Source organism: Miscanthus floridulus, unplaced genomic scaffold (genome assembly GCF_019320115.1).
Source record: "Miscanthus floridulus cultivar M001 unplaced genomic scaffold, ASM1932011v1 fs_175_2_3, whole genome shotgun sequence".
In the NCBI taxonomy this organism is placed as follows: Eukaryota; Viridiplantae; Streptophyta; class Magnoliopsida; order Poales; family Poaceae; genus Miscanthus; species Miscanthus floridulus.
The window spans coordinates 31,900-100,000 of NW_027096338.1; the positions used below are offsets into that span (position 1 = coordinate 31,900).

At 47.4% G+C, this 68,101-nt stretch overlaps 4 protein-coding genes across 4 annotated transcripts; 1 reads left to right on the forward strand and 3 right to left on the reverse strand.

Annotated features, from left to right (window-relative positions):
* Positions 1 to 31,378: 31,378 nt before the first annotated feature.
* On the reverse strand, positions 31,379 to 32,946 carry LOC136530686 (uncharacterized). Its single transcript, XM_066523405.1, has 3 exons — positions 32,703 to 32,946; positions 31,928 to 32,613; positions 31,379 to 31,813 (listed from the first exon to the last, which is right to left on the reverse strand). Exons 1-3 carry the CDS (start codon positions 32,944 to 32,946, stop codon positions 31,379 to 31,381), a joined length of 1,365 nt encoding a protein of 454 aa, XP_066379502.1.
* A 17,765-nt stretch (positions 32,947 to 50,711) lies between these two features.
* Positions 50,712 to 57,169, forward strand: LOC136530687 (ATP-dependent zinc metalloprotease FTSH 5, mitochondrial-like). The gene is made up of 7 exons (XM_066523406.1): positions 50,712 to 51,024; positions 51,905 to 51,992; positions 52,339 to 52,599; positions 54,316 to 54,552; positions 54,629 to 54,753; positions 55,311 to 55,787; positions 55,864 to 57,169. The coding sequence occupies exons 1-7, from the start codon at positions 50,998 to 51,000 to the stop codon at positions 56,779 to 56,781; spliced, it is 2,133 nt and encodes a 710-aa protein (XP_066379503.1). The 5' UTR covers positions 50,712 to 50,997; the 3' UTR covers positions 56,782 to 57,169.
* A 187-nt stretch (positions 57,170 to 57,356) lies between these two features.
* On the reverse strand, positions 57,357 to 60,605 carry LOC136530689 (glyoxylate/succinic semialdehyde reductase 2, chloroplastic-like). Its single transcript, XM_066523408.1, has 12 exons — positions 60,442 to 60,605; positions 60,151 to 60,241; positions 60,004 to 60,069; positions 59,236 to 59,311; positions 59,074 to 59,129; positions 58,870 to 58,954; positions 58,669 to 58,729; positions 58,509 to 58,561; positions 58,349 to 58,419; positions 58,174 to 58,246; positions 57,958 to 58,062; positions 57,357 to 57,834 (listed from the first exon to the last, which is right to left on the reverse strand). Exons 1-12 carry the CDS (start codon positions 60,569 to 60,571, stop codon positions 57,667 to 57,669), a joined length of 1,035 nt encoding a protein of 344 aa, XP_066379505.1. The 5' UTR covers positions 60,572 to 60,605; the 3' UTR covers positions 57,357 to 57,666.
* Positions 60,606 to 64,367: 3,762 nt separating this feature from the next.
* On the reverse strand, positions 64,368 to 65,580 carry LOC136530688 (NDR1/HIN1-like protein 13). Its single transcript, XM_066523407.1, has one exon. It carries the CDS (start codon positions 65,447 to 65,449, stop codon positions 64,517 to 64,519), a length of 933 nt encoding a protein of 310 aa, XP_066379504.1. The 5' UTR covers positions 65,450 to 65,580; the 3' UTR covers positions 64,368 to 64,516.
* Between the last annotated feature and the right edge of the window lie 2,521 nt (positions 65,581 to 68,101).

Sequence of the window (68,101 nt, forward strand, 5' to 3'; positions counted from 1 at the left end):
TCACCAACCTTCTACGCTATGCACCTTCCTATGTTGTGAACTCTGAGAAGGAGAAGCTATACTATTACCACAAGGGACTTAACCCACACATTAAGCTGAAGTTTGGCGGTATTGAGAGTAGCATGCTGCGTGCTCTGGTGGATTGCTGCATCCAGATCGAGAAGGACCATACTGAAGCTAGAGAGGAGTACAGGGAGAGGAAGCGTAAGCCTAAGGAGTCCTTCCATGGCCGTGATCATAAGAGGTTCCACAGAGATGCACCATCTAGGGAATGCTCTCGCCACAATAGGGATGACAACTCTAGATCGAGTAGGGGTGGCAGAGGCTACACCACCAAATACTCCCGCCCTACTCAGGATCTTTACACCCGGGACCGCTATGCTCAGGACCGCAACACTCAGGACTATTTCAACCGTTCCCGCTCAGCGAATGAATGCCCAGCACAGAACTGCTCTACACCAAGCACAGGAAATTGGAAGGCGCCCGCACCAACCCCTATAGGCGGTGCGCCTTTCACCTGCTTTGCTTGTGGCCAACCGGGTCACAAAGTTGCTAAGTGCCCTCGGAACTCAGCCGCTCAGAAGTCTCAGTTCAAGGGATCTGCTACTCATGGACGTCTCAACCATCTGGACACTGAGGAAGCACAGGCTACCCCTAACGTTGTGTATGGTATGTTTTTAGTTAATGGCAATACTGCATCAGTTCTATTTGACTCTAGAGCAACTTGTTCTTACATATCATCCAAGTTTGCACGAGAGCATGACTTGCCTGTAACCCCACATGGAAAGCCTATCATCACCAGCTTACCTTTAGGAGACCTAAAGTGCACCCACATCTATAAGGGAGTGAGTCTTACCATTGAGGGTCTTATCTTTAAGGCTGACCTAACCATGTTACCTTCCATGAGCCTAGATGTCATCTTAGGTATGGATTGGCTAACCATTCACTGAGGTATCATATCATGTTCACCTAGATACGTCCAAGTGACCCACCCATCAGGCCAAGTTATTAGGTGTGAACCTCAGTCCAAAAAGTCCACCTCTATCCTATGTGCCCTTAAGGCGAGTTCAAAATCACAGAAGGAGGAGAGGATAGTCCATGATGTGCCTGTGGTCAGAGACTATCCCGATGTATTCCCTAAAGAATTACCAGGTATGCCACCAGACCGTGATGTATAGTTCATCATTGATCTTTTGTCGGGAACAGGACCCATTGCCAAGAGACCCTATCGCATGTCAGTTGATGAACTGGCCGACCTCAAGAAATAGCTTGATGAGCTCATCTCGAAGGGGTATATCAGACCTAGTGCTTCACCCTAGGGATCCCCTGTTCTGTTTGTTAAGAAGAAGGATGGCTCAATGAGAATGTGCATTGATTACCGAAACTTAAATGCAGTCACCATCAAGAACAAGTACCCCCTGCCAAGGATCGATGATTTGCTTGATCAGCTTTGAGGTGCCAAGTATTTCTCCAAGATTGATCTTAGATCTGGCTATCATTAGATGAAGATTCGAGAGAGTGACATCCCGAAGACAGCTTTTGTGACTAGGTATGGGCAGTTTGAGTTCACCATGGTGTCCTTTGGACTCACGAATGCTCCCGCATACTTCATGAACATGATGAATAAGGTTTTCATGGATGAACTGGATAAGTTCGTGGTGGTATTCATTGATGACATCCTTGTCTATTCACCCACCGCCGAAGAACATGAACATCATCTGAGAACTATACTTGAGAAATTAGCCCAACATCAGCTCTACGCAAAGTTTAGCAAATGCGAGTTTTGGCTATAGAAAGTTGTCTTCCTAGGCCATGTACTATCAGCTGAAGGTGTTGTAGTTGACCCAGCCAACATTGAAGCTATGAAAGAGTGGGATCAACCTCGTAACATGACCAAAGTCAGAAGTTTCTTGGGATTGGCTGGATATTACCGCCGGTTCATCGAGAACTTTTCCAAGATAGCCCATCCAATGACCAACCTTTTAAAGAAGACTAAGGAGTTTGAATGGACACCCGAGTGCGAACAAAGCTTTCAAGAGTTGAAATTGAAGCTTACCACAACTCCTGTGCTAGCATTGCCTGATATCAGCAAAGATTTCATGGTCTACTGTGATGCATCCCATCAAGGACTTGGCTGTGTATTAATGCAAGGTGGAAGAGTGATAGCTTATGCTTCTCGATAGTTGAAAGAACACGAGAACCGTTACCCTACTCATGATCTTGAGTTAGCAGCAGTTGTGCATGCTTTGAAGATCTAGAGGCACTACTTGATAGGCAACAAGTGTGATATCTATACTGATCACAAGAGCTTGAAGTACTTTTTCACTCAGGAAGATCTGAATATGAGGCAACGCCAATAGCTAGAATTGATCAAGGACTATGACCTAGAAATTCACTACCATCTGGGAAAAGCTAACATAGTCACAGATGCTCTCAGTCACAAGAGTTACTGTCACACTCTGATCACAGAATCCATACCACCTGAACTCAAGGAAGAGATTAATGATTTTCAACTTGAGATGCTACCGCATGGCTTGTTGAATGAGCTCCGCATACAGTATGATCTCACAGATCGCATTCGTCAAGCTCAGAAAAATTGTGAAGAGATCGAATATCTCTGTGGTCTGATGAAACTAGGCTACAAGACCAACCACTATGAAGATGAATAAGGAACCATCTGGTTCAAGGACAGAATCTATGTACCTTCCAATCTAGCACTACGAGAGGAAATTCTGTCAGAAGCCCATGATTCTAAGTATTGTATTCACCCTGGAGGTTCAAAGATGTATCAAGACTTGAAGAAACACTTTTGGTGGAAAGGCATGAAGACAGACATTGTGGGACATGTGGCACGATGTGACACCCGTAATAGAGTTAAGGCTGAACATCAAAGGCCTACAGGATTGTTAAAGCCTCTTGACGTTCCTAAGTGGAAATGGGAGAGCATATCCATGGATTTCATAGTTGGATTGCCCCATTCACAGAAAGGCAATGATTCCATTTGGGTGATTGTTGATCATTTGACCAAGGTTGCTCACTTTGTACCAGTTAAGACCAAGACCGATGCCAAAAAGTTAGCAGATCTATATGTTGAGCATATTCTCAGACTGCATGGAGCTCCCTCTAGTATTATATCTGATCGTGGTCCTCAGTTTATGTCCTGATTCTAGGAAGCCCTGCACAAGTCCATTGGAACCAAACTTGATTTCAGTACCGCTTATCACCCATAGATAGATGGACAGACTGAATGAGTGAATCAGATCTTAGAAGACATGCTTCGTGCTAGTGTACTGAATTATGGCTCTAATTGGGAGAAATGCCTACCCTATGTAGAGTTCTCTTACAACAACAGCTACCAAGCCAGTATCAAGATGTCGCCGTTCGAAGCTCTGTATGGCAGACCTTGTAAGACACCATTGATGTGGTCTCAACCGGGGGAAAGATCATTCTTTGACTTTGCTAAGATTCAAGATGCCGAAGAAGGAGTTGCTCAAGTAAAGGAGAATTTGAGAATTGCCCAAAGTCGATACAAGAGCTATGCTGACAAAAGAAGAAGAGAACTTGAGTTCAACGTGGGAGACTTCATCTATCTCAAGGTATCCCCGCTACGTGGAACTGTCATATTCCATGTGAAAGGAAAGCTTACCCCTAGATTTGTTGGCCCATACAACATTTGCAAGAGGATTGGAAAGCTCGCCTACAAACTTGAGCTACCTGAGGAATTGGCGGGTGTACATCCCGTGTTTCATGTATCCCAGCTACGCAAGTGTTTGAGAGTGCTCGATGAAGTAATCCTGACTGATACACTTGACATTCAGAACACTCTCGAGTATAAAGAGCATCCTATCAAAATTCTAGGTAGAGATACCAAAGAGACCCAAAGCAAAACTATTCCTATATGCAAGGTCCAATAGAGCAATCACACTAAGAGAGAAGCAACATGGGAGAAAGAGTCTGACCTTCGGCTACAATATCCTTATCTCTTCGAAGAGTACGTTACGCTTTAATCTTGGGGACGAGATTCTGTTAAGGGGGTAGGACTGTAACAACCCAAAAATCCACATACCAAAAATCCCAACTGAATTTTTTTTTATTTTAACCCCATGCAATGTTGAGTGACATCTATAGGAGCCAACCCTAGGTGTTGCATTAGTTGTAACCCAACTAGACAATTTCATGAGCATAGCATGTCCTTTGTTAATTATGTTTATTTAAAATCCTAACAAATAAAATGTTGCATACATTGTTAACTCAAATTGTGATTTGGATTTCCATTTGCTTTACGTAATGCTTAACAACTCCTTTAAAGTAATAAACCATAAAGTAATTATTAATCAAACCAAAGAATAAATGCTTAAAGTGAAAACTATTTCTATTTTTGTATAACAAAACTACAACTATTTTTGTTACACAAAATAGCTAAATAAAGTCCCTAATATATATAAGAGTGTTGTGGGCCTCACATCTAAAAATCCAATGGATGAGGTACACCAGATTTGAATTCAAACTCCAAATCAAATTTGAATTCAAATAAAGAAGAAGAAAAAGAAAACAGAAAAAGAAAAGAAGAAAAGCCTCGCAGCCGGCTCGGCCTGCTCGGCCCGCTAACCAGCCCAGCCTACGCGCGGCAACACCAGGCCCAGCAAGCCAGCCCAATGTGCCGCTCACGCCCACGCACCCTTTTTCCTTGCCTGCTGCCACTGCCAAGCCGGACCCGCACATCAACTTTATCTTCTTCCCTCACTGCTTTTCTTCCTCGCCCTACGGATACAAATCACCAGCCATCGCCATCTCTGCGTCGAGGACACGCGTCGCCCCATGCCATCTGATTGGCCTCCACTTCATGCCAAGATGCCCTGACCGGTAGGACCCAGCCACCAGCTGCCCAACCTTCACCTTCTTCCTCCCCACGAAGCACCCCACGACTCTATGCTTTATTCCGTGGTAGAGCGAGCCAGGGTAGGGAGGGAAAGTGGGGGCGCTACTCCACCACACCATGGTCGTCCGATCCCACGCACCGACCATCACACGGTCATAGGCGAGACCGAAGCCAGCCGAACTCCCATGCCTTCCCTAGGTATGCCCAAGCGCCACAGCCATGGGCACAGCCCTATAAAAACCCCGGCCAAAGCACTAGCACGCCCTAGTTCCTCATCGCCGTCGCCACTGGTGGCATAGCACCACACAGCGTCAAGCCGAGAGAGAGGGAGGAGGGAGAAGCAAGGAGGAGAAGGAAGTCGCTGTGGGGAGGAGCTCGCTGGAGTTAGAGTGAGCGATGCCGCATGGCACTGCTTTCGGAGCTACATGGCCACACCATCTCACTGCGCCGCCGCACCACACCGTCAAGCACACCATGGTGAGCCATACTGCTAAGACCTCCTCCTAGCCCCATGGAAGCTGACGCACGCACATGTGCCAAGCACGCCGCGGCGACATCGAGCTGTCTCGGCTCAAGCACGCCAACGCTGACCACACGCCGCGCGCAATGTCGAGAGCGCATTATAGCACGCACATGAGCATGCACGCAGACATGCTCGGGCATGCACACCGCAGCCATGAACACGGCCGTGGCGAAGCCACCGCGGCCGCATCACCATGGTAGAGGTGACACCACCACCTTGGCTGGCTCCTCCTCACCGCGGAACACGCCACGCTCACGATTGAGGTAGACGAAGGCCACCGGAGGACCCCGTTGGACCACACCGTGTTGCGGCCAGAGCGTCGCTGCAACCGCTTTGACTCCACCATGGCCAGGACCGCTGGGAGCGCCTAGCGCCTCCTTATCTTGCCCGCCCTATTCACTGGAGCCATGGGGAGCTCACGCGCCTCGCCAAGCATGCTCGCAGCCACCACATCACCCTGCCACCATCGACACGCCATGCTGAGCCGCCGTTCACTATGGCCAGAGCCCTAGGAAGCCCTAGCCGCCACCTTGACCCCACCACTGCACTCGCCGAGGCTTGGCGATGCTTTTGCCCACCTTAATTGCACACCCACGCCGCTAGAGGGGCTTGCTGGTGAGCTCACCACCAGCAGGAGCACACTGGGGAAGAAGCAGGGGAATTCCCCCTCGTCGGCCACACTCACATGCACCCGGTGCATGTAGACCATGCCAAAGGAAAAAGAGATGGACTCGGTCCACCAAAGACCCAGCCTACGGCCCATGGACCGTGAACACAAGTCTACCATGAGCCACGCTGTGTGGGCCGATCTGTGGACCGAGGCCCAGCAGAGGCCCTAAGCTACGACATGGCTACGCCACAGCATGCTACGTGGCGGGCCAAGCCTGGCCTAAATCCAAGCCCATATCCAAGCCCAACCGGCCCAGTTTGGGCCCGGCCTATATTGACCATTGACCGGTCAACGTTGATCGTTGACCGGGGCCACATGTCAGTGACATCGCCATGCGGGACCCACTTGTCAGAGGATGAAACAGCTAAGATGACGTCATGCTGATGTCATGATAGCGTCAGCTTCTGACGTCAGCAGCTCTAGCCCCACATGTTAGTGACTGTGATCCATTGACCGTTGACTCACCCATTGACTTGATGTTGACTTTGACCGGACCCATATGTCAGTGACCCAAGAGCCCCCGGTCCCACCTGTCGGAACTGATGACGTTGATGACGTCAAGCTGACATCAGTGGGACCCCACCTGTCATCTCGGAACCGAGATGATAATGCCATGCTGACATCATGCTGGCGTCAGCAAGCCACGTGGATCAGTCACAGTGTGACACGTGTCAGCCTAGGATTAATTCAGCCTTATCTCATTTTCAGAAATGATTGAAACTTCGGAAATTCATAATTAATTCATACGAACTCAGAAAAATACAAGACTAGGACCAATATTCATCTAAAATCGAGCTCTATGCAATGAACCCATGTTTTAGTGCATTTGGCTCTTTTGAATTTTCATTGCTTCTTTGTGCTATTCTATAGACGTCGCTAACACAACTACAATGCAATCGTTTGTAGACTCGGAGGAGAACCAGATGGACAAGGACCGAGAGTACCATGAGGAGTACGAAGACGACTACACGGAAGGTGCCATATCCCACCCAATCTTGTAGCACCTATTACGCATGGCTAATATAGAGCTGCTATTGCTTTACTTTATTGTTATAATCACACTATGATAGGACTTGCATGGTAGTATGCTTACTTGATGGCCTTTACCTTGACGCATCCTTACCCCCGCTTACCCTGCTATTAGGCTAGACATGCTTGCTGCTATATTTCATTGCTTATTACTTCTACTACGCTTGTACTACACTGATGCGTGGTGGAAACTAGAGTTATCTGGACTATGGGGAGAGTGCTGCGTGTGTGACTTGGGTGTGTGGAGGGTGAGGGTTGTGTCGACCAAGTTGGAGTATACGATGAGCCTGGGGCAAGTCTTGCCGTGAGGTGCTACCTGGGCACCCCTAGAATGGATACCTATGGTGGGTAAATGGTGATATGAGGTGGCCCTGGGTGTGAACCTGTGATGGGAGGAGCCCAGGGTGGAGGTGCTATGGTGGCACGGTAAAACCCTGATGAAGACATTCTGGCTTGGTCATCTCTAAGGACTTACTAGTACTCAGACTCACCGGGAAGCCTTACGTACCACTCGCCCTATATGGTGCGGGACGGCCAGACTACTTGGTAGGATATTACCACTACTGCTAGGTTGATAGCAGACAGTGTAAGGAGGTATGGGGCATGGAGGATTTCCCCCACACCCTTTCGAGACTTCATAGAGACCTTGTGGACCTAGCTCATGACTCATAGTTTCAGCCACCCTAGACTAGACTTGGGGTGTACCAGGGCTGAATGGTAGAGTGACATTATCCTAGGCTAGCAAGTGGTCGGAATCAGCCTAGTTGATGATGGTCAGCGAAGAAGGCAGATCTTGTGGTTATGTAAAACCTCTGCAGAGTGTATGGTTGATCGATCAATACATATGCTGACTTGTCGGCTATGGACCTTTCCTGGGTTTCGCTTAAACTAGATAGCGAAATGAGTCTTTCTCTTTTTCCCCCATGAGAGAGTGTTGGTCATAGCCAGGGGCTATAGGCCATGAGATAGTGTCGAGAGGGAGTTGTCCTATCGACTGAGCGATGGTATGGTGGTGGTATGGTGGTGATATGGAGATGGTGGTATATCGATCCCAGGATCGAAACTTGGCTCTGGATGAAAATGGGGTGGAAGGTGTGTGGGAATGGTGTTAAAACTTGACCAACTATTATTATATACTTGATATTCTAAAACATAGGAAACCCCAGCCTTATAGGTTCCTTTTGGTTATATCCAACTTGCATCCACTTTCCACAAAGCAATGCTCATAGGGTGAGAGTGGCCAGTACAAATCGTACTAATAAATTTTGGCACACAGGTTCTGCTGAGGAGTTTAGCTCTAAGGAGTTTGACGGTTGAGGGGTTCGTTGCTACACTCGAGTTTTGGCGATCTTATCTCCAAGCTGTTCTGGATGAATACTGCTTTTGATTCTGCCAATGCGGCAATGTAATAATTTATGTAATTCCGCACTTTTTGTACTCTGATATTATCATTGTATGGATGTGGTATTCGACTGGAATTTGGGTAATATGATCTACAACGGTCATAATACACTTTGACTCTGTGGATTTCCCTTCGCAGAAATCAGGTCGTTTTAGTATATGCAATAAACACTAAAAGATGCTTTTTAGCAACATGGAACAAGGGGGCTAGAGCATTGGGCTGTTTTTATGGTGTTCTAGATTTCTCTCCCTAAGGACTTATCTATAAGTGATCATCTGGACTTACAGTACAACCATGAGGACTACATGGCTCTGGTCTTAGTCTAGTACCTTGCTCTTTCTAGTTTGTAGCAGTTTATCGAAAGGGTAAGAGGGGCATACCAGGCTGGGTATGGGCCTCATCCCCAGGGTGTGTACTATGCTGTGTGTATAAGTGCCACTTCTAGAGATGACTCTATAACACTTAGAAGATAGAATCCTTAGCAGCTGCTCCTTATTAGAACGACTGGGGAAAAACTTCATAGTGTACCCTGCCTGCTCACCTTAGAAGTGTTTTGGGAGTTGCAAACCTGGGCATATGGGTATCACGACTCATGGTAAAAGTGTACAACCTCTGCAGAGTGTAAAACTGGTATATCAGTCGTGCTCACAGTCATGAGCGGCCTTGGAACCCTTATGGAATAGATGATGAACACTAATAATATGGATGATGAAGATGCCCACTAATGGTTAATTGTTTATGCTATCCATTATTCATGTTTACCTGATCATATGTTTATGGGCTTGTGATAAACTTGTTGCCACCCAATTGCTAAAAGATGACTCATTAAAAGCTAATCGCAGTTAAACCAATGTTAGCCTTTTGAGCCTCATGAACCCCATGTTATATTTGTTGAGTACGACATGTACTTACGCTTGCTTTACTTTTTAAATCTTTGGTAAAATCCCGGATGGGTACCAGAATGCTAATCTAGAGGAGTTAGGCTTGTGATCAACCAGTCAGTTGTCCCTGTGGAATTGGAGTCTTCATCCAAGATCGGAGTTGTCTTTCCGCTGTGTGCTATCTAAGGTTATATTCTTTATACTAAGTATGTTATATATTTAGCACTGTCTATTGATATTACCCATATTTATAGCTATATGTGAGATTTGACTTTCTGGGCTCACATATGGTGTGTATCTAGTTTTGTCCTTAGAACCGGGTGTTACAGTTAAGAGTCTATCCTAGAAGGATATTGATCATTGTTGCTCTTGCCAAGCAACCTTTTTGTGCTTAGGTCAATGACTTTGAATTAAAAATAACATTTCTCAGATAAATGAAAATTCTTGTCTTATGTGTTCTATTTAAAAGCTTCACTTCATGCTGAACAATGAGTTAATCCCAGCCATGATTTATATAGAACATGAAATATGTTGCAATATATGACTCAATTTTTCTATATGGTATGAGTAATTGGGTCAAATTTGGGCAATAAAAAAAAGAGCTAGACTACGATATTACTCTGCATCCAAAATTTCTTCTTGGCAGCCATGACTATATGTCATATTCTTGCTATCATACTTATGCACACCACGCGCCTAAAAGCGCAATGCCACCATTATTGTCTTTTCTCATGCATATGACCTAGAAGGTTGATATCCGTAATGGACAGGTTAACTATCAATTATACAACAGTTGGTGAGCATTAGTCCTAGAAGGATTGTTATGCCTAAATTATGAGTTACATTTGTAACTATAGGTGTTAAGACAAGAAGGGTGCATATACATATGTTGAAACCAAGAACATGCAGAGCAATAGTTTATAATCCATCAGAAGTTATGGACTCAACAAGAAGTTGAGGACACTCCTCCTGTAGTAGGAAATACACGTAGTATTCATGCAACTGCATTAATAAAGTCCGAGCTCACTGCATACAAAACTAGTAATAGACCCCTGATAAAGTGCGTAATATTTCCAAAATGAATCACCACTAAAGCATACATATACACCACTAGAAGTTGGTGATGGGGAATTTTAGTATGCTATTAAATATCTCGGTATTAGGGGTAGATAAATGCCCATTTTATGGAATGCCTTGATATTTATAAATCAAAACGCACAAATTCAAACTAAACTAGTTGTTTAGTTACACTCCTCTATTCTATAGTATGGAGTTATGCCAGATAACTATTTGTATCGATGAGGAGCAACAAGATTGGTTAAAATCTAAATGAATGATTCTACCTGAAGTAGATGTGGATATACCCGGGATTAATTTCATATCCATGTGACCTTGGCATTTTGATCAAATTATGTGGGGATGCCTGCAAATAAGATCTAGTAGTCGAAGTAAAAAAGCATATGCTCATGAAGCAACCTCACATTATGTGTGATAAAACTCCTCTCATACTTTGTATGGAAATCACCCTGCTGGTGAGTCACCTCATGATGAGGTTCATCTTGAAGATGAAAATCCTAGCAATGTGTGTGTACTATAAAGCTAGGAATACATAATGGCAATGGATCTATCATTCGGGAAATAACGAAGATCATTATTATGTTTAAAGTCAGAAAATATGTGTCGACACTTGTTTACCTCTATAATTGCTAAATGTGTCTCTTTCATGAGAACCCGGATGCGGAATAAAGTCCATGGCAAGAGTGCTTGAAGGTATCATATCGGGTCAAAATTAAACATGCAATTGAGGTTACAAAACCAAAAATCGCTAAGTGAATATCTTGAATAATTATGGGTCATCGTTGAAATCATGGGTGGTGAAAAGCGATGGTTCAAAAGGTCCTAATATAGACCAATTCCAACATAAATAAATTTTACAAAATAAGTTTCGCTATATAATGAATCTGGCTAATGGCATGAATCAAAATATGCAGTTATGGGATTATGAAAATCCATGAAGAGCAACATCGAAATCTCATACCAATTAAGAGAAATGATCTCCCCATAAATATAACCAGCCTGTTAGCTAGTTGGTTTCTGGGCTGATAAGCCCGGCTGGTGTTGGTTTGTTGTGAGAGGAAAATATTGTACCATGGTTGATAAGCCCTTGCTAAAACCAACAAGCGAACAGGCTGAACCACTCCCTGAAGGATTTTCCTTGAAGGAATATATGGTTATAAGTCTGAATGCACCAAAATAAGTGGATTCCTTGGAAGGAATAAAGACCCATATAAGGCCCAAGAGATAAGAATAAAAAGAGAAACCAGAAGGAATAAGCACATGCGTATTTCATGAGCTTTTACTATGAGTGCATATATACTTGTGATATAATGTGTTCTCCACCTGAAGTTTTGGAATAATTGAAGTATCCTCTGGAAACCGATATGATATATTTTGGTGTTACTAGCAATACTTTCCCCATTACGCTAGAAATACAGACTTGTGATGTCTTACTATGTTTTAAAGATAAAGATTCTTGAAGAATCTGGAATCAATCCCAGAAGGAGTCACCACTATTATGAATAGAGAAAATTATAATGATTGATCACATCTCGAAGATGCGTGTCATTGCAACTTTAGAGTGCACAAATATGCATCTTGATGTATGCATGATATAATATATTAAATTCCGCTCCGCATTATTCTCTATTCTCAATATTCTTGAAGAACAGCGAGACAAACGTCATGAAGATTAAATGTTGTGAAAATCTTGTAACCTCACTTGCACTATCCATGTCTATGTTTATTTCAAAATAATGGTTAATGTCATGGGAACGAATGACTTCAACAGATGTTGTCATCAGGGGAAGTATTTACAAGATATTGATCGTCATTCACGAGACTTTGAAAGTCTCAAACAATACCTAGAAGGTGTTATTCTAATGTTGACTTCCTAACCTCTGTTGAAGCCTCTATCGTGACACCATTTATGAAAGTGGATTTATTGTTTATGTATACTTCATATTTTTACCTCGCGAGTTCTAGAAGTAAGATGAGGTTAAGATTATGAAATGATCCTTGCAATGTATGCGATATACTTGTTAAGTCTCTATGTGCATATGCTTCCTGTAGAAAGCGTTCTTGGCATAGAGGGACAGTTCTGCAAGGTTCACGGGGAGAACTTCCATAGAATGTTAACCCTTGATCAGAATTCTAGAGAATTCAAAATGATATGATCTAGAAGGTCATAATTTGTCCTGAAGACATATGTTGTACTCTTTTTTCCTTGATGAGTTTTCCTGAAGTTTCTCATGTAAGGTTTTTAGTGAGGCAACAATATGCAAATGCATTAAGCGACAATAATGTACTCTTTCTCCATATTTTTTTCCCACTGGATTTTTGGAGTTTTAATGAGGCATGTATTGTCATAGTGTTCGCCCAAGGGGGAGTGTTAAGAATTCCTCAATTAGAGGATTAATGGGCTCATACTATATGCCCTGATGGGCTCATACCATATATGTCATGGAGGCTACCATATATGCCCTGCAGGCATCTATATAATGGAACCACATGTACATCTATATTGACTAATGAAGAGATGATTCTATATTGACTAATGAAGAGATGAGTCCTCTCATATACTTGTGTCTTCTGCGTGTTCTTGTGTCTTATTCTTGGGATTGGGCAAGGGAGGCGAGATCTATCTACAAATTCTATACGCCTCTTTCTTGGGAACAGGAATGGGAAAACGGATCTGGCAATCCGTGGATTGGTCGATTCTCAACACCCTGTACGTGATTACATTCAAGAAACATTTGAGAACAAGACAGTGTTTGTTCTAGTTAAATAGTACTAGACTGATTGAAACAAAGGAGAATGACTTTCACATGGAATACAGTGATAGTGATATATTTAGACGATGCTCCAGTGCATTTAACAAGGTTTTTTGTGTCATTCAAGCCGTATATATCGGCTTGTCAATGAATGTATACCTTAACCGGCAGCGGGTTTAACTTCAACACACCTCACAGGAAGGTATAATGATAAGTTGGCAGTAGCAATAGCAGTTGAATTTGCATTAATAGCGCTTTGTCTGTGAACAATGTTCTAAACATAGTTAAAATTTGGTGTCTGATTTATGTTAAAAAGATATTCAAGTCTTTGTTTCAACTATCATCGTCCTGTTCGTTTGGGCTGGTTTGGCTTATAAGCCATGGCTGAAAGTACTGTTGTCTAGTTTGGTGTGAGAGAAAAATACTGTTCGTTGGCTGATAAGTCATGGCTTATAAGCCAAATATGACCCAGCGAACAGGCTGCATAAGCTTTTATAGGTTAAAAAAAAACCATAAGCTTTCTTGTAAGGCTGCATGACCTATTCATGCGACATTATGCTGCAAGCAGTTCATTCATCCATCAGTAGATTGACAGTTGTGCTGTCCACAAGTTGGACACACTCTGCTTGCTACAAGAAGATTGGGGCTACATGGGAGGGACGAGAAGCAGGGCACAACAAGGTGTACAGGATAACAGGGAGAGGTGAAAGAAAAGAAAAAACCTTCAGAGAAGGGCCAGACATGAGATGTTAAAGGAGTGTTACATGGGGACAACAGCCAAAACAAAAATGGTACGCCAGCAAACCTATTCAAGACTATTTTATCAATTTAATAACCAGATAGGCTGCAATCGTTTGAAAATGGGCTGGTACCATTTCTTGGTCTATTAGTGCGGTTCCCAAGAATAGTCACTGTAATGAAAACAACAGTTCAATATATAATAAACTTCAATATCCATATCCTAAATTAAGTCAGACTGCAGCATACCCCTTTCTACCTTATTGCAACTACTAGAGGTTTGCAAATAACTTGTACACGTTCTAATTTTTGTCATAACAGCAAACATATACGACAAGCAGAGCACTCAGTCATCACAGCAAAGGAGTGGTAGACAGTGTAAGTACCTGTAGTCTTGATATGTTTGGAGATCCCAGTGGCTTGGCCGATCCCCACAGCGTATTCCTCTTCACATCAACTGTTGTCACCACTTTCGTCTTATCCTTTCCATGCGGGTGGCCTTGGTCAACAGGTAAACAACATCACCATCCATGCTCATGGTGGGGTAAGCCATGAGCAGGCTTCCCAAGGACAAGGTTGCCTCTGATGCCTCCTTGTAGCTGCTCAGCTTATGCAACAACTCATAATCTTCTGGCTTGATGTCAACATGGAGGTTGGCCATCAGCAGTACAGTCACGGTGCCAGTCCTTCACTGGGATCGGCCTTCCAGTTACCTGGTATGGCGCCTGGTCTTGCTGCGTAATGCGTATGGAGGGGAGTGGAGGGGCTGACTCTGGCGCTGGCGGCGGCGAGGCGCCGTGGCGGCGCTGGAGGAAGCGAGGGGGGTAGAGAGAGATAGGGTTAGGGTGCCAGGCGCCCAAGGGTGTCAAGATGACACAATCCCAGGCTAATCTTATTAAGTTGCAACGTTTGACTCTTATACAATCTGACCCAACAACCTGACGCTAGAATTAAGGAAACTTGTAACCAAATCAAATCTAAACAAACTGATAGCTGACCAAGTCTGGAACCTTGGCCCCTGGCCGATGGTGCCCGTGCTCAGGCACGTTGCTCCTTGGCTCGACGTTCATACGTCTTGCTGACCATAACATCTCTCCCCCTCGGGAAACAGCTCGTCCTCGAGCTGGAAGGAGGGATGGGCTTCGCGAAACGCCGGGAACGGCTCCCAAGTTGCTTCCGACACCGGCATGCCCGCCCATTCGACGAGGACGTGCCACACGCCGCGGCGAAGTTCTGAGCGGAGGACGCGTTCCGGCCGCTGCAGCGGTCGACCGTGGCGTAGAGGAGGCAGGGCCGGCGCACTGGAGGGCGGTTGTCGATGCAGGACCCACAGGATACCCCGCAAGGGAGAGAGAAGATCTAGTCCAACTAGGATTCTTCCCATGTGATCTTAGTAGTAGTATTATTCAGTAATCCTACTAGGATCTCTCATTGTAAACCGACTAGGACTCTGGCCTCCTGACTATATAAAGGAGGGCAGGGCTCCTGGGGAAGGAGACAACAGAACAATAATTGTACGACACTTCATAATCAATCCAACGTAGAGGCTAACGCCGGCTGGACGTAGGGCTGTTACTCGATCAACGATCGAGGGTCCGAACCAGGATAAGTCGTTTGTCTCTTGCGTTCACCATCGAGTTCTGCATACGCTGAAGCCCGAACATACTACCTCGGGTACCCCCGTGGTAGGCTATCGGTGGTAAAACATCGACAGCTAGCGCGCCAGGTAGGGGCTTTCGGTGACTTTGCATCCGAGAGCTCGATGGACCTCGATAACATGATCTTCCCGACGGGATCAACTTTCATCTTCGGCTCATGGATCTGCGAGGCGGACAACTACGGCAAGCTTCAAAGCCATCTCCTCAAAGATCCGGATCATCATGAAGAATTTCCTATTTTGACAACTACGACGGATCAGCTCACCAGAAGATTCGCGCAGCTCATAATATCCGATTCAAATAAGATTTCACGGCTACGCGCATCCGACTCGAATTCAAGTTCTATGTCCAAGGTGAAGTCTTATTCGAGTGCTTTCAAGAAACCGAGTTCTTTTTCAGCAGGATTCCAGAGCACAACCCAAAACAACTCGGATTACACTTAGAGTTCTTTCAAGAAGTCAAATTCTTTTCCATTTGGGCTCGACAACATAGCAAAATCCTATCAGGGACAGTTCGAAAGATCCTTCAATCCAATGCTTGGGATACCACTAACAGGAGCCCAGGAGGGTCTAGTGCTAACGATAACATCGCAAGACTGTATCATCCACTGGCCAGGTTCCGTTCCTGAAGATAGCGGAACCCAACTAGTCGGCACAACAACAACAGCAATCCTACCCTATCAAGAAGGGGATTCGATCTATAATCATGAAGCATCTATTGAAATTATCAATAACTGTGACAGCATGGGAAACAACACCTATGACAAAGCAATTCACACGTGGGAGGTGTTCATGGTTCGTCGTCCGTGATCACCTTTGGACCCACCAGAAGCACCTGACGTCAGGTCATCAGATGAATCAGAATCCAACATATCACCCTTTGCCCAGGGCTACGATGGAGAAACCGAGAGTCAGAAACAAGCTAGGGAAAGAAAAAACAAGTTGAAGCAAGGGCGCCAACACCGTGCTAGGCTGCGCAAGGAAGCCTGGATCAGATATGAGTCAAAGTTGGCTGAATACGACAGAAGAAAATCACAACGAGAAGTCGAAGGAAGACGCATGGCAAATACGCCTTACGATAAGATTCGAGAAGCATTAGAAGAACTCAGAGCAACTTCACATCCCGGTGAGAAGTATGAACAGCTCCAAGACTTGCTCTGGTCGATGATCCCGAGAACGCATGAAGGGAGAGACCAATCAAGACTACCCTCCAGATCAACAACCCACAGGCAAGAAGATCAAAATCAAAGGAAGTCCACTTTCGAAAGACTTGGGCCAGGTGGAAGCCATAACGGAGGAAGTAGGAAGGAACATAATCAAGGCCACCAATTTGAACAACCAAGAAAGACCAAGAGTAGGGTGCCTACCTAGACAGCCTCGCAGAATTATTCCCATCAAAACAACAGTTGGCCAGAAGGAGGTGCCGAATCCGAATTCAAAGAAGCCGAAACACACGACAGATTCCCCTGTTTCGCGAATAGGCTTGCATCGGTACGATTACCCCACAAGTTCAAACCGTCTAACCACTCTAAGTATGATGGCAAAACCGAACCAAGGCAATGGCTCAGAATATATTCACAATCAATTGAACTAGCCAGAGGAGACGACGATATCAAGACCCTGTTTTTTCCCATGGCACTAGAAGCCATGCCCCTCCAATGGTTCGACAAATTAAATCCAGGATCTATCAGAAATTGGGAGGACTTGCAAAGAGCTTTTTGTGAAAATTTTGCAGGAATCATTACACACCCAATCACTCATGCAGAACTAAAAGGACTCAAGCAAAAGGGGGGCAAAAGTCTCAGAAATTACTATCAACGATTCGGCGAACTACGGGCTCAAGTGCATGACATCACCGAACGAGAAGTAATTGAAGCTTTCTCTCATGGAATCATGGCTAGGTGGCAATTTCAAGACTTCTGCAAAGAAAATCCGAGAAACAATGAAGAGTTCAGACAAATAGTAGAAAGATGATTACTACAGAAGAAAAAACACAAGAGAGGTTCCCGGATAGAAGCAACCAGGACAACCCGGACAAGCAAAATCATCGAAATAGCAGACATCAAGAGAGAAAACGTAGACCAGACAATACCATGGCAATGGCCGACAAATCAAAGAAGTTTTCCAAACCCAGAAGATATGATGACATTGAAAACATACGTTGCCCATTGCACCCTAATGGGAGGCACACCATCGGAAATTGCTACACTTTGAATGATCGATACACAAGAAAAGATAGTAAGGAGAACACCAAAGAGAACAATCAGAAAAAAGATGAAGACAACCATGAGGACAAAGGATTCCAAAAACCTAGGGGAACGGTAGTAGTGATCTTCTCAGGGGCTCCAGATTGCAGAAGCAAACATCAAGAAAAACTAGCACTACGGGCTATCATGACAGCAGAACCGGCTACACCAAGATATCTCAATTGGTCACAGTATCCTATCTAATTTACCAGAGAAGACCAATGGACTAGCGTGGGAAACGCAGGCCATTATCCATTGGTTCTAGATCCAACTATTGCTGGTATGACTGTCACCAAAGTACTAATCGACGGGGGAGCCGGACTCAACATCATCTTTTCAGAAACACTAAGGAAGATGGGACTACAACTCGCCGGGATGACCACACCAACAAGCACACCTTTTTACGGAATAGTACCCAGCAAAGCAGCCATGCCGCTCGGACAAATTACTTTACCCGTTACTTTTGGAACTCCTTCGAACTACCGAACAGAGTTTATCAAATTTGAGGTCGCAGACTTTGATTTGTCATATCATGCAATCCTCGGACGCCCAGCACTGGCAAAATTCATGGCAATACCACATTATCCGTACTTACTGCTTAAGATGCCAGGACCCAATGGTATCCTTTCTCTTCGAAGTGATTTGAAGCGTGCTTTTGACTGTGATGTTCAGGCAATCCAAATTGCAACCAAAGCACAAGCCGACAATGGAAGAAAAGAAATAGCCACAATTGCTGCAGAGATGAGCCAAGAAGAATTACAGATACCGGCTAAAAAGCCTAGCACCATCGCACCACCAAAAGAAGTCGACGTCAAGCAAATCGACTTGGGCACTGGCGATACCTCCAAGACAGCAACCATCAGTGCTCACCTCTCAGCAAAATAGGAACTTGCGCTCACCAACTTTCTTTGGGACAACAAAGATATCTTCGCTTGGAAGCCGGCCGACATGCCAGGTGTCCCAAGAGAGTTGGCTGAGCATAGAATTGATGTTAATGAAAGCTCCAAGCCTGTAAAGCAACGGCTACGATGATTCTCACCTGATAAAAAGGCAGCGATTAAAAAGGAAATCACAAAACTGATGGCAGCCGGATTCATCAGAGAAATCCTTCATCCAGATTGGCTGGCAAACCCGGTCCTTGTGCAGAAGAAGAACACGGATGAGTGGCGCATGTGCGTCGACTACACAGATCTCAACAAACATTGCCCAAAAGATCTATTCGGGCTACCACGCATTGACCAGATAGTTGACTCAACGGTAGGGTCTGCACTATTATCCTTTCTCGATTGCTATTCAGGGTATCACCAGATCGCATTAAAAGAACAAGACCAGAGCAAGACATCTTTCATTACTCCGTTCGGTGCTTACTGTTACAAGACCATGTCGTTTGGACTAAAGAATGCTGGTGCCACATACCAAAGAGCTATCCAAACTTGCCTTGGGGATCAAATCGGTGAAAATGTGGAGGCATACGTGGATGATGTAGTGGTGAAAACAAAGAACCTAGACACTCTGATTGAAGATTTAAAGCAAACCTTCAAAAACTTGAAGAGATGGAGATGGAAGTTGAACCCAAATAAATGTGTATTCAGAGTTCCCTCAGGACAACTACTCGGATTTTTGGTCAGTCAGCGTGGGATTGAAGCCAGCACCAAGCAAATTCGAGCTATAACAGAAATGGGCCCACCTAGAAGTATCAAAGATGTGTAGAAACTAACAGGATGCATGGCGGCCCTCAACCGTTTCATATCAAGACTCAGCGAAAAGGGGTTACCTTTCTTTAAACTACTAAAGAAGACAGACAAGTTTGAGTGGACAAAAGAGGCTGACGAAGCTTTCAAGAAACTTAAGGCATACCTCACATCCTCACCAATTCTCACACCCCCAAGGAAAGACGAAGATATGATGCTATACATTGCGGCGACTACTGCTGTGGTTAGCATGGTAATAGTCGTAGAAAGGGAAGAAGAAGGACACGTGTATAAAGTACAACGACCCATATACTACATCAGCGAAGTATTATCTGAATCAAAAATACGGTACCCGCATGTACAAAAACTACTCTATGCCCTATTGATCACTTCACGCAAGCTTCGCCACTATTTTGAAAGCCACCAGATCATAGTGGTGACAGACTTCCCGCTTGGAGACATCTTACACAACAGAGATGCGACAGGACGCATATCAAAGTGGGCAGTTGAACTCGGAGCTCTTAACATCGATTTCACCCCACGGAAAGCAATCAAATCTCAAGCCCTTACCGATTTTGTGGCCGAGTGGACAGAGATTCAACAGCCATTATCAGATACAATCCTTGACCACTAGAAGATGTACTTTGATGGGTCACTCAAACTAGGTGGAGCCAGTGCAGGCGTTCTCCTCATTTCTCTAGAAGGAAAACAACTCAAGTACGTCCTTCAGATATTATGGCAAGCTATAAATAACGAAGCAGAATATGAAGCCCTCATCCATGGGCTACGAGTGGCAATTACCCTCAGAATAAAGAGATTACTCGTATACGGCGATTCAGCAGTAGTCATCAACCAAGTCAACAAAGATTGGGATTGCACCAAAGAAAACATGGGTGCTTACTGTGCTGAAATACGGAAACTTGAAAAACATTTCCAATGATTAGAAATTCTACATGTCCTGCGTGATTCCAACATTGCAGCTGATGTCCTCGCCAAGCTCGAATCAGATAGAGTGAAGGTTCCACCCGGCGTATTCATATAAGAGCTATCAGTTCTCTCTATCAAACAACCCAGTGAGACAACCCTTGAAATTTAGGCTAAAGGCCTTCAGATCTTGGTAATCAACACTTCATGGAGCCAAGTTTTCATCGACTATATCAAAGAAAATAAATTGCCAGCAGATAAAGTAGAAGCCACCCAAGTTGTTCGCAGAAGCAAAAACTACGTTCTAGTAGGAGATAGACTTTACAGAAGAGCAGCAGCATCAGGAGTACTCCTAAAATGTGTCTCATTTGAAGAAGGCAAAGAGATCCTAGACGAAATACACTCAGGTTGCTGTGGAAATCATGCCGCTTCAAGAACACTGGTTGGCAAAGCATTTCGCACCGGATTCTACTGGCCAACCGCTTTGAAAGACGTAGAAGAACTTGTCAGAAAATGCAAAGGTTGCCAAATGTTTGCAAGACAAGCCCATGTACTAGCTCACAATCTTATCTGCATCCCACCCGCTTGGCCTTTTTCCTGTTGGGGGCTGGATCAAGTAGGACCCTTGAAGAAAGCAAAAGACGGCTTCGAGTACATCTTTGTAGCAATCGACAAGTTCACCAAGTGGATTGAATACAAACCACTCGCGAAATACAGCGCAACCAAAGCAGTCGAGTTCATCCAAGACATTATGTACCGCTTCGGCATGCCCAATCGAATCATCATAGATCTAGGCTCCCCCTTCACAGCTATAGAATTCAAAAGCTGGGCAAAAGACTGTGGTTTCAGTATAGACTATGCGTCTGTTGCACATCCAGAAGCCAACGGACAAGTAGAAAGGGCTAATGGACTCATACTAGCCAGATTAAAACCAAGGTTATATGAAGAACTAGTGGACTATGGGTCCAAATGGATTGAAGAATTACCTAAAGTAGTATGGGGGCTACAAACTCAAATAAGCAGAGCAACAGGCTACTCACCCTTCTTCCTAGTTTACGGGTCAGAGGCCGTACTACCTACCGACTTGATCTGGACATCACCAAAGATAGAACAATACGATGAAGGAGAAGCAGAACACACAAGAAGATTAGAACTCGACAGCTTAGAAGAAGTCAGAGTAAACGCTACCCTCCAATCAGCCAGATACCTACAAGGATTAAGACGACACTACAACAAGAGTACCCATCCTCGATCATTACAAGTCGGAGACTTAGTGCTAAGAAGGATACAAAAGACTGACGGACGACATAAGCTACTTAGTCCATGGGAAGGTCCGTTCAATGTCACAAAAGTCACCGGACCAGGCACATACAAGTTAATAACCGAAGATGGAAGAGAAGTCAGCAATACATGGCACATCAACTAGCTAAGAAGATTCTACGCGTAAAAACAACTCAAGAAAAAACAGATATGCAAGCCACAAGGGACCAACGTTCACAATCGACAAAGGACAATATTCCTCGACAACATATGTATTAGTTTATATTCATGATCAATAAAGATAATATTCATCCACAGCATGTCTTATCATGACTTTCAACGAGTTGTTTTCACGAAACTAAAAGCAAAATGGCTGAAAACATGCCTGAGCATCCCGGCCGAGAGCAAAATAGCTGAAAAGACGCTTGAGCCCGCCGATGAGGGTAGCTAAAAGCTAACACCTGAAACAAAAAGCAAAATGGCTAAAAACATGCCTGAGCATCCCGGCCGAGAGCAAAATAGCTGAAAAGACGCTTGAGCCCGCTGATGAGGGTAGCTAAAAGCTAACACCCGAAACAAAAAGCAAAATGGCTGAAAACATGCCTGAGCATCTCGGCCGAGAGCAAAATAGCTGAAAAGACGCTTGAGCCCGCCGATGAGGGTAGCTAAAAGCTAACACCCAAAATAAAAAGCAAAATGGCAGAAAACATGCCTAAGCATCCTGGCCGAGAGCAAAATAGCTGAAAAGACGCTTGAGCCCGCCGATGAGGGTAGCTAAAAGCTAACACCTAAAACTAGTCGACCGAAACTAAGCTCAAAAAGACCCTCTAGCTCTTCGTTCCGAAAAGCAAGAGGCTCGGGGGCTATATCCAGATAGGAATACTTTTTCCTCAGAAAAGCACAAGCACCACTCAAGAAAGCACTCGGATGCCAAAGTTTGTCAAGGCAACATTCTATGCCGAGTCGTTTTACATAGCGCAGACGAAAGGTTGTCAACACAAAGATCTACATCTAACAAGTCATAGCACGGACAAAGCACTCGACGGATCACAAAAGAGGAAGAAAAGAAAAGTACTCGACAAATCGAGGGATTTCGTCAGGATAACGCATAGAGTTGTTTACAGAGCAGAGACAAAAATGGGACAAAGTACTCAGCAAGTCAAGTAACTCCGACCACACCCGAGCAAAGAATACATCAACGAAAATAAAGAATCTTCATTTGAAGAGGAGTGTAACATTACAAGAGGCTGGTCAATTGGATCAGGCATTGTCATCAGGAAGGGAAATATTAATATTAAGACTGTCTACAACCCTGCTGGCTAAACCTTCGACCTCAGGCTCCATCCTCTAAATGGCATCAAGGTATTCTTGGCTATCAGCTTCCTCTGCTATCTTGGACAGAGGCGCCTCTAGAGCAAGGACCCGGACCTAGGCCAGCACATTCTTGGTACATACTTGAGCGCACTTCTTCGCGAACTCTTGGAAATGAGTCGGAATCTGAGGAATGAACTGAGCCCAAGATTGCCCGTCATCCGCTGGAGTCCGGAGAACATCAGCTACTGAATGAAAAGATTTCCACAAAACATTCCAATTTTCAGTAGCCGTCGCCAGCTTCCTAGACAAGTCTTCAATAGTTTTTCGGGCCTGCACAAGATCTTTATCAGCTCCATGCCTGATCAACTTAGCAAGTGCAAGTTCTTCCTCAGCATGAGTAATTACCTCCTCAGCCTTGTTATGACTTGTACGAACAAGAGTCTTCATTTCATCGATGCCCTCCGAGAGCTTTTTTCCTTCAACTCGGAGAGCTGGACAAGACACCAAACAACAAGTCAGCAAGAGGGAAAGGATTGAATACTGAAAGAAACAGAGAGAACCCGGAATACCTTTACATTCTTTCTTCACGACTTCCAAGCTCTTCACGGCCTCTGAGTTCTTTGAAGCCTCCTGGATAGTAGCATCTTTCTGTTTCTCCAACTCCTGGGCAACAGTGTCTCTCTATTTCTCTACCTCTACCACCCGGGCATGGAGAGCCTTTTCCTCTTTTTGATGCGACTTACGCTCAATCTCCAACTCGGTAGGTCAGTCTTCAGAGAACTTACCTCGGAGGACAACTTATTCTCGGTTTTAGACGAAAAGAAGAAGCCGGTATGGTCACGAGAGAAAGTCTAAACAATTAAGGATAGAGAAAAATAAGGCATAAGGACAAAGGCAAAACAAATGGCCTAAGAAATAATCTCAGAAAAACTTACATAAAGCTTCTCCCCGAAAGAAGTCACAGAGGACACCAAGCTCCCCCAGGCTGCGGTCAACTTCGATAGCCGATGGGTGGCATCGAACTGTTGCACCACGTCACCGGTAAAAGAGGGACCACCGAAAGCAAGAGAAGGGCTAGGAGAGGCCGGCTGGGGCAAAGAAGGAACGACCAAAGCAACCTCCCGGGAAGCTGAAGCCAATCCCTCAGAAGGACCCGACGCGACGGCCACAGTCACCTCCGGGGCAGCCAAGTCCACAACTTCGCCAGGTAGCTCCGAAGCCCCCACAGCAACTTCACCAATAGTATGTTGCGAGTCTTGAGGCTCGGAACTCAATGGCACGGCAGAAGGTTGAGAAGAAGTCGATGAAGAAACAAGAGAAGACGAAAGACTGAAAATTGATAAAAGAAATCACCGATGAGAACCAGAAGAAGGAAGACAGAAGCAAAAGGATGAAACCAGAATCTACTCACCCAGCCACTTTCTTCTTCACAAAGCCAAAAGAAGGCCTCGTAGGAGGGACCATGACGGCGAAAACGTCCCCGCCACCCGACGACAGGAGCGGGATAGCAGATACCGGAGCCACGGGAGAAGCCGGGGCTAGAGCCATGGAAGAACTCTACACTAGAGGAGCGGTAGAGCTCGGTACCGAGCCTACCAAAGAACTCGACACCGGAGCTTCAGAAGAAGTTAGCGCGGGAGCCTCAAAAGAACTCGTACCCGATGTCCGGTTACTTCAAAAAGTTCAAAACTAAAAGTCAAGACAAAGAAGAAAAATTCAATGCAACAGGAATATGAAAACAACTCACCACCGCATGATGAGGGGCACTTCATCATCCTCCTCTCCCTCAACCAAGGAAACCAGAGCACCTGCTGAAAAAAGAATAAAAAGTACTCGGCTCAAGAGAAAAACAGGAAAACAAAGGAACAAAGAGTATTAAATGTGCTCACCTAAGAGCATGCTAGCAACAACTGGAGTACCTGAAAGAGTACTTGGTTTGCGAGGCTTCTTAGAGACAGGCAGGCCAGATGAAGACCCATCCATTCACCCCCACTTTGGGACACTACGAGGACCACGAGGGACTAGACGAGGAACATATTCTTCATATACATCAACAAATCCGGAAGAAACTCCAGGAAGCGCTGTGGAGGTTGGGGACTTACTAGTTGCAGAAGTTCCAGCAAGTTTATCCCCAATCTCCACCACGGCAGGGAGAACATCAAGAGGGATCGGGTCAACAAAGTTCCGCCCAAGCTCCTACGAAAAAGGATAAAATAGCAAGACAAGGAAAAGCTAAGCAAAAATGGATGCAGCAAGAGTACATAAAGTACCCAAACAAAGAGGTAAACAACTCACAGTTGGGGGCGGGTTGTTGGCAGAGAACTCGAAGACAGCAGGAGGAATAACGCTCACTCCTTTCAGCATCTTCTGGAGATGCTCAAGTACCTCCTCATCGGTCAGCTCAAGAGCTGGGACCATGCGTGAAGGATCCTCGGCCCCAGAATACTCGAAGCCAAGGTGCTCCCGCTCTTTCAAAGGCTAAACTCGACGATGAAGAAAACTTGAAACAATACCGAAACCGGTTAAACCCTGCTGTTTCAGCATGCTAATCCTAAGGAGTGGCTGGATCACTTGAATCTCAGCAGGTGACTCAAGTTTCTTGTCCCATCGGTCATTCACCATAGGACCAGATCTAGAGTGGACGACAAGGGAAGGGATCAAATTGGCAGCATAAAACCAGTCGGCATGCCAATCTTTTACAAAATCAACCAGGTCATAGTCAAAGAACTTGCTCTTAAGACCCTAGCGAAACTGAATCCCACAACCGCCAAGAACGCTGGTTTCTTCATGGCGGGGTTGAGGTTTCAGACGAAAGAAGTAGCGAAAAAGAGATAGAGAAGGAGAGATTCCAAGGAAAGCTTCACAGAGATGAACGAAAATGGAAAGATGGAGAATGGCATTAGGGGTTAGATGGTTCAGACTAACCCTGAAATAACTAAGAAACTGATGAAGGAAGGCGAAAGTAGGAAGGCAAAGCCCAGCATGGACAAAGGAAACGAAGGGGATAATCTCACCAGGGACCCAGAGTAGGAACCCGATGCTCACCCGGAACTCTCCATTCAGCGATGACTTTGCTTTGGATCAAGCCGTCGCTGACGAGCTCGCGCAGCTGATCTTCGCTTGTTGTTGGAGCCGGCCAAACCTTCTGAGCAGCCCTCATGGCCACGAACTCTTGGTTCTCGATCAAAGAAAGGGACGACTCCTCATCCACGAAGGTGCCTGGGACTTGCTCGCGGTTTTCTTCTTACCATGAACTAGCAGAAGCAAAAAGGTACTGGGGAAGATGAAGCTAGATGGCGGCGCTAAGGATGGCGGTGGCAATGGCAACGGCGGATGATTAAGAGCTAGGGTTTGAAGGCAAAAGAAAGGCAGTAAAGAAAAAGAGGACGAAGGGTCTATAAATAAATTTTACAGCGTCAGAAATGGCCCACCAGGCCTGTTAAAACACCGTGTGAGAACGCAACGGTCCATTTACCGACGCAGCTAAAACGACGAAGGGCACAAATCCACACAATGGTACAATCCAATGGGCAGATTTCAGACTTATCCGTCCAGCACCACGGTAGGGTTATCAGATCACTACAAGAACAACCCGTCAACCAAGAAGAAACAAAGGGCCACCTTGCAAGGAACAAAAGAACCCGGTTATTTAAGAAAGAACTCGGTAATCTCATGAATGACAGGGATCACAGTAGAGAAGTGAAGGACAACTCAGAAGACAAGATTCATTCCACTACAAGCGACTTCAAAAATAGAAGATTACAAATCTTACAAGACCCAACGAACTCGGTACCACAAAAAGCAAAGTAGCAAAGAGGAACACGGACACGGCTAGGCTCTGGAATGACTACGTGTCCCAAATTGCTACTCGGAAGGATAAACCGCCATCAGCTACACTATTTTCTTCAAAGGACGGACGCAGTGCATCCAAGGCGGAAATCAGCAGCACGGCAGGACAACATGGAGCAGAGAAGGCCGACGGGCATCTGTCTACCCAAGACCGATGTGATGCTAGATATGGTGTTGATCTGCACCGAATAGTCTTAGGATAGGCGATGAAGATCAACCCAGAACTGCTAGATGAAGGAACGAAGCCCACATCACAAGACTTTCTCCAACTATCGCCATGTACATCCTGGTACAATGCTGTCATAGGATTAGCCTACCTCTAATCCCTATCACAAGACTTCCTCCAGCTACGACAAGACACACAGGAACTACAAAATATGCTCGGGGGCTGCTCTACTTCACAAACTACCATGTTCATGACCACGAAGGTTTCAACAGAATGTCCAATGGATGAAAACAAGCACTCTGGATAGTATTTATAGATCAAAGGCGCGGCGCACATGGACTAGGAGTACCAACGAAATAAGCCTAACAAAGGACACAGTGAAAAGACAGGACTCAATAATGGAAGACTCAGGCGAGAGGGAACAGTACTCGAAGACGAGCATATTCGGAAGAATATACCAGCACAGTACAACCCATGAACAAAAGGCATTTACACTCAACCACCACCATACAACTACATCTGACAACAGCAGACTATCAAAGAATACGCCAAGACCTCGCATCCGAGTTCTTCCTGAACAAAACAACACACATATACGCTCGGAGGCTGCATGCTGCGAAACTACTCGGATGATGGTTTAATCCAAGACTAAAGGACTGCTTCGGAAATATGCCACAAAATTACTTGGATGATGACATAATCCAAGTCTCGGGGACTACTTTAGAACACAAATTTTCAAACAACATAAAGATTCAAGACCCTGCAACTTTTTATTCCAAATAGCAAGAGGCTCGGGGGCTACACTCAGTGAGTGCACTTTTTCTTCAAAAAAACGCACGTCACCAAAAGACTTCCTCAACGCAGACCACTTCAAGACATTACGACAAAAAGAACCTAGAACGAGCCATATTCGAGTTCTTTTTGATAAAACTTCAACGAACAATCAGAGCAACTTCAAGACAAGATCCTCTAGCTCCTTGTTCCAAATAGCAAGAGGCTCAGGGGATACAACCAGATGGATGTACTTTTTCTTCAAAAAGCACTCACCACTCGAAGATCCCAAGAAGCGCTACAAGGTTTCACTCCAGAAAGCACTCAGATGACGTTAGTTCCTACTCAACAAGACCTGAAGGAGCAAAATGAGACTTTCAGAGCTCAACCATGAAGTGCTCAGAGGCTTGTCGATGCGGGACCCACAGGATACCCCACAAGGGAGAGAGAAGATCTAGTCCAACTAGGATTCTTCCCATGTGATCTTAGTAGTAGTACTATTCAGTAATCCTACTAGGATCTCTTATTGTAAACCGACTAGGACTCTAGCCTCCTGACTATATAAAGGAGGGCAGGGCTCCTGGGGAAGGAGACAATAGAACAATAATTGTACGACACTTCTTAATCAATCCAACATAGAGGATAACGCCGGCTAGACGTAGGGTTGTTACTCGATCAACGATCGAGGGTCTGAACCAAGATAAGTCGTTTGTCTCTTGCGTTCACCATCGAGTTCTGCATATGCTGAAGCCCGAACATACTACCTCGAGTACCCCCGTGGTAGGCTATCGGTGGTAAAACATCGACAGCGGTGTACCCCTAAATGGCTTTAGGACGTCGACATGGAAGACGTCGTGGATGCGTGCGCCCTCAGGAAGCTGAAGATGATAGGCCACCTCGCCGATGTGGCCGGTCACCTAGAACAGGCCGGCGTACTTGGGCGCCAGCTTGCCCCGGCCGCCAGGTACCAGATTCTTCGTGTGGCAGTGGAGCATCCGAAGGAGTACCCAATCGCCGACGGTGAACTCAAGCTCGCGGTGGTTGGCGTCGTAGAACCTGCGGGCGTGCTCTTGAGCTTGGAGAAGATGAGCACGCACCTCCTCAAGGAACACCGCCTCCGTGCGCGCCTGCCCTGGGCCGTAGGGCAGCAAGTCTAGGGGCGGCTGACCATACACCACCTAGAACAGGGAGGTCTGGAGCGCCGTGTGGTAGGCTGAGTTGTAGGAAAACTCGGCCCATGGGAGCCAATCCAGCCAGTCACATGAGCGATCACCTGTCAGACATCAAAGATACATGGTAATGGTCTTATTGATAGCTTTGGACTGCCCATCTATCTACGGGTGGAACGTAGAACTCATGCGGAGCTTAACGCCGGCGTGACAGAAGAGGTCGCACCACACATGACCCGTGAACACCAGATCACGGTCGCTGATGATGGACTCTGGAAAGCCGTGTAGCCGAATGATGTCCTAGAAGAAGGCACGGGCCACCAACGAGGCAGTGTACGGGTGGCCGAGTGGAATAAAATGAGCGTACTTCGAGAACCTATCCACCACCATGAGCAGGATGCTCTTGCCATGGACCTTGGGCAGGGCTTCTATGAAGTCGAGGGAGATGTCCGCCCACACACGCGATGGCATCGGCAGGGGCTGCAGTAATCCGGCCGGGTGTAGTGTCTCCGTCTTATTCCGCTGGCACACCGCGCAGGCTCGCACGAAATCGTCGATGACGTGGCGGTCGTGCTCCATGAAGAACTCCGTGCAGAGGCGGAGCAGCGTCTTCTAGATGCCCTCATGGCCCCCTGTGTGGGCGAGCTGGAGTACGTCATCGAGGATCGGCGATGAGCTGGGCATGAAGACGTGCCCCTTGTGCAGCAGCAGCCCTTCGCGGACACACCAGGAGTCACCGTGGTCTCCGGCGGCCACGGCGTCGCGACGCGCGCGCAGGGCGGGGTCGGTGTCCACCTCTCATTGCAAATTGTCGAAGAGCCAGAAGGTCGGCACCGAGACAGCCGAGAAACAGGCCGCGTGTGCCCTGGAAAGGACAGACAGCAGTGGCTCCTCGCTGTCCCGCCTGGAGAGAGCTTCAGCGACGACGTTGGAGCGCCCGGGACGAAACTCCACCCTGAAATCATACCCAAACAGCTTGCTAATCCAATGATGTTGCGGAATTGTAGATAGGCGCTGGTCCAGCATGAATTTGAGGGCATAGTGGTCCATCCTTACGACGAACGCCCGCCCCCAAAGGTATGGCCTCCAATGGTCCACCGCCTAAACAAGCCCGATCAACTCGCGCTCATACGCCGCCGCTTTGAGGTGGCGTGCGGCAAACGGCCGGCTGAAGAAGGCTATGGGCGCGCCATCTTGATGCAGCACGGCTCCGAAGCTCGATCTGGAGGTGTCGTAGTCCACGATGAATGTGGCATCGAAGTCCGGAAGGTGTAGGACTGGTGCGGCGGTGAGGGCAGCCTTGAGGGTGGAGAAGGCGGTGTCAGCCACGTCCGACCATAGGAATGCGTCCTTGCGAAGCAGCTGCGTTAGTGGCGCGGCGATGATCCCATAGTCCTTGATGAACCACCGGTAATACCTGGCCAGCCTGAGGAAGCCACGTAGGCCACGCGCGGCGTGAGGGCGTGGCCAGGACTGCACAGCTGCCACCTTGGCCGTGTCCATAGCCACCCCCTCCCCCATGATGACATGGCCGAGGTAGTGGACCACCGAGGTGGCGAACGCGCACTTGGACCGTTTGAGGTGGAGCCGGTGCGCGCGGAGGACGTCGAGGACCACGCGCAGGTGTCGGAGATGCTCCATCCAGGAGGAGCTATAGATCAGGATGTCGTCGAAGAAGACGAGGACGCAGCGGCGGAGAAACGGCTTGAGGACGTAGTTCATCAGCGCCTGGAACATCGACGGTGCATTGGACAAGCCGAAAGGCATCACCAGGAACTCAAAGTGTCTATGGTGTGTCCGGAACACCGTCTTGTGGACATCTGCAGCAGCAACCCGCACCTGATGATAGCCGGAGCGCAAATCCAGCTTAGTAAAGAACTTGGCGCTGTGGAGTTCATCGAGTAGCTCCTCGACGACTAGGATTGGAAACCTGTCTTTCACCGTGACCGCATTGAAGGCCCGATAATCGACACAGAAGCGCCACGAGCCGTCCTGCTTCTTCACCAACAGCATGGGCGCGGAGAAGGGTAAGGTGCTGGCCTGGATGATCCCTTGCCGGAGCATCGCCTCGCATTGTAGCTCGAGCTCGTCTTTTTGGAGTTGGGGGTAGCGGTATGGCCGGACCGCCACTGGCTCGGTGTTGGGCTTCAGATGGATGTGGTGGTCGCACGCCCGGGCCGGTGGAAGCCCCTCGGGTTCGGCGAACACGTCCTGGTAGGCGTCCAGCAGCAGGTCGAGGAGGGCGTGCTCGGAGCCCTTGTCGATGCAGAGGTCTGTGGTGAACAGGGTTGTCGGGGACGTCGCGGCCGGCGCGTCGACACCGGTCCACACCACCCGGCGACCACGGAAGGAGAGCACCATGCATAGTGTGGCGAAGTCCTAGAGGATGGGCCCCAATGACCTCAACCACGTGAGGCCGAGAACCATGTCGTACAGCGCCAAGGGGATGGAGAAACAGTCCACCGTGAACTGCTCGGTGTCGATCCGCAGCTGAACGCCGCGCGCGAGGCCCTGGCAGTCAACGCGGTCACCATTTGCGACGATGACGTGGGCGCCCGCGCTGTCTGAGAACTGAAGGTCGGCGCTGCGTGCTGCCTCAGGGTTGATGAAGTTGTGTGTCGACCCCGAGTCCAAGAGTGTCGTGAGCTCGTGGGTGCCAATCTTGATGCGCAGCTGCATGGTGTCGCGCGCTCGAATTCCCGTCGCCGCGGACAGAGAGATCATCGGCTTTTTCGGGTCGAATTGGGCCTCTTCAGCCAGGTGCGGCGCGTCGTCGAGGTCCTCCGGCTCCTCCACGATGTAATCGGGAGCCTCCTAGTAGAACAAACGGGCACATTTGTGCCCGTGAGCGAATGGCTCATCGCAATTGTAGCAGAGGCCGAGCTTTCGGCGTTCTGCCATCTCCTCGGGTGTGAGCCGCTTGAATGCCTTGGTGGAGTCGGCCGTGGTTCCCAGCGCGGAAGCTAGCATGGTCGACGGAGCGGCCCCCGGGCGGCGTGCGGCCCGCTGGGGAGCGGGAAGGGCCGGACGCTGTGGCGCGTTGTGACGTTCGAAGGCTCGAGCCAAATACATGGCGTGCTGAAGGTTCTGGGGCTGGTGCAGCTCAACATCCACCCGAATGTAGTCAGGGAGGCCACCTGTGAAGAGCTTAGCGCACTGCAGCGTGGTGAGGTCCCCCGCGTGCACTGCCCTAGCCTGGAACGCCTCCATGTATGCATCCATGTTGGCGCCGAACGGTAGCCTGGCTAGGTCGGCCAGGTGGTTGGTGTTGAGGGCAGGGCCGAAGCGCTGTAGGTAGTATTGACGGAAATCCGGCCACGTTGGGCGGCCGATGTCAGTCTCCAGTACAAGGTACCACTGCTGGGCAACTCCCTTCAGGTGATATGAGGCCATCCACACCTTGTCGACCTCCCGAGTGAGCTGTCCGTGGAAGAACTGCTCGCATTTGTTGAGCCACCCCAGAGGATCATCGCGGCCATCGTACGTGTCGACGGTGATCTTGTGGTACTTCGGCACCATGGCAGACTCCCCTTCCGATGGCGGCGGGGGGTACAGTTGTGATGGGGCCATGTGAGCGGAGGCCGGGAGCGGCATAGGAGCCATGGGCCCGAACCCTGGAATTGGCGACGGGGAGTGCGGAAACCTGATCTGAGTGATCGGCACCCCCCCCCCCGGGGCGGTGGCGTTGATGCCTGGTGGTAACCCGGTGGGGCCGCGGCCGGTTGCTGGGGATGTGGTGGCGCCGGAAGGGACAGCGGCATGGACGGTGCCACCGGTGCCGAGGCGGAGGAGTCCGCAGTGGTGGCCGCGATCTCCGTGATCACCGGTGAGGAGGACGCTGGCAGGCGAGGGACGCCCCCAAACCCTGGCAAGCCGAAGTGAGGGAACGCCGGTCTGCCGTCGAGGGCCGAAAGACGCGCTCCCTGATCCGCCAGGTGGTTGTTCATGGCGGTCATCTAAAGTTGCATGCTGGCCAACATCTCAGCGATCGAGGCCAGGGTGGGCGGCGACGCGGGCGGCGTCGTGTTCACCAGGGGCAGCGACACGCCCGCCGTGGGGCTGGTGGTGGATGCGGGTGGGATCGACGGCGATGGAACAGTGGTGGAAGCGGTGGAATCCATGGGCAGCGATGGAGCTGATACCAGGTTGGTATGGCGCCTAGTCTTGCTACGTAATGCGTATGGAGGAGAGTGGAGGGGCTGACTCTGGTGCTGGCGGTGGCGAGGCGCTGTGGCGGCGCTGGAGGAAGCGAGGGGGGTAGAGAGAGATAGGGTTAGGGTGCCGGCGCCCAAGGGTGTCAAGATGACACAATCCCAGGCTAATCTTATTAAGTTGCAACGTTTGACTCTTATACAATCTGACCCAACAACCTGACGCTAAAATGAAGGAAACTTGTAACCAAATCAAATCTAAACAAACTGATAGCTGACCAAGTCTGGAACCTTGGCCCCTGGCCGATGGTGCCCGTGCTCAGGCACGTTGCTCCTTGGCTCGACGTTCATACGTCATGCCGACCATAACATTACCATTCTTGGCGAAACGAATTCCATTTCAACATACTTGATGTAGTCCCTGTTTTGGCTGACAGTGACATCACGGCCATGGTCTGCACAGGAATTGAGGAAGCATCTCCAATTGCCTTTGGCTGGCAATGGAAACGGCATGTCCAGGAGCTTGGGGCTCTCCTCAAGCACGTCACAAAGGATGATGCCACGCCAGAGATCAACCCATCCAACCGTGCCTTTGGGACCTCCAAGAATGATCACCTTGTTTGTCATGTGGTACAGGCCGTATCAGGGATCGGGCAGACCCTGTCCCTCAGTGGCTCCTCCACAGATAGCAGCTGGTAGTTCCAACACCCTTTCCCCCCATCTGGTTTGGAGCGGTATAGTTGCAGGCCAAAGGTGGTCATATCGCCACAACAGATCTTCAGACCGACCACAATGTACTGCTAGCCGTCAGCGCGCGCAGCTCATTACCGCGATCTCGTTGTCTCCCAAGCAAGCGTGCGGCGATTTCGGGATCAGATCCAGCTTCGGATGCTGAGGGTGTGCCCTGTAGACGAAGTAGTCGTTTTCACGATACGATAACTTGCCCATGGTGTTGACGGGGACGCGGAACAGCACGAGATCGGCGTCCGAGCCGGTGGCTTTGGGGCGCAGAGAGGAGTCATCGCGTACCATCGTCTCCAGAGCGGGGCAGTGGACGGAGAAGTAGGACAGGTCTGGCGGCCGCGCGATGCAAAAGGTCACCTCGATGGGATGGCCGGTGCTCGTCTTGGAACTTGCAGTGGAGGCGTTCCTGACGGCGGCGCTGTAGGCACGGACGTCGAGCAGAACGCAGCTGGAGGCATTCCTGTCGGGGCTCGCAGAGGAGCCGCCGGGAGCCATAGCGTCAGATCGATCCATCCAAGATCCAATCGGAGGGATCGATCTCGGCGAGGGATTCCTTCAGCGGATTGGATTTGGGCTTGATTACGCTCGCCGGTCGCCGCAGCCGCAAAGCCGCCGAATATTTGGTCGGTGCGTTGTTGAACGGGGCGACGAACTTGTATCAACGTGTATAAGGATGCACGTGGCCTGTGGTACAGAGCATATCCCCTTTTTTTTTTCTAAAAACGTCTAGTTTAACAACTCCTATGGAAAGGATTAAACAAGACATCTCCGAGAGTTTATAATAATTCACTACTAAAAACATATTCCAAAAGCATATTCTAATTATTCAATGGCATTTTCGTTAATACGATCATCTTCTTCCTCCTGAGGAGAAGCACGTAGATGGTGCCCTTGCTGCCTTGTGCCCGTACCTGAGAACAAGCACGTACAAGTCGCACAGTAGTAGCCACGACGCGCAGCCTTGGGCGCGGCGGCGGCGGCTACACCGGCACGGGCGAGCATAGGGCCGCAACGGGCACAGCAGCACCGGCGCGGGTGTCGACAGAATATCGTCGGCAGTCCTCCGAGGGGTATCCCACGAAGGTAGATTGATCAGCAGGAGAGCGTGAGATCAAGAATAAGAAGGCAACAGAGACACACAAGTTAGACAGGTTTAGGCCGTCAGTATGACGTAATACCCTACTCATGTGGTCTGTTGGTTTGTATTAGCTATCGTATGATATTACGTATGTTTGGAGGGGGTCCCTGCTCGCCTTATATAGTCCAGGGAGCAGGGTTACAAGTCGATTAGATCTGAGAGATAACCAGAAAGTAATAACTGATTACAGGAATCTTGGGATCATACATATCCTAACAGATCTCGTAGTATCTTTGGGATATCTTCTAGATGTCTTGCGGAAGGCGCCGACCAGAGTCGTGCCCCGCAAGGCTTTGTCTTATGGGCTAGGCCGCCCCTGAGGGCGCAACCCATGTGGTCTGTCGTGGATACCGGGGGCCATACCCCAACAGTTAGTCCCCGAGCCTGACAGTAGGTGACGTAGTTACGTGGTGCCAGGGTCAAAAAGTAGAAGACCAGCCGAGCAGGCAGCCAGTCCCCGGGCGTAGCCACGAGATGAGAACAAGCACATTCACCGCAAGGTGAAGTGTGCCCACTTAGTCCCCGAGCCTGTTGGAAGATGAAGAATAAATCTTGTAGCAGGGTCAAAGAAATAGAAGTCTGAAAACTTGCTGACGTCGTCTGACATGCGCATATCAAGACTCTAGACGTGTTGTCTAAGATCAGCACCCTGATCCGAACAGCATGAAGCAGCTTGATAGCACACTGACGAGACATAGCAAAATCCAACCACCAAGGGAGCACCGAGGAGTCCCCGACGTCGCTGGCGATGACCGAGCACCGAGGAGCGAGGAGTCTCCGGCGTTGCCGGCGATGAACGAGCACCGAGGAGCGAGGAGTCCCCGGCGTCACTAGCGATGTCCGAGGACCGAGGAGCGAGGAGTCCCCGGTGTCGCTGGCGATGACCGAACACCGAGGAGCGAGGAGTCCTCGGCGTCACTGGTGATGTCCGAGCACCGAGGAGCGAGGAGTCCCCGGCGTCGCTGGCGATGACCTAGCACCGAGGAGCGAGGAGTCCCCGGCGTCGCTGGCGATGACCGAGCATCGAGGAGTAGGGAGTCCCCGGCATCGCTGGCGATGTCCGAGCACCGAGGAGCGAGGAGTCCCCGGTGTCGCTGGCGATGACCGAGCATCGAGGAGCAGGGAGTCTCCAGCGTCGCTGGTGATGTCCGAGCACCGAGGAGCGAGGAGTCCTCGGCGTCGCTGGCGATGTCCGAGCACTAAGGAGCGAGGAGTCTCCGGCGTCGCTGGCGATGACCGAGCACCGAGGAGCGAGGAGTCCCCGGCGTCGCTGGCGATGCCCGATCACCGAGGAGCGAGGAGTCCCCGGTGTCGCTGGTGATGTCCGAGCACCGAGGAGCGAGGAGTCCCCGGCATCACTGGCGATGACCGAGCACCGAGGAGCGAGGAGTCCCCGACGTAGGAGGCGATGTCTGAGCACCGAGGAGTTCCCGGTGAAGTCGGCAATGTCCAAGCACCGAGGAGCGAGGAGTCCTGTCATCGCTGGCGATGATCGAGCACCGAGGAGCGAGGAGTCCCTGGTGTCGCTGGCGATGACCAAGCACCGAGGAGTGAGGAGTCCCCGGCGTCGCTGGTGATGTCCGAGCATCGAGGAGCGAGGAGTCCCCGGTGTCACTGGCGATGACCGAGCACCGAGGAGTCCCCGGCGTAGGCGGCGATGTCCGAGCACCGAGGAGTCCCCGGCGAAGCTGGCGATGTCCGAGCACTGAGAAGTCCCCGACGAAGCTGGCGAGGTCCGAGCACCAAGGAGCGAGGAGTTCCCAGCATCGCTGGTGATGACCGAGCACCGAGGAGTCCCCGGCGTAGGCGGTGATGTTAGAGCACCGAGGAGTCCCAGGCGAAGTTGGCGAGGTCCGAGCACCGAGGAGACCCCGGCGTAGCTGGCGACGTCCGTGCGGTGAAGTGTGCCCACTTACTCCTCAAGCACGAAGAAACCGAGCACCAAGGAGTCCCCGATGTCGCTGGCGATGAAGCACGAGCGACGAACAGTCTAGTCAACTGGTCGGCAGTGAAGTGAGCATTGAGTAGAAGCAACCGGTGAATAGTTCGATCAACTGGTCGGCGACAAAGTCCATGAACCTAGAGGTCCGACCAGTTGATCGGTGGAGAAGTCCAAGCACCAGGTGGTCCGATCACCTGGATGATGATCCTGTAATACAAATATGTAGAACAGAAAGTACATGATGTAAAAATATATGAACTCCGGAGAAAAAATAGTGTATGTAGCTTGATGATCAGTTGGAGCGAAGATGTATTTAATATAAACCGCCCGAACAGTTAGTGTGTAGCTGAGTCTCTAGCCCTAGCTAGCCCGTTAACCATAACACGGAGCGTGGAGCCCGTGCATGTGTAGGAGGAACAGGCATGACCAAGGAGCCGCTGTCGACCACCCATAACGCAGAGCGCAGAGCCCGTAGCACGTGTAGGGAGGAGCCGGAGACAAGGCCATCTTTGGAGGCATCCGAGCATCAACATGACTATTCGGGGGTTCAAAAAATCGTTTGGAGAGCAAATATAGAGAAAATAGCTCGGAGAAACGTCATGGTGATATACGGAGATTGGAGAATATTTAGAAGACTATTAAAACATGACTTAGCTTTAGACAGAAAGTCTGGTCAGCGATGTATGGTGTTATCTGGTTGGGATTGACAACGAGCACCTGGCGGGCGGTGAGTTGTTGGTGAAAACGACCTCAGAGGTGGTTCCGAGATCGGATCTACTGTCGTGGAGGCTAGTGTAGCCAGCGATGAATCATCGTCGTGGACCGACATTGATCTCCACGATATTGACGATGAGAACACGTTGTTGATTTGAGGTCCATCTGGCTCGCCATGGGATCAAGCGCACACCCCTACCTGGCGCGCCAACTTTTGATAGAATATCGTCGGCAGTCCTCCGAGGGGTATCCTACGAAGGTAGATTGATCAGCAGGGGAGCGTGAGATCAAGAACAAGAAAGCAACAGAGACACACGAGTTAGACAGGTTCAGGCCGTCAGTATGACATAATACCCTACTCTTATGGTCTGTTGGTTTGTATTAGCTATCATATAATATTACGTATGTTTGGAGGGGGTCCCTGCCCGCCTTATATAGTCCGGGGAGCAGGGTTAAAAGTCGGTTAGATCTAAGAGATAACCATAAAGTAATAACTGATCTTGGGATCATACATATCCTAACAGATCTCGTAGTATCTTTGGCATATCTTCCAGATGTCTTGCGAAAGGCACCGACCAGAGTTGTGCCCCACAAGGCTTCGTCTTATGGGCTGGGCCGCCCCTAAGGGCACAGCCCATGTGGTCTGCCATGGATATCGGGGGCCATACCCCCACAGCGGGCGAGCAGAGGGCCGCACGGCCGAGCTGGGAGCTATGACAAGCATGCCGACGAGCAGGATCCGTAGCACCTTGGCGACGAAGAGGTCAGCTGGGCCACCATGGACTCGGTGCACCTAAGCACAAAGCTGTTGCTGTAGTAGCCCAGGGCAGCTCGGGCTTCAAGTGCCACCGCACATTCACGGAGAAGAGAGGTTCTGCTCGCCAAGATGGGCGTCGAGCCCAAGGATGTCGGCAACCTCGTGGTGATCTGCAGCCTGATCAACCCGACGCTGTGCGTGAGGGAGAGAGGAACGTCGGAACTCCCGGTAAACCTGGCGTTCGCACGTAGGATCCGCGCGACCACGTATTTTAGGAGGTGGGATCAGGAGCTGTTGAAGATAAAAAAAATTTAATCTTGTCAAAAATCAAAGGATTGGGAGAGTGTTTTGGGGACTCTTGAAGATGCTCTGAGGCAAACATATTAAGAAATACATAAATTTGATTACATAAAGCATATTTCATGACCTTTATATGACATATACCATGTATATCTTCTGGTATACAGAAACCTAACAAAATTGGTTTTATTTTTTAAATTAGTATTTGTGTGACTTATTATTATACGTTTTCAAAATTAATAAAAACCTAATAAACACTTTTTACATTAGGAACCCAGAACCCTAAACTATTTGTAAATTCATCCAGGTTTTCCTTCTTTTTTTTGGTAGACTAATGGGCCACGTTCTTACATGTGGGCATCACGCGAATCACCACTCAACGGACTCAGTGTGGGCAGTAGGTCTGTCCATTCTACCCGTGGCATGTCCTTCCTACATTGTTGCTCTCGCACGAGGGCGAGTGGGGTGTAGACATGTGGCCACACACGCACGAGGCGAGCGGGGCGCAGACGCGTGGCCACACGTGTATAGGCACGCGCTGATGGGCGAGTGGGGCGAGCGTTGGTAGGTGCCCGCCACCGGCGGCATAGGCTAGAGGTAGAGGCGCGTGCGGGGCGAAGCGGAGCACATGGCAAGCACATCGCAGAGCGTGGCGAGCGCCGCCAGCAGCGCAACTACCGCACCGTGTCGCCTGTGTCCATGGTGAGATGGGCGCTTCTGCGTACGCTAGGACTACACACGACATTAGGTTGTAGGGTGGCCGCTGCCGCTGGCACATGCTGGAGCTAAGGAGTGCGCATGTTGAAGCGAAGCATGGCCAATCGATCTGTGGGTATGGGTCGTTGCGATCGTTCGTTCCACCAGCGAGCAACTCCGCTTCCAATTTATACGGAGTATGTTAAAAGGAAAAGAAAGGAGAAGAAAGACAAATATACATATATTATACGGAATTACATTGATCTTAGATGTTTTCGTATCATAGACGTAGATGCACCGGTGCCTGTGGAACGGGGTGCACATGAAGTACTTGTGGATGAAACCTCCTCTCACTTTTTAGGTGGCAATAGACTAGGGTTACAAAGGGGTGTCGTTTGAATCCCGTATATAGGACTATTCTTTTTTATCGGTATACTAGGTAGCGTGCTCGTGCATTGCTACAGGATAACTAACAATTTATACTAAAAATACACAGATCGCACGATAAGATAACAATACTGTAAAAATTAAATATCAACGTTAAAGTGACATTTAATTTAAAAAGCAAAGTTTATGAATTTAACACAGTCACGGAGTGCGCGGCGTCGCAGGCTCACAAACTCTACTTTATAGACCTTTCCGTGATGCGGCTAAGATAATATTTTATATTGGCAGGAAGAAATCTTCAATATCCATTTCTTTCATTATAATCCATTTATCTAGACAATGTTTGAGGTGAGGGCACGGTTATAGTTTTTAGTAGCTTTACGATATTGTCCGAAGCTATGAGATGATTGATGTCTTGCAATGATCCTTTTAGAGATTGGGTCGAATCCAACCTAGAGCCTCGGAACCCTGCATCTTTTCCTGGATGGGCTTCACTTTGGATGCGCCGGTAGCAATATCAACGATCTCCAATCGATGGACCAAGTCGTATCGATCCCCATACAATAGCTCAGATATGTAGATTTTGTTCTCCTTGTACTTGGATACACTTGTTCCACTAAAGCTTTCATTGAAATGTTTAGACATGAATAGTGTATGATCATCGATGTCCCTCACCCTGGACCACTCCGGCGTATGGTCGTGGAGGTTGCACTTGTAGATCGCGCTGCTATAGGTGAAGCTCTATGTCTCGTGGAACGTGCTCACCATGGCACCCACAATGTGCAGCTCACCGTTTGATTCCAGGTAGTTGTGGTGGTAGAGCCCCGCAGGTGGCGACAGCGATGGCAGCAGCGTCGCGGTTGGAGTAGCTCTGGCGGTGTTGCTGCTACAGACGGAGATTTCTCCAGTGCAGTCGATCGCCAAGAACTTGTCTTGGCAGTAGACGATAGACCCCACGGAGAAGTCTAGTTTGGTGTCGAGCAGCATCCATGCGCTGTTGACTCCAACCTGGCAGAACGCGACCTCCATGGAGCACCCAAGCATGGCCATGGCCACGCACTCGTGGCCGGTGGCGTTAGGCGGCGCCGAGAGCACGATCTCATAGAAGAACACGTCCCTCATGTCTTCTAGCTTGATGGCTCTGCCTACGGCATCCGTGTCCCCATAGCCATTGGTGGGATGGAGGACCCACCAGCCGTGGACCCTAAACACGTGTTCTGATGAGGACGTCGTCGCAACGTGTTCGCCTGCTGGCAGGAGCTCAACGCGGGGGGGGGGGGGGGGGGCACGGGCACCGGTGAATGGATTCAGCAGCGTTAAGGATGCCGCCTCGTCCATGAGTGCCAGCCACCCACACAAGGAGCCGCACACCACCTTGCCGCGCACGTCGGGCAGCGTCTTAGACAAGACCTTCTTCTCCAGGATGTAGTAGAAGCCGGCGCGGTCCAAGTCAGGGTCGAACGAGAGCAGCAGGTGCGGCCCAAAGGTCACGAATGGGACGGCGGCGCGCCATGGGGAGCAAGCGGATCAGAAGGACGCCACGTCGTGGCCTGACATGAGATGTTGCCCGATGGACTCGAGGAGATCCTCTGGCAGGTCGGATCTCCAGTCAGGGAGAGGTAGGGACCTTCTCTTGGGATTGGGAGGCTGAGCCATGGAACACAGATGACATCAACTATGGTTCAAAATGAATAGACCCAAGGGCAATTTCAGCAAGAAACAGCAAGCGAGGGCGATGGAATACGTGAGCGTGAAACCAAATGAAAGGAGGAAAAAGCTATCCTTTTTTGCAAATGCAAAGAGGGGAAGTAATTAAATGTAGGCAGATTTGGTAAGGTTCTCAGAAATGCAAAGAGGTTCCTTTTGTATTAATTCTCTTTCCTTCTGTGTTAATTCTCTTTCCTTTTACTCGTTGCCATATATGCTGGTGTATGCAAACATACAATGTGTATATGGATAGCACAATAATTTTCTACTTTCTATTTTATCATGATTCCTCTATCACATGGTAGGCAATATTCAATCAAGGAGAATGGCAGGATCAATCAGTAATTAAGATTAACCTGTAATCAATATGTAATCGGTTTGACCAGTCTATAGTACGATGTTTATTTATTTATATAATAGTGTGCCCATGCTAACGCTACGGCAACATTCGGGTGTGCAAATTAGAACCACCGAAAGATATCACAAACTGGTACTCCCTTAAATTAGGTTCCAATGGTTTCCTTTATGGATAATTACATTGCAACTCCACTAATTACCATACAACTACATATATAATTGAATATATATATATATATATATATATATATATATATATATACTAACCTCTAAAATTATTTTGACTAAATTGACCAAATGTTGGATCAAGAAAATGAAGAAAAAATATACATGGTGCATTATCATATTCTAACAGAAGAGCTTACGATTTTATATATCAACACATATCTACATAATGCCCATCTTATTTTAGGCATCATAAAGAAAGTGTGCTACATTAGTTTTTTTAACAGAACCTTATGTTGTTTGATAAACCTCTTTTGATACAAGTATTAGTGGAGAACAACACCCTTGTTGCTGACAACATATATAATACAATACTAATAACATATAGACATCTGCAACATAGGTTGTTAGAAGTGAAGGCTTGACTGAGATGATGATAGGTCTCCAAACCTATCTACATCTGAAGGCGCATCATGCCATCCAACCAGCTATCAATCCAGAGCTCCTCCTCATGATGGTCCACACCTAAAAGTGGATGCCAAAGATCATCGACATGGCTGAGGGGCCCTCGGAGGAAGGCACATCATGCCATCTCCGCTCAAAAAAATGAAATTAGATTTCTTTGATGAGATGTAGTTCATTCATATTGAACTGACAATTTTTCTATTGCCATATATCACAGTTGTCCATAATAGGGTGGATCAGAACTCAGATTTTGTGTCAGACTCCAATTAGAACAAGGCCAGAGTGAATAACAACCATTATCAAAAAATGTATATTCCTTTTGTTTAAAAGCAAGGTAAATAGATAGCCATATTCACCTGATAAAATTGTTGCTCATTCCATTATATGAGACGACAACGTTATGACCTCCGTCTGTTGAAATTGGCATACTGTTAATAAAGCAAGAACTGAAGCTGCCAAAATTAAAATAACTTACCTGCACATACTCTCCCTTATGGAAAAAAGTTATAAAAAGGGCATTTGTATCTGTAACTACATGCTCATACATGACTTGGATTTCTAAGGATGAGGTTTAGAGCATTCAACTATATTAACATTTAGCAAACAAGCACATATTTACCATTAGCATTGTTGAGAGATACGCTCAACAAGAACTAAAAGCTCCTGCAGTGCATGGTAGTGGATATCCAGTGAAATAGAGGAATCATTTAAGTTAGCAATAGCAATCTTCATCAACTCCACAGGGGATGACATCTTTAACTTCTCCATCAGTTCTTGCAAGGCAAGCAACAACTAAAAAAATTGTTTTGACATCTTCCACACAGAACCATTGAAATAGTATTGGCCAACACAAAACAAATACTAACTCCTGAATTGGTTGTCTAGAGTTATATCTCCTACAGTCAGTACCACTGCTAGGTGGTCATAGCAAATCTGTGAAACATATATACAGATCTATAGATGGCTTTGATATGTACATCAGTGAACCGTTCGTGATCAAGCTAGCATGCTTATACCGGTAAGCCTCTATCTATCTCATAAAGCCTTATGCTGGGTAGATGTCTCTTCCGGTGACTGAACAAATTTACAGTTGATTTAAGACATGTATACAGCTAAAGCAAAGTGGTGATGGTTATAATACAGGAAGCTTCTATCTATCTAGCATGCTTATATCGGTAAGCCTCTATCTATCTCACAACCCTGTAGAGATTTGCCACTGGCTAAAGATGATTTTTGTTCTCTTCACTGTAATTCTAAATTCTCTCGTATCTAGATTTCCCTCATAGCTTTTAGTTGTAGTTTCCCTCACTACTTTGAGTTGTAGTTAATGCTTATTTGTTCTCTTTCTCGGTGTGTTCATTTGCAGCCAATTAAAAAAACTGTAGATGCGATAGACAAAACTGACTTTTTGTCTTCGTCCATACTGGTACGGAAGGGAAGGAGGCAAGCGGGTTACCTCTACCTCGGTGGCTGCAGGTGGAGGCAGTCTCCCCCTTGGCGGTAGACACAGTAGCCTGGTGCCTCCGCGGACAGGGCGTTGTAGGGACAGGGGTTACATCGACGACGAATGCGTCAGCAATAGGGGCGGCATGGTCTGCGGCGGCTGCATGACAAGACCAGCACGGGCGGTGTCGACCTTGGATAGGTAGGGGCCGTGCGGGATGGAGCAGGGGGCAAAACTAGTAGGGGCCGTGCGGGATGACCTTGCTTCACCTGGGAGACGCCACGAATGGAGCAGGGGCAAAACTATGCACGGACAAAGGGCACTGCAGGGGGCGACCAGTGACGGAGAGGTGGAGCCTGAGGTCAGCGCCGCCGCGGCGCTTGGGGCCCACCGTCGCCCCACCCGTGGAGGGAATTGGCTGGGGCGGCAGGACGGCAATTTGCCCTGGGCCAGGCAGCGGTCCGGCGGGCGCCCGCTGCCCGCTACCTGCCGGGATCTGGGAGGAGTGGAGGAGAGCCACTGCCTGCCGTAGCTCACATGCCGGCCACCATGCCCGCGCACACCGCCGAACGCCCGAAGCTGCGCCTACACGATGTCGCCTCTGAGCAGATGTGTGCCCTACGCCCCTTCCTCCTGGCGAGCGCAAGCGTGAGGGTGAGGGTAGGTGCGAGAGAAGGCGGTTGCGTGGGTGTGCGCGTGAGGGAGCATGATTGAGAGGGATCACGGGAGGGGGATTTCTTCCTTTCCTTTGTTTACTCGTTCGGTTGTATCGCGGTCGCGTGCGAGCGGCATGGTACCGCAAGGAGAGGGGCGGACCAACGGAGCGATAGATTGTCACATGAAATGGTGGTCTTATGTTCTTTCTTTTTAATTATAGGAGATATAGAACTATCCTACTACGTGGACGTGCAACACGCACACCATATAAAGCATGTGATAGAAGTTGTGGGAACGATAACACTTTACACTTGATAATTGCGTCTTTTCATATATATTCTCTGTTTAGATGTTTAAATTAATATAGAAGGCAACAAATTATCTATGTTGTAAATTAGTGCTGATGTACGATGGGTCATAAGAATAAAACTAAAGCACACTCGAATCTAGAAAAATAGTAAAAAAAGGAAAGAATGGGAAAGAAATCATCTCCACTATATAAAGAAAAAATGCAAATTATACTAGGATGAAAGGTCCTAATAACTAGAGGGAGGTGAATAGCCTATAAAAAAATTTCTACAACAACACTAAGCTAAGTGGTTAGATAAAAATGAGGCGAAGTGAATGTTGCGCTAGCCTACTAAAAATGCAAACCACCTACCAATAATTCTAGTCAATTATGATCACTAAGCACTCAAGGACTATGTCAATACTCTCTACACTAGTTAAGCTATCTAAGAACTAATTACACTAAGAAGCTAAGCTACTCAACTAGCTACAACTACCACAAGTTCTACACAAAGAAAATACACAAAGTAATACAAGAGAGTGGTAGAGGAGATATACCGCCATAGCAAGTGATCAATCAATGAATATCAAAGAATACCAAGGAGACAATGATGCCACAATCAATTTTTCCTCCGAGGTTCACTTGCTTGCCGGCAAGCTAGTCCCCGTTGTGGCGATTTACCCACTTGGAGGTTCATGCGCTAATAGACATCACACGCCTAACCCGCAATCGGGTGCCACACAACCAACACAAGATGAGAATCCATAAGCCACACTCAATCCACTAGAGTTGCCTTTGGTGCTCCGCTGGGGAAGGCAATAGAACCCCTCACAATCACAATGATCGGAGCTAGAGAATCACCTTCCTCCGCTCGACGATCCACCAATCACCGGACCATCTAGGTGTCGGCAAACACCAAGAGTAACAAGTTCTCCACTAGCCCAAATTGCCCAATTAGTGCCATAAGATGTTAGAATACTAAGCAATGCACTAGAGGCTCTCCAATCTCACTTAAGATGATGAAATCAAGTGTGCAATTGCTGGAGTGGTGTGCTCAGCTAAAGGGTCTATGCAGGTGTGGGAAGTGCTAAGAGAGTGACCAAGGCCGGCCACCACCTCTACTTACAAAACCCACAAGCAAATAGAGTTGTTACCCGTTGGAGCCACTTTCTGCGAGGGCACCGGACATGTCGGTGTGGCACTAGACATGGGGTGGCAGTGCCCCTCCAACGGTCATCCAACAACTAGTTGGGGCATCAGATAGGGTGGCGGTGGCACCACCCTAGCGGTAACCACCCGGCCAGCCCCCCCGAAAACCCAAGCCTCCGAAAAATAGCGGCGATGCACCGCCCTAGGGTAGCGGTGACCGTGGTGGTGACCAACCTGGTTTACCCCATTCTCTAGATAAAAGGGGAGGTGGCACTGCCCCACCAGTGGCAGTGACCAGGCGGTGCACCGTCCTTACCTCAGCGGTGTACACCAGACATGCCGGTGCCACCTCCTTCTCTGCTGCTCTTGGCTGAGGTCAGTTGGGCACCGCCCCAGGGGTGGCGATGTCACCGGATAGGGTGGCAATGCCAACCCAGCACCTCCCTCTTGGCTTTTTCTAGCCGGTCACCGCCACAGGGGTGGCGGTGCACCGGACAGGGCACGGCGGTGCCCTCGGGGCAGCACCCCAAGCTCGGTTACACCTCCTTTTCTTCACCTTTGTCACCACCTTTGTAAATGTGCTAACACTCCAAGTGTTTCACCATCACGTGCAAGTGTGTTAGCGTTTTTATAATCATTTTTAAAAGGTTAATCACTTTCTCACCAATTGTGCATTAGGCCTAAAATGCATATGCAAGTTTTCCAACACCTAGTGGCACTAGATGATCGAGTTGTTCGATAAGAGCTCCCCTCTTAATAGTACGACCATCTATCCTAAAAGTGATCACACTCTCTATAGTGTCTTGATCACCAAAACAAAATGGCCCTATGGATATTACCTTTGCCTTGAGCCCATTTTCTTTTTCTTTTTCTTCTTTTCCAAATCTCAAAGCTTGATCATCATCACATGTCCACACCACCACCATGGACTTCATTTCATGTAGCCATCTCCATCCATGAGTGCCACCTAGCTCTTTCACTTGGATTGGACCAACCTATCCCAAATTCACACTTAGAGCATATGGTTAGTCTAAATAGGTTTTATCAATTAACCAAAACCAAACTAGGGCTTTCAATCTCCCCCTTTTTGGTATTTGATGAACACCTCCACAAAGATATGAAATAAATTCAAATTTGAATTCATGTTGCTTGCCCAAGCATTTTTACCATGTGTAAAGGATATGGACAAGTTTTCATGAACCCAAATTGGTAGCATTAGCTCCCCCTATATATGTGCTAAGAGTTTGGATTGAAAGCTTGCACATATGCATAGATTAGAGTTGTGGGAGAGTAATGTCTACCAAATGATGCTAAGGTATAAGAGATTGACCTTTGAAGCGTGATACCAATCGGAGTGCACCAAATATACCATCCTTAGCACCATTGTTAGTTAGATACCACTTGCAAAGACAAGAACTAGATACCTTGTGAGATCAACATTATATGCAAGGCTCTAGTACCACTTGTGAAAACAAAGCAAGGCTCTAGTACTCTACGCCCTCGCCACTAACTTGTGGAAGGAAGTTGTTCATAGTGAGATGGATTCTATTATGTCTAATGAAACTTGGGAAGTGGTTGATCGTCTATGCGGGTGCAAACATGTAGGATGTAAAAGCTTAGGCCTAGCGAGGCTTGTTGCCAAGGGTTATACCTAGAAGGAAGGCGAAGATTATTTCAATAATATTCATCGGTTGATCGTTGAACGACTATTAGAGTGTTACTTTCCTTGGCAACCTCACATGGTCTTATCGTTCATCACATGGACGTTAAGAGAACTTTCTTGAATAGAGAGCTTGAGGAAGAGATCTATATGGATCAGCCTAATGGATTTGTAGCAAATGATCAAGAAGGGAAAGGTGTGTAAACTATTGAAATCTTTGTATGTCCTAAAGCAAGTACCTAAGTAGTAGCATGAGAAGTTCGACAAAACTTTAACATCATCCAGCTTTGTTGTGAATGAAGCTAATAAATGTGTTTACTATTGGTATGGTGGGGGAGAAGGTGTAATCTTGTGCTTATATGTTGATGATATACTAATCTTTGGAAATAATGTTAATGTGATTAAGGAAGTGAAAGACTTTCTGTCTAGTAACTTTGAAATGAAATATTTGGAAGAAGCTGATGCTATTCTTAACATAAAGCTACTTAGAGAAGTAAATGGTGGGGTAACACTTGTGCAGTCCCCATTATATAGAAAAGGTGATGAGTCGTTTTGGATATAGTGACTGCAAACTTGCTCCAACCCCTTATGACCCAAGTGGGCTATTAATGGAAAATCAAATAATAGCACGGGATCAATCGAGATACTCTCAAATCATCAACTCTCTTGTGTATTTAGCTAGTGCAACGAGGCCTGACATCTCGGTTGTGAACAAACTCAACCGATTTGTTTTAAATTCAGGAGAGGATCATTAGCATGCCCTTGAGAGGGTATTACGCTATCTAAAAGGGATTATGAGCTATGGTATTCACTATACCGGCTACCTGAGGGTACTAGAGGGTTATTGTGATGCAAATAAGATATCTGATAATGATGAGATTTACACCATGAGTGGATATGTGTTCTCACTTGGAGATGGGCTATTTCATAGAAGTCTAGCAAGTAGGCCATCTTAATGAGGTTAATAGTGAAAGCAGAACTCACAACATTAGATATCGCCACTGTTGAGGTTGAATGGCTTCGTGAACTCCTTATGGATTTACCGGTAGTTGAAAACCTATACCGACTATTTATATGAACTTTGATAATCAGAAGAGAACAGTTCTAAGGATAACATGAAGTCAACAAGGCATGTAAAGAGGCGGTCAAAATGTATTAAGAAACTCACATATCTAAAAATCTAGTAGATCAATTCACTAAGGGTTTGTCACATAATGTGATAGATCGTGCATCGAGGGAGATGGGCTTGAGACCCACGTGAAGTCATTACATAGTGGTAACATGTTCTATGTGATTAGAGATCCTGTGAAGTAGGATGGTGCAACAAGCTAGTGGATTGACTGTGATGGAGAGACCCTTTATAATAAGGTCCATATCATTTGAGATGCATGTTTCTCCTATGATGTATAATATGATCCAAGTGACTTGTTTAAACAGAGATGTTGTCTTACAGAACATCTTAGAAGGAACACACCTATATAAGTTCGACTGCTAGTCACAGTCTATGAGATATGGGTAATCTTTAGATACTCATAAAAGGCCTTGAAGTATGACTTGCATGCTTTAACCAGAGGGGATGCTTATAGTAGCTTAGTGCCAGAAAAGAACTTTGATTAAACTCACTTTGAACAAAACTATCAATTCAAGACATAGTCTATTGTCCAGCCATAAATGAATATACCTGTTCTAGGTGGATATTCAACTTAACAGTCTCTATCGAAACCCTAGTATATCAAACAACCGTGGATTTGAGACTATTTAATATGCGTCTTAGAATTTGTGGGGATTGAATTTAATAATGGGCTTGGCCTATTTTAATTCAAGTAAATCAAATAGACCCTAAGGCCTGTATTAAATATCATGCACATTATAGTTTTAGTCTCATATAGGATTTTGACTGGTTGCTGACTCAAGTTATATGGGTGGACTGTATGTGCCTATATTAAGAAGTTGAGAGAGGATGAGAACGTGGTAGAAGGGACCAACAAGAAAATACATATGATCTAGGGACGGTTAGGGTGTCCATTATAAAACTTCATTAGCAAAATATACATACATGTATATCTATAGCATCCTATGTAAAATTGAAAAAAATGAGGGGGGCATGGCCCACCATGACCCCAATGAAGCTCCTCCTATGGTGGCGTGGCCTACCCGACTCGATGTGGTCCGGGGCGTGGGTTGGTTTTGCCACTCAAGCTGTTTGATGATAGGAGTTTTAGAAGTTTCTACTTGTGACGATGGGAGCTACAGGAGGCTAGCTCGGGCGCCTCCGTGAGTGTCTCATCTGCTTCCGTCTTCTAATATTCCGTGTGGCTGCCCCGAGTGCCTAATCTATTCCGCTTCTGTTGGACCTCTTGCCTTCTGTGAGAGCGTGCGAGATAAGAGACCCATCCCGGCATCTATTCGGCCCTCTTGCACATTCTTCCACACCAGTTCCATTGCAACCTGTCTTTTTATTTTCCATGATTAAAATAATGACAGTAATATGTTCATTGTGCTTAAATTACACGTGCACAAGTCTGATGTCACAAACATCATGTTAATAATTTCTGGATAGGACACTGAATTTGCCTAATATTGTAATAGTTTGAGAGAGCTTTTAGCTTTTTGAACTTTTGAAGAAGCAAAAGCTGCCAAAAACTTCCTAAATAGGGACTATACAGACAAGTGTTTGTCTAATACATTTATTTTTGGAAGAAAGATATCAATCAAACCGTAAACCAAAAGCTTCATCGGTCCAATACCTGATACGGCACTATTGACTGTGCTCCCCAATCTTCGACGACTCAAATTCCAAACACTTGCATTCGATTTGGGGACTCAACTAAAGGGGCCCGGCCCATGGTCTTGGTCTAAAGAAAATTGCTTACTATATTCGATTTGGGGACTCAACTAAAGCGGCCCGGCCCATTGTCATGGTCTAAAGAAAATGCTTAACTTCAGATAAAAGGCAATCTATTCCACCCCCACCTCAAAAAAAAAAAAAATCAAAATACTAGTTCTCCCTCGTGTCGTCTTCCTCTCCTTCCTTCACTTCTCCTGTCCTGTCCACCCTCGACTGCTTGCGCGTGACCTGAGCCCCCGCCGCCTACATCCGCTCATCCCCGCGCCCGCCTCAACCGCGCCGCCACCCACCACCTCTAATCCCGCCTCCCCCGCCGCGCGGTTCCGAGGCTCGTTTCCGTTGGGATCGTCCGTCCGCCCCGACCGCGTGGGCGCTTCTTCTTCGGGATCTCGCTGGGCCGAGCGGCGCAGGGCTAGGGATTCGGGCCCATGGCGTGGCGGCGCGTCCTCACCCAGGTGAGACCCCTGCCTGATCTTTTCTTCGTTGCCGCGCTTTATTGTTGTACGGAGATACGGCGGTGGCCTCAAATCTTCGATCTTGGGTGTCTGTGCGGGATTGGGGGCTGCGTTGTTGGTGCTCTGCGGATACGAACAACGTCTGCGCATATCTTGTTGGTATACATGGCTATCTTGGGAGCTGCCTGTGAGGATGTCTCTGCTGACGAAACATGCAGGCTACTGATTTTGGCCAAACAATGATCCAGTTTGCGTTTTGTAACCGTTACTACTTTCCGCTAGTAATAGAAAGAATAACTTCTTTTAGTTTAGCCTGTATCTGTATGAGAATTTACAGGAAACTCTAGATTTAAGTCCAGATGTCATCTAGTGTGTTGGTCTGTGTCCTGGGACACTATTTGTTAGGACAGAACAGTAATAATAACTAAAAATTGATCCATTTGAATGATGGGTATTGAGATCTACTGTAACAATTGTTGCTCGCAATCAGCTCTGCTATATTGTCAACTTGTCGTTCTGTGTCTAGTGAAGCTAATTCTTAGGATGGAACAATAAGAACCAAAAACTGATTGCAAGTCCATTTAAATAATGAATATAGAGATGTTCTGTAACCATTGTTGATCGCAATTGAATAATCTGCACTGCTATATTGTCATTCTGTGTCTCGTGAAGCTAATTCTTAGGAAGAGCAGAACTAAAAATTCATGGCAAGTCCTTTTGAATAAAATGAATATTGAGATGTTCTGTAACAATTCTGTGATCAAATAATCTGCTCTGCGATATTATTGTGTTCTATCCATGTTGATGTATGTATACATATGAATGTTAGTTGCTTTAGCTGATCCAGTTTTGTATGTGTGTGTGTGTTGTTCTGTTGCAGATTGCTAGGCATCGACCAACAAAAGCAATCTATAATGAACTAGTTGCTTCCTCCCCTTTGGGCGCTCTTCGAAGTGACATCACTGCAGGTACACTGAGGTGACAATGAATTAGTGCAGAATTCAATGGGCATCTGTTTCCAATTACTCTATTAATATGTTGCCGCCTAACTGTGGGACATTTGCATCTTCCCAAAGCTACCATGCTCAATGTAGGAGTTTCCATATCATTTTCTGTCCAAAATTTCACCTTATATCTCTCTCTATCCTTTATTTTCCTTTACTCACTAAAGTTGTTTGTGATGGCGATCATGCATCTGTTATACAGTATACGACTTTCTTCAATGCAGTGTCACTATTCAGTGCCAGTCTTCTAATGCTAAAATGTGTTCCCACTTTTTGTTTGACATCTATATTGTTCTGTTGCTCACCGCAGGTGCCAGAATTAGAAATTTACAAGAGAGGAACCAGTCAAGTTACATTGGTAGCCTTGCACGCCGGGTGCGAGACCTAGAATCACCAAGTGAAACTTCTCTGCTTAAAGGGATCTACAGAAGTGACCCAGAGCGTGTCATACAAATATTTGAAAGCCAACCTTCATTACATTCTAATCCTGCAGCACTTTCAGAGTATGTAAAAGCTCTTGTAAGGGTTGATAGGCTGGACGAGAGTGCCTTGCTTAAAACACTGCAGAGAGGTACCAAAGTCGTAAGACATTTCCTTTATTTCATGGCTAAGTTTTTGCATTCCAGCTACTGTTTATTTTTCTAGCTGTAGCATCACTTGAAAGACACATGTATAGTGGCTGCGTTCTTATATTATGGATACATCCAATGCCCTGCTAGTAGGTTTTGATGCATGTCTTTTATACAAATTATTTTCTGTCCCTATGAATAAATCACAGCAGCTAACAAATGCATACATATTCGTCTTCCATGGCATTAGATGCTCTGTCAAAGAAAACTTTATGCTCTACTGTAGTGACTAGTAAATATGGCTGTGCTTTGCTATGGGCGAAGGCCCTTGAAAACTTAGCACATCCTGGTTGTGCATGATGCCATTCTCATGACGTGTTGCAACGGCAGCGTTCGCCAGTAGCACCCGTTTTTGAGAAGGAGATGTGGTAGCAGATATCCTTTTTGGAGCCAGGAACGGGACCTGTGGCAGCGCGGCTGATTAGAAAGGAGAGGGTGCAGGGAAACAAACCTGTGATTGGTTTCTGTGGGTTTGCTCTTGTCTTTTTAATTATTTTTATTAGGAACGCACGGAATTGTTTTACATGGCCTGATACCATGGAGCCCAAAAAACACATCTGCACCTTTATTCCATCTTCCTGGCTCTAACTTAGGGCTTCCGTAGCATGCATGCTACTGCCTGTTTCCACCCACGCGCCAAAGCAACAAGCCTGCTGCAGCTGTCTACTAATCCTAGTGGCCGTGGAAAACATCACCCATGCATATGGCCCGGAGGCACTGGCAGCCACACCAGGCACATCCAGCTGCCAGCTTTGCTGCTGCTGCTGCTGCCTGGCACATGCAATTCTTGACTGTCACAGCTGCTGGCTCACGTGCCTGCCTGCTCACTGACTCAGTGAGCACCGCTGTCTGCGTGCAGGACAGTGCCGTGGGGCCTGGCCCGCTGCAGCACCAGCCGAATGTGAGGAGGGGCGAGATGGACATGCGTGGCGTGTGAATTGGTTGATGGTGGGCTCAGCATTCAGTGATGAGAGGAGATTGGAAACTAATAACCTAATAAATAGGTAGCTCATCCTTCATGAATTCATCCACTGTCCGTGCTTGCTTTGTACGTAGCACCGAATAAAAACAATCAGAGTTAATTTGAGGTGTAAGCGAGTCTGCCAAAGAACATGCATTGCATCGAGAGTCTTCTCTCTTCCCAACGTGTGGATTAGAATTTTAGATGAAGCTAGGCGTCATGTATGACTCCAACTTGCAGACCGCATCGTCCATGCTGAACCCCAACTGCTTTTGGTGCCTGAGATGGCAGAAACACTCAGATTTGGTGCTTCTGTTGGACGGACGACTGAAACACTAATCTCTTTAGTAATTGGAGAGAGATCTCTAGTTTTGTACGTGTTATCAAATTCTTGGACATTGAGTTTTACTAAAATGAGAATTGCGAGAGTAATGGTAATCTTAAACCACTTATTGCTGCTTTATACTATATATGCAGGCAAACACATTAGATTTTTAGAGTACTAATTCAGGGAAACCTGCTCTCTCTAGAATACTTTATTTTTGTGCTCTTGGCTAAACTTATCCTAATCTTCTGTGTATATGAGTCTGTAGTTCAAATTCCTATAGTGAAGCCTGGGTAGCATTCCTTAAGTTGATAATGCCTTATCCTTTGTTTAACATGACTTAAAAACTCTACTTATGAATTTTCTGTACAGGTGTTGCTTCCTCGACAAGGGGGGAAGAAGGCTTTAGTAGCATTCCAGCATTAATTGGTGCTGGTCAAGTGACAAAAGATGGAGCTCTTGGCACTGCAATTGCACCTATTCACATGGTCACAGCAGAAACAGGTCAATTTAAGGATCAGCTTTGGCGTACCTTCCGAAGCATTGCACTAACTTTCCTTCTTATTTCGGGCATCGGTGCTCTCATCGAGGATAGAGGAATCAGCAAAGGTTTGATTTTGTGGAAGATCTGTATTATCTTCTGAATTGAACATCAGCCCGTTAACCATTTATGAATTGAATTTAGGCCTTGGTCTGAATGAAGAGGTTCAACCAAGCATGGAGTCTAGTACAAAATTCAGTGATGTAAAGGGTGTTGATGAAGCAAAATTTGAACTTGAAGAAATAGTTCATTATCTTCGAGATCCCAAGGTAAAACCTTTTAAATCATTAGTCTTGAAAAATGGTATATTTCTTGAAGTCAAACAATGCTACTTGATGAATATTTCCTCTGCCTGCTGTTTTTTTTTGGGTGGGGTGGGTTGGGGGGGGGGGGTTAAGAATGATCACCATGCCGTGATGTGAAACTATCATGCTTCAATCTCCCTAATTTTTTTTTTATCCATCTATCACTTTTGGACTCATCAACCAATATCTTTGTTTGCACAAAACTTGTGAAAAATCAGTGCTTAGACTGTTTGGTGTCGTTTTATCAGCAGTACTCTTCCTGCTATTAGTAACCACATTGTTCTTTATGTTACTGAATAGATTAAGTAAAAGTTGCCGACCTACCCTTTCTATTGCTTTTGTGAAGCTGTAGGCTCATATTTTTGCCATGTTGATACTTGATAGTTTTCGAGTTTCTTCCATTTTGTATATATATTTCTGTTATGAGTTATTAAGCTCATCTCGTCTTGACAACACATGAAGGTACTGTTTTTATTATATGTTTTTCATACGATGCTCACAAACTGTGCTCTTGTTTTCAGCGCTTCACACGTCTTGGTGGAAAGCTTCCGAAAGGTGTCTTGCTTGTTGGCCCTCCTGGCACTGGGAAAACCATGCTAGCTAGGGCTATTGCTGGTGAAGCTAGTGTTCCTTTCTTCTCTTGCAGTGGAAGTGAGTTTGAGGAGATGTTTGTGGGAGTTGGAGCTCGGAGAGTGCGAGACCTTTTTGCTGCAGCAAAAAAGCGATCTCCTTGCATAATATTTATTGATGAAATAGATGCAATTGGTGGGAGCCGGAATCCTAAGGATCAACAGTATATGAAGATGACCTTGAACCAGCTGCTTGTCGAGTTGGATGGCTTTAAGCAGAACGAGGGGATAATTGTCATTGCTGCAACCAACTTTCCTGAGTCACTAGATAAAGCCCTAGTCAGACCTGGGCGTTTTGACCGTCATATTGTTGTTCCCAACCCAGATGTTGAAGGTCGACGTCAAATTCTAGAATCCCATATGTCAAAGGTGATCTTGAGAACTCTTATTACTGTGTTATTCAAATGAAATTGTATTCTCTTACCATCCTATTTGTTTATTGCAGATCTTGAAAAGTGATGATGTGGACTTAATGATCATTGCTAGAGGAACACCAGGATTCTCTGGTGCAGACCTTGCTAACTTGGTAAATGTTGCTGCTCTTAAGGCTGCCATGGATGGTGCAAAAGCTGTCACAATGAATGATCTTGAGTATGCAAAGGACCGAATCATGATGGGTAGTGAGCGGAAGTCGGCAGTTATCTCTGACGAATGCAGGAAGTTGACAGCATACCATGAGGGAGGGCATGCCCTTGTTGCTATCCACACAGAAGGAGCTCACCCTGTCCACAAGGCTACCATCGTACCCAGGGGGATGGCTCTAGGAATGGTGGCCCAACTCCCTGACAAAGACCAGACTAGTGTTTCAAGGAAACAGATGCTAGCAAAATTGGATGTCTGCATGGGAGGCCGTGTGGCAGAAGAGCTTATATTTGGGGATACTGAGGTGACATCCGGTGCGTCCTCAGACTTCCAGCAAGCAACTGCAATGGCAAGAGCCATGGTTACTAAATATGGCATGAGCAAGCAGGTCGGCCTTGTCTCTTATAACTACGAGGACGATGGAAAGAGCCTGAGCTCAGAAACTAGACTTGTGATTGAGCAGGAGGTGAAGAATTTCTTAGAGAATGCATATAATAATGCGAAGACCATTCTTACAAAACACAATAAAGAGCTACATGCTCTAGCCAACGCACTTCTTGAGCATGAGACTCTCACAGGAGCCCAGATAACGAACATATTGGCCCAGGTACATAACAAACAGCAACAGGAACATACTATCGAAGCACCGCAGAAGACCCCAGCCGCACCAGCTTCCCCCGCATCACCAGCTGCATCAGCTGCTGCAGCAGCAGCTGCAGCCGCCGCGGCAGCACAGCAGGCGGCAGCCAAAGCTAAGGGGGTGGCTGGAATGGGATCTTAGCACATGGACCACCCCACCAGATTGCATTGTGTATATTTCACCAAACAAGCAAAGCTGTTCCAGCAATTGACAGTCGACGAGGGTCATCGGTAGTATGCTAAACTGCTGCAGCAATAGAACATACTGATTGCGTGGAAGTACTGTTCATGTGCCTGCAGTGCAAAGCAGAAACAAAAACTTTACGCATTGTAGTAGGCACATTTAGCTGGTGCTTGAATCAGTTTTGTACCCACATCGAAAACAATTTCTGTTGTTTACACCCCAAAAATTGTTAGATTTTGATCTGCCTGCCTTCCTGTACCCTAACGGAGCATAAATTGTAACACATTCTGAATAAGATGCCCTGTGTGCTTGAATACAATGTGGTAGCTGCCGAGTCGATTCATCAGCCCCTCTGATGCTCGTTTGTTGTATGTTATGTCTTATCAAACTAATATGAGATCCCTTTTTTTCCCGTGGGTCTGTTGTTTGTAATCAATCGACTTTTTATTTTTACGAAAACAGAAACTGTGGTGCTGCGGTGCTGCCTGACATCAATGAACCTTCATATATTTTTACAATGCACTTCATGCAAAAGCAAAGCAACACCATTTCTTATCTAGCCAAAGCGCTTCATGTACATGTGCTGCTGCCTGTCATCAATAGAGTTTTATTCTTACAAATATATTCTTCCTTAATGAAATGTCACTGCAATGTTCGAGAAAATATTTACAAATACAGAAATTGTATTGTTCCGAGAAAATTTTTACAAATATTAAATATAGAAAAGTTGTGCTTATTTTGCATTTGCTGAAGTCGTGGTCACTAAGGCCAAGCGATTTTGCTGTCAACTTAATTCCTCATCAAGACAAAATGCTGCCTCAATGGCAGCTGAACAGGCAACAACTACTGCTGTGAGCTCTGCACTTTGGCTTTCAGCGCTTCAATAACTGCCGAGAAGTCGTGGTCACTAAGGCCAAGCGATTTTGCAGCCTTGTACAGCTCGTTCGCAGCTGCAACTGTAGGAATGGACTGGGACACTGATTCCGCCAGGGCCAATGCGAGCCTCATATCCTGCCATGAGTTGGGGTTTGTTTCATTATTGTCAGGAGCTCTGCTCAGTCGTGATTAGGTCCGACCAGATGCAAATGAACTGTTCATCACTGCTGAATGAATGGACAAGCAAGTAAGTGCTACCTTTTGTTGATGCTTCAGAGGAAAGGCAGTAGGATATGCAGCTTTAACCATGGATGGGCCCTTAAGGGAGAACATGGGGGCACTGATAGCACCCTGGGAAATAACCTGAAACGACCAAAGTACCCTAGATTAGATTCCCTCTATATCGGTGTTTCACTATTTAATACTGCTGCAGTGTTGAGTTCAGATTATTTTTGTTTCTCTTTCGGAAATTACCTCAACAAGAGTATTAGGGTCTAAGCCTACTTTTTCACTCAGGAGCAACCCTTCTGAGAAGGAAACCATCATGCTGCAATATTTCAGCAAGGAACCAGAACATTTAGTGACAATATCCAAAGGTTTTGCTCAAACATATTAAGAATGCAGTAGATAAGGAATGATTTTGTGACACCTCCCCATGACCATGTTAACCACGAGCTTCATTGCCGCACCATTGCCTACATCGCCAAGATAAAATCTTGACTGGTTTCAGAGTGAGGCGGAAAAATTAGCGCATTTTCTCGATCTAGAATGTGGTGAGGGAAATGGTTCTTTGCAGATACGAGATTAACCTTCCCCATGACATCAAGGAGGGGCGCCACTCTCTTGTACAAGGATTCATCACCTTGGTGCAGTAGTGTTTACAGTTTCATATAACAGAAAAGGGGCTTTTTGTGTTGAAAGAAACAGAAAAGGGGCTTTACAATTATGATCATGGAAGTGGAGGTTTACCTGCGGTAAGAAAGATGAGCAGCCCATCTTCTGCTGGCTTTTTCGAGCCTGAAACTGGAGCCTACTGAAAAGTTATCGAGTTAGCGCTGGAGCAAAGTACAGGCATCGCAATTACACTTTTGATGAATACAGCGGGACAAGTAGATGAACAGTTCATTGTACAAGATGGGTCTGTAAACAGTGGCAGGGGCCAGGGACTACCTCAAGGAAAGATGCCCCGCTACTTGTAATGCGTTCAGCGATCAGCTTGGATGTAGCACCATCAACCGTCGACACATCGACATAGCTGCAGGTAACAGGCAAGAAGACAAGAGATAACGTTATCTAGTTATGCGTCCTGACATGCTCCAGGCAAGCTCTCTGATGCATCATTGTTCTTCAGAGGCAGGTTAGTTAGTTAGTTACCCTTTCCCAGGGGCCAACCCTTCGGCAGCTCCACTGGACCCGCATGCGACCTCAGCCTGTAGTAGGTACATATCGTCACAGACATGATTGTGTTTGTCATGTGAGTTTTCATGAACAGAGAAGACTGCTGTCTGAATCTGAATTCTGGAATGAAGCACATACCGCGCTTTGTGGATCAGCGAGCATCGCGAATGTCACGTCACAAGATGAAGCGACTTGGGCCGGTGAAGGCTCATACCTGGAGGTCGCAGCAATGCATGATGCGCATCTTTTTTTTTTTAATTTTCAATAGAACACTGCTTTTGTGGTGGATCAACATGAATAACAAAATGACACTGTCTAGGTGGCACTGAAAATAAATTCATTGTAGCTGTAAAGGGCTTGGTTCCTCCATTGGAGTGTTTTTGAGTGGAATTTCAGCAGAACATAGGAGTCTTTCAAGTAAATTAAGAGTGAACAACAAGGTGGACACCGAGGAAGAAATGTTCATGGTGAACCACGAAATTGGGCCTTTGCAGGGTCCTGACTGAATTATCATGAAACACGAGGTCTGTCACATTTCAAGAATTTGCATGCGCTTATTCGTATGGAGTGCTACTAGTATGCATTGAGGAATACTCCATCCGTCCACAAAAGAATGTAATTCTCGTTTTTCGAGAAATCAAACAACTTAACTTTGACCAAATTTGTATAAAAATGTACTAACATTTATAATACAAAATAAGTATCATTAGATTAGTTATAGAATATATTTTCATAATAAATTTATTTGAACACATTAATATTAATATTATTTACTACAAATTTAGTCGAACTTAGACTAGTTTGACTGGCACGGTTTCCATAATTGCATTCTTTTGCGGACGGGGGAGTCATTGGTTGCTAATTGGGTATGCAAAGACGAAGTTGGAAACGAAATGGGAGGCATACTTGGCACCGAGGCTGAGGAGGGGATCGCACTTGCTACTGGTCCTGTTCCACACCGTAACGTCGCAGCTGAAGAAGCCAGAAACAGAGCTGTGAGCTACTGCCTTGCATGCAGCTGAGAAAGCAAAGGGAATGGATGGAGTGATTTACCCTGCCTTGATGAGGTTGGATGCCATGGGCGCGCCCATGATCCCGAGCCCCAGGAAGCCCACCTTCCCCTGGAACTCCACTCCCCCGCCGCCTGCGAAAGCCGCCAATCAGAAACAAGCGGATAGCGAGCGGTGAGGAGGGAGCTCTGCATCATCCAGCGATCCGATGCCCCAGCCCCACTCGTCTCGTCGCCTACGCATGCCGCAGCAGGACTAGCAGCATGGCAGGGTCGGGTCGGGTCGGGTCGGGTCGCGTCACGTGAGGCGTAAAGGAATCAGGCAATCAGCGCACCTTGCCCCCCGGAGGACGAGGATGCTGAGGCCGCGGCCGCGCGGGACACGACGAGGCGGCGGGACAGCCTGCGCGAGGGAGGGAGCAGCGCGGGCGCCGCCCTGGCGGAGAGGAATGCCGCCGCGGCCATGGCTGATGACTGGGCTGCTGCTCTGCGGGTGGTGGGATGCGGGGCGAGAGGGATAAGCTGCCACGTGCGCCTGTCGCTTGGATGGACCCTTTCCACTTTGCCGTTGGGCGGGCGGCCTCGGGGCTTGCGCGGGGTGGGCCGATCTGGGCCCGCCGGCTGACGGAGGAGGGCAGGCGGCTTTTCCTGTCTGGGCCGCCGTGATTATTCCATCTCCATCCGGTCGTCCTTCCTCTGCAGCCTTTTGCTCCTCGGGGGATGACCCTGATGACAGAGGATGCAGCAGCATGAGATGAATGCAATGCAATCCTATGCGGCTGACTGCACAGCACGGCCTGTCTGCTAGCTGCGCCGTGCCGACTGGTCACTGGTATATTTACGATCTATGCGAGCATGTGCACGTAACACACTAGGGTCTACTAGGCGGATCGGAGCACGGGCACACGTACACGTTTGGGCACCAGACAGATATACTGCTACGTACGTACAGGCCGCAGGCATCATGCATGCAACGAATTGAATGAGTATATGAATACTCTCTGGGCAGTCTGGCGCTGGGACTGGGAGAGGCACACGCGTGCGTTGCGTACGTACGTACGTGCCTTCACAGCTCCGCTTCACCTCCACGTTGAAAGCACATCACATGGCGCTTCATTTGTTCTCTCATCATACGCCGCCGGTTCCTCCTACTGCTGAATGCCGGAAGTGCTATACTTGGTTTGCTACCGTCATCTTCTTCTCGTGCCGTCTGGTAACAAATTTAAATATTTAATTCAGTTTCTGTTAGCTTCTCAAATCTCAGTTTATGTAGTATAACATTCAGGGAACCATTGTCGTCGTATGACAAATGAAATGCAATGCGAATTACCGTCTCTCTAGGATAGGATTTCCCTGATTTTGTACGTACTAGCGTTGTACAGACTTGAGGACAACGGTCCACAGCGGGCTTATAATTGTTATCGCACAGCACAGGCGTCCTTCACGCAAGGGTGGGCCGGTGGTCGATCAGGTCCGCGAGGCGCGATGCTACTGGCGTCACCAAATACTTACCATGCATTTGTCTAATGCTGCATCCTGGCGAGTAGTACGTGTAGATATAGTATTCAGGAGTTGTTAATTAGCAACTGGTAGTAGAGTAGGAACGAGTAACTTTTGTTTGTGACGTACATGTTGGAAGAACACCCGACAATCAGCGGCATGTTCGGTAAGAATTACTGTTGACTAGTTTGTGTGAGGGAAAAATACTGTTCTAGCTGAAAATTTATGATCGTTTACGACAAGCCACAGCCAAACGAACATCCATAGATTGATGAACCTCAACATCGTGCATGCTTCCCCCTTTTTTTTCATTCAAACACAAGAAAGTCTGGATTGCTTCAGCAAGAGTTCCAGGAAAAAAAATCATTTTGTTCCCTGACTCCCTCGGCTGTCCAGACGTTGTGCCATGCATGATGATTTGGCTCGCTGACTCATTGCAGGCAACCGGCCGGCATGGCTTTCGTATTGGAGCAAGGTACAGAATTTTTTTTTCCTAGTATTATACACAACAGTTTCCCCCAAACTCTTGTTAACAGTCCTACATACTAGAGTAAATAAACAAATGAAAACAAAAAATGTTACTGGCTGTTACTGCAGCTCCTGTTCAGCTTATTTTAGGCCCTGTTTAGATTTTAAAAATTTTCATTCCAAAGTGTTACATCGAATCTTGCGACACATGCATGAAGTACTAAATATAGACGGAAAAAAATTAATTGCACAGTTAGGTGAGAAATCGCGAGACGAAACTTTCGAACTTAATTAATCCATAATTAGACACTAATTTATCAAATACAAACGAAAATGCTACAGTAGCCAAAACTAAAAAAATTTGCCATCTAAATGCGCCCTTATTTTATTTTACCGAAGAAGAAGGGAAGGGCAGCGTGCAGCACATGGAGAACCATCTTTGACCACTGGTCAGCCATGCAGCACTGATGCTGCCGTGCCTCCGTGGCATGCGGTTCATGCTTGTCGACGGGCACAGCACAGCAAGCAAACTGTGCTCTCGAGATGACCCAACAGATTGAAGATGGCAATCCCGGCAACGACGACAAGCGCATGCGGACGAACGAATAGCTTTGAAAGAGAGTGGCAGTAGAGACAAAGCAGGCTAGTGAGTAGTAGCAGTAGCACAAATTTGGAAGAGAGGCCTTGTTTAAATCACCTCCAAATTCCAAGTTTTTTCATTTTCTTCGTCACATCAATTTTTGGACGTATGCATGGAACATTAAATGTAGGTAAAAAAATAACTAATTGCACAGTTTGGTTGTAAATCACGAGACGAATCTTTTAAGTCTAGTTAGTCTATGATCAGACAAAGTTTATGAAATACAAACAAAACGTGCTACAGTGTTCAGATTACACAAATTTACAATCTAAACAAGTCCAGAGTAAAATTGAATCGACACGCGAACGGTTAATAATTTATTACTGTAGTACACGAGATGGGAATCCTACTAGTACTACCGTAGTAGTAGAGGAAGACACGAAATTGGGTTCCTCGGGAGGCAGGAGCCACGTCTGATTTTCCTCAAAAATTCGTCGCATTCTGGTAGTACTATCCTAAAGCCAGAATTCGTCCAAAATTCAGAGAGAATATAAAAATAGCAGGGTTCAAGCGAAACATAATCACCCTATTCGTATGTTGGTTTTAACCAGACTTATTTAAACAACCAACAATATTTTTCTCTAAAAAAAACTAGCATCTAACCAACCCAACCCAACCCAGCACCGACCAGCGAACACGCGGTAAGGAGAGAGTGAAAGAGACAGATGACATTACCGTTGGTGGCATGTGCGTTTAGCGAATTTCCATTCCCGATTTCAGCTCCGCCCCATACCCAACCACGAGCCGCCATTAAATTCTCCCATCCGCACCGCGCACCCGAAATCTAATCACCCCACTTTTTGCTGTACTACTAGAACCCTCTCCCTCCAGTCATCACTCGTCTCTCTCTCTAGAAAATTGTCCCGCCAGTATCACTGTAGCAGGCAAGTGAGCGTCCTTTTCTCTCACGCGCGCTCTCTCTCTCTCTCCTCAGCACATCAGGCGGTCATCCCCCGCCACTCCAGTCCCCGACACACGTCCTATCCCCTCGCCACGCGGCCGCGACGCCCCCCTCAGCCCACTCTCCACGTAGGGCCCAACCGTCACGGTCCCGCGCGTCAGCCTCCTCCTCCAGCTAGGACGCACCCCCGGCCCCGGATGACGGAAAGCGACCCGCAAATCCATCCATCCACCACGCCACGGCCACGGGCGGACCGCGAACGGAGAGAGAGGCAAGCAAGAGGAATTAAAAGGGAGGCGAGGAGGCCGACGACGAAATCTAGCCAAGCATTAGCTGGAAATCCAAATCCATCCGCCGTTACGGTTACGCCACCGACAAGCCAGAGCCACAGTCGCATCCGAGCTTTCAGCACAAGGCTGGTGTATAAGCGCTCGTGTTGATTTTTACGGCCTTATTCACCGTACCATAACTACACCGTACCATGACCAAACTTATTAGAGCAGCCGAACAGAGACTTAGTACGGTCAGCACTCACCAGTTTGTGATTAATACACTCCTAATAATAACTGCTGGTAGAGTCCTGCTGCTGGACCGTAGAGTGTGAAGTGGCCTAGCAGTAATCATATGCAGGGGCGAATTGCACAGCGATGAACTATTCCATGTAGCGGGTTGGGAATTTTGGACGAAAAATTGTTCAAGAATCAGTAGGATGTGATTTGTGCATATGTGATGTGGTGATGAACAAGGGGATCGAAAAATGAAAACCATATAGACTATACTCCAATAAATCCACATACAATGTTGTCAAGAGAAGAAGCAAGAGAAAAAGAAGTTGAAAGGAAAATTTTCTCTCTACCCCGCCGCAGCACCCCCCAAAGCGCAAATGGAATCCGTCCATCCATCAAAACGACCAAATCCAGATCTTGATGCGGACCTTACACTTTGCGTCCGTCGGCGTCATCTTCCCTCCGCCGCTGCTGGAGGATGACGACGTCCGTACGACCGACCGCGGCGACCGCCCACGCGCACGGCCTCGGGTAGGGGCCGGCGCCGCGGCGACCACCACGGTCGGCTCCGCGTCCGGCGCGGGCGCGGCGGCAGGCGCCGGCTTGGCGAGCCCCACGGAGACCCCCGCGCAGTTGACGCGGACGTTGATGCTCTTGGACTTGAACCGCCCGATCTGGAACCCGACCTTGGCGTCCATCTGCGCGGCCATGACGTGGGACTTCCTGGATCTGAGCGCCGCCGCCTGGACGGGGTCAATGGTAGACGCGGCGGTGGAGGCCTCGGCGCGGATGACCGTCGTGTTGCCCGCCAGGTGGAGGAACCCCGGGACCACGCCGTCGCCCACGTCCGCGCCGTCGGAAGCGAAGGACGCCGCGATGTCGCCGTAGCGGAAGGCGATCTTATCGTTGGGGTTCCGCGCCGTCACCGTGAACTCGATGCGGGAGGTGAGCGCGTCCGAGTCTGACACGTTCAGCGCCGCCAGCCGCAGCGACGTCACCGCGAAGCTTGGCGGGCGCGGGCGGTACACCACGTACAAGACCCCCGACGCGATGGCGCCCAGGAACACCAGGCCCACCAGCACCAGCGTCAGCCACAGGCAGCACGCGCAGCACCACCCGCGGGCGCTCCGACGGGGGCGACGCGCCGGCGGGCGCGACTGCGCGGGCTTCGGACGGTACATCGGCGGAGGGGGCACGCGCCCGCCGGGCAGCATGGACGGCGGCGCGGGACGCGGCGGACCGCCTCCGGCGCCGCCGCCGTTCGCGGTGCCGTTCGTGGCGCGCACGGGAACCGGCTTCGCGGCCGGCGCGTACGCCCGGTCGCCCATTGCGCCTCGCTCTCGGCTTCTTCGGCTCTTGGTGGCTGCTTGGGGAAGGATGGATGGAGATGGAGGGGATGGGGCTGACGGGCGGATGAGTAAAGGAGCTGCTAGCTAGGACTGAGGTGGAAAACGCGGAGAAGAAGAGAGGAGCGGAATAACTGGGACCATTTATATAGTCACTGTTTATCTTGTATGTATTTCTGTGTGCTTCTTCCATTTCTCTTTTCTTCACCAATCAGACCGTCTCCAATAACCCAACCCAAATGCAAAATAGATCATCTACCGTGTCTTTAGGTACTCAAAATATGGTCCAACTGATGACCCAAACACCATAGCCATTTTGCGTTGAACGACGAACGAAACGCAAATAAGCGTCTTGCTCTCGAGACGACGCAAATCTCTCTCCCTCTCTCCTGCCTTCGCTCCTCCCTCCCATCTCTCTCCCTCTCCCAGCAGGGACGGAGGCGGCTCGCCTCCGGCAGCAGCAGCAGCCGACGCAGCACCACCGGCGGCCCCTCCCCTCTCTCCTGCCTCCGCTCCTCCCTCCCATCTCTCTCCCTCTCTCTTCCTTCCCTCCATTTCTCTCCCTTCCCCTCTCCCTTCCCTCCCGAAGCGGCGACGGGCGCGACGCGGCGGCGGCCGGCCCCCGGTGGCCCCCTCCCTTCCTCCCACCCCCCGTGCGGGCGGACCCCTGGCGGCCGCGGCTACCCCCCTCCGCGCGACCTCCTGCGGCCGGCCGGCGTGGCTCCGCTCTCCCTCCCCGTCCATGCTGTTCGCGCGAAAGGGGCCGCGCGCCTCGCCGGATCTGGCGCCGGAGCTCGCAGCTCGGTGGCCGCCCGCGGGGAAGACGAAGACGAAGACGCCGGAGCTTCGCGCCTCGCTGTTGGAGAAGAAAGGTTTTGGGTACGTGACCCTTTCCTGTACGTGACTCAAATCCTGAAATAAGTCTCGTGTTTGCGTTCCTATCGTTGGAGACAGTCTCAGTCACCCATCCCCAAGCTGCTGCTGCTGCTACAGCCCCCCTGGATTTTGTCTTGCTGAGAGTGAGAGACTGGGCGAGCCGGAATAGATGATTGGTTTTTTTTCTGGTCTTTGTACGTTGATTTTCGTGGTTTCTCTTTGACTTAGAGGAGTCAAAGTGAGAAAAATACCTTACTTCTGTTTGAATTACCACGGTAATCAAGATACATAGGCTTATGATGTGACTACCAGATTTCTCATAAATAAATATCTATATTGTTTTATATTGATTTTAGCGGCACTACTATTAAATATCAATTGAACAGTAACTATAGCCAGAAGATACGATATTTTGTAGTAATACCGAACGTATCCAAACGATATTGCAAAACGACAATAAGAGTAAAGAAAAATGATATCTTGCTTTCTAAGCGGGAGACATACCCATTTAAGATAAGAGATACGAAGAAATACACGTGGACTATGTGACTAACGTCAGCCCGACAGCAATTAGATTGTCGGTGTTACGATGACGCCACAACAGATAACAAAAGCTGATGGTGTTTTGACCTGCAACCGCGAATGCCTTGTGGAGAAGGGAAATATGGTGCGCTTGTTTTAGCGTGGTGAATCTTTGGTAAAGTTCTAACGAAAATATTATGAAATTATTATTCTTTTGATGGTAACTAGGTAGCTTGTCCGTGCGTTGCTACGGGACAACTAAATCTTTTGTACTAAAACACACGGATCGCACGATAAGATAACAATACTGTTAAATTAAATACCGACGTCAAAGTGACATTTAATTCAAAAAGCAAAATTCGTGAAATTAACATAGTCACGGAGAGCGCGACGTCGCAAGCTCACAAACTCTATTGTATAGACTTTTTCGTGATACGGCTAAAATAATATTTTATATCGGCTGAAAGAATTCTACGATATCCATTTCTTTCATGCGCTAATAAATCCATGAATAAGTTTCACTGCATCTCCGTATAATCATGTACACACAGATTCGAGTATATATGTAAATAGGTTCGTGCCCATGCGTTGCCACGGGACAGCTAAACTTTTGTACTAAAAACACACGGATCGCACGATAAGATAACAATACTGTAAAAGTATATGACCGACGTTAAAGTGACATTTAATCCAAAAAGCTAAGTTCATGAAATTTACACAGTCACAGAGAGCATGGCATCGCAGACTCACAAACTCTACTGTGTAATCTTTTCGTGATGCGGCTAAGATCATTTTTTATACCGGCAGAAAAAGATTTTCGATATCCATTTATTTCGTGCGCCAATTAATCCACGAATAAGTTCCACCACATCTCCATACCATCCTGTACACAGTGCTAGCAAGCGAATTAGCCACAACTTATGTAATTAGTTTTATAATTAGCTCATGTTTAGTCCTGCTAATTGATATCTAAAAATTCAATATGATATGGACTAAAGTTTAGTCCTGGGATCTAAACACCCCCTAACTCTCGACTCCTGCTGGCTGCTCACTTGCACCACCATGCCTATGTGTCTGTACGTATATACTCTAATGCCAGAACGTCTAAGATAGTTTTTATTGTCCACCCTTTGAAAATATTATAATTTTAAGGTTGCCGTTTGTGTATGCTGTATGATTGGGATGCTTTGCACTGATTCATAAGGGTGTCCATAAGAGTCAAAAATTTTGATGTCA

Bases quoted from the DNA above. Each gene is read 5' to 3' on its own strand.
- LOC136530687 (XM_066523406.1), top strand. From the start codon at position 50,998: ATGGCGTGGCGGCGCGTCCTCACCCAG. The intron at 51,993-52,338 runs GTACACTGAGGT...TGCTCACCGCAG, and splicing joins TCGAAGTGACATCACTGCAG to GTGCCAGAATTAGAAATTTA. The intron at 55,788-55,863 runs GTGATCTTGAGA...TGTTTATTGCAG, and splicing joins TAGAATCCCATATGTCAAAG to ATCTTGAAAAGTGATGATGT.
- LOC136530689 (XM_066523408.1), bottom strand. From the start codon at position 60,571: ATGGCCGCGGCGGCATTCCTCTCCGCCAGGGCGGCGCCCGCGCTGCTC. The intron at 60,070-60,150 runs GTAAATCACTCC...TGGCTTCTTCAG, and splicing joins TCCAACCTCATCAAGGCAGG to CTGCGACGTTACGGTGTGGA. The intron at 58,247-58,348 runs GTGTCACAAAAT...GAAATATTGCAG, and splicing joins GTTAACATGGTCATGGGGAG to CATGATGGTTTCCTTCTCAG.
- LOC136530686 (XM_066523405.1), bottom strand. From the start codon at position 32,946: ATGAACAACCACCTGGCGGATCAGGGAGCGCGTCTTTCGGCCCTCGAC. The intron at 32,614-32,702 runs GTTACCACCAGG...CGCCAATTCCAG, and splicing joins ACCGGCCGCGGCCCCACCGG to GGTTCGGGCCCATGGCTCCT. The intron at 31,814-31,927 runs GCATTCAAGCGG...TTGTTCTACTAG, and splicing joins CCACGGCCGACTCCACCAAG to GAGGCTCCCGATTACATCGT.
- LOC136530688 (XM_066523407.1), bottom strand. From the start codon at position 65,449: ATGGGCGACCGGGCGTACGCGCCGGCCGCGAAGCCGGTTCCCGTGCGC.